Consider the following 54,778-nt stretch of genomic DNA (forward strand, 5'->3'; position numbering starts at 1 on the left):
GGGTCTATAAAAATGATCATATGGTTTTTATCCTTTCTCTTATTGATGTGATGTATCACACTGATTGATTTGCAAATATTAAACTACCTTGGGATTCTGGGGAATAAATCCCACCAATCATGGTGTATGATTTTTAAAAAATGTATTGTTGAATTCCACTTGCTAGTATTTTGTTGAGGATTTTTGAATCTATGTTCATCAGAAATACTGGCCTCTTTTTAGAGGTGTGTGGTGTCTCTATCTGCTTTTGGTAGCCCATATGGAAAACTTATTAAATTACCTATTAGACTTCCCTGTTGCTCCCTGAAAAGCCTCCAGCTGGTTACTAGCTGGTTCCTTTTCCTCCCTTTCTCTCTCCTTTTTACACGTCACAAATTTCTTAATGATCTTGAGCAGCTTAGTTCAGACACCAAACTTATATTCTCTGTTCAGCAGAGTCCCACCTTTAGAAGGCAGTTTAGAAAGTACCCCTTGGGGCATCTGGGTGGCTCAGTCGTTAAGCATCTGCCTTCAGCTCAGCTCATGATCCCAGGGTTGTGGGATCAAGAACCACATTGGGCTCCCTGCTCAGTGGGAAGCCTGCTTCTCCTTCTCCCACTCCCCCTGCTTGTGTTCACTCTCTCTGTGTCTCTCTTTGTCAAATAAATAAATAAACTCTTTAAAAAGAGAGAGAGAGAAAGTACCTCTTGTTGTTGGAGCACCTGAGGGTGTACCTAGGGGTACCATCTCCCTCTACAAACACCTGAGCAACTTATTTAGTATTTCCCCAATGAAAATGGATTTCCGTGGAGGATGTGGAGAGGAGGTTGACTGTATTCTGCACTTAAGAGAAATGAGCTTTTCTCCATTTTATTACAATAATAATAATAAAAAACACCACCCCGAGGGATAGCCTTGTGATCAGGAGGATGTGCTTAGAAGTGAGGCAAACCTGGGTTCAAATCTGTGCTTTGACTTTGGGAAAATGACCTATTAGGCTCGGTTTTCTCCTCTGTAAAATGAGGATTAAAATACCTACTTATATGGGTTGTGGTGAGGATGAATAAGGTCATGTCTGTTAAGAGCATAATAAGTGCTCAGTAAGAGTTATTATCAGCAGAAATCTTCCAGAAGTTCCTATTGGCACTAAAGTCACTAGGTGAGAACTCAAGGAGACACCCAAGGCCATGTGAGGTATGAAAGGCCTCTGTTAATCCTCCTTACCTCTCTGGCTTCCCAGGAACATCTGCAGATTATAACCTCCCCCTCGTGATTCCACTTTAATCTTTCGAGCACTCTGTTGCAACTTTCCTTCTGGGATGTTCTTGCCACTCTGATGTCCTTACTCACTCAGCCCACACTGGCCCATACGAGGCAAGGATACTGTTGGGCATCATGTGGTTCACAGCCATTGATTGTTCAAGGTAGGAGCTGGATAAAATGAAAGCTCCAGATGCTAATCTCCACGGGTGGTGGTCGGTGGGTGGCTCCGAGCTTTTTCTGGGCCAGGGACCCCTTTGAGAATCTGAGGAAAGGTAGAGAAGGTCTCCCTAAATATACATATCTATATGTTCCTGGCAGGCACATACAATCTGCGCACAATACTCAGGGAAGCCCAAGGATCCAGCGCCCCCTAGGGGACTAATTCTCTAGCTCCTTCCTGGGCCCAGTCTCGCAGAGCTGCAGCAGTGGAAAAATGAACAAATCTCAACTCTTTTCTCTTGTCCTGCCTTCTCTTTGTCAGGAGGTGTCAAAACAAGGAACTGAAACTGCTTTAAGAGGGCAGAAGGAAAAATGAAATAAACCAGTGTTTAAAGACAGCCTGTGGGAAATTGAGAGATGGCTAAGCTAATGGAGTATATTTTGTGAGCTCCATGAGGATTCGAGAGATCAATTTAAAAAATATATGGCAATGAAGAACTTGAGTTAGGAGAGGCGCAGGAAGGGTGGGAGTTGGAGGAGAACGGTGTGGAAAACAGTACCACGGTCAAGATGAAGAGTTGTGGAAACTGTGAATTACTTGCCCCTACTGAACTGCACATTTGAAAATGTAAATTTCAGGGGCACCTGGGTGGCTCAGTTGGTGAAGCGCCTGCCTTTGGCTCAGGTCATGGTTCCAGGGTCCTGGGATGGAGCCCCACATCGGGCTCCCTGCTCAGCAGGAAGCCTGCTTCTTCCTCTCCCCTCTCCCTCATAATCTCTCTCACTATCTCTCACTCTGTCAAATAAATAAATAAAATCTTTTCAGGAAAATACAATGTAAATTTTGTTAGGTGTGTTTGACCATGATTTAAAAAAAATTACCGGGGGCACCTGGGTGGCTCAGTGGGTTAAAGCCTCGGCCTTTCAGCTCAGGTCATGATCCCACGGACCTGGGACCTGGGATCGAGCCCCATGTTTGGCTCTCTCGGGCTCTCTGCTCAGCAGGCTCCCTGCTCCCAGGCTCTCTTCTCTCTGCCTGCCTCTCTGCTTACTTGTGATTCTGTCTGTCAAATAAATAGAATCTTTAAAAAAAAATTACTGGCCAGGGTGTACCCCGTGAGAACGTTTAGGGGTCTGGCGCCCTACCAGACCCTAAGCAGTTAACCACCCCTTCCCACCAGGAAGTGCAGAAGCCAGGGACAGATTTTGGGTCCAGGGCCTGCTTTATCAATTGTTAAGTGGGTGTCAGAGGGATGGTTGAGGTGGTGCTGGTGGTAGAATTAGCAGAAAGCTGTGGGGAATTGGTGGGTTTTGACAGGGGAGGACTAGTGTGGAGGAGGGAGGCAGGGGCCGTGGAGGAGAGGGCATAAAGCAGGTGTGCAGGGTGTCCTGCCTTCCCTCTGCTTTTCTAAGAGTCTTACAGGCCCTGTGAGGGAGAAAGGCGTTCCACTCCAAGTGTTTGTCTGCAAGGCTCACACACAGTGCGGCCCTTGCCTGTTTCCTGACTTAGGAAACAGCAGGTGGTGCTGTTGAGTAAACTTGGGAGCCGGAGAAGTGGAAACCTGAACCTTGAACTGGAGAAGTCAGACATCTCTACCCTGGTAAGTCTCTCCTTTCCCAGGGCTGCAGCCGAGGAGGGTGTGGGAGATGGGAATCTTCCTTTTCAAGCTCTTCAGGGCTCCTCAGCTGGCCCCGGAAGGAGGGAGGGCTGGGATCTGTTCTCTAGTGTGGTTCCCACCTGTGCTGGTATCCCAACTGTCTTTGGAATGCGGCTCAGGTGAAATCCTGGGTGGTGGCCACCAGCAGCTTGGGAGGGGTGAAGAAATTCGGAGGCATTCTTCCACACCCCTCCGTCAGCTGGGCTGACTCACCCTGGACCCAGCTTAAGGGTAGCTTCCATGGCTTTGCCCGCTCCTCCGGCTCCTGGGATTCCCCCCTCCCCACTCTTTAGAAAGCTCAGGCTACTCTGAGGAGTCTGGGACTCCACCATAAAACAGACCCTTGGGAAACCTCTCCTTAATTGTAGTTTTAAATGTGGGGCTCGTATCCAGTGAGCTCAGGTTCCAGAAAGCATCCATGGGGTGCTAGTTGGGGAACCGTGTGCTTTGTGCTGGGTTAGGGCACTGGATGAGGTAGGAGGTCTTCTATCTAGTGAATCTGGATTTGATTGTGTCGCTGGGCTTTGTCCCCAACAATGACAGGATTCTGGGGAATGCAAACACAACCCTGGTTTGACAGCTTCAGCAAGTTTTTAAAAAGCCCAACATGCCAAAACCCAGTGTGCCTTTGGAACTCCACGCTTGCCTGTTTCACTCTCCACGCGTTCATGTCCCTGTCCTTGTTTTTCCTCCGTCTCACCTTTCTCAGGGTGTTCTAATTTATGCTGTTTGACCTCACTTACGTGATTTGGTAAACAATCTTAAATCCTTCTGGAGACAGGGCAGGGTACAAATAAACAGAAAGAAAAACCCGACTCGGAAAGGTCAGATGTTTTGATATTGGCTAAACCTTGTGCAAATGTAAGAAAATGACTACACCCCTTAGTGACCATAGCATCCAGAATCTTCCACAACTCACAGTAGAGAAAAGATCAGTCTCCTCATGGAAAGAGGCAACAGGACTGCAGACTTGACCTTAGACTCCTGGCATTCCCCGTGCCTCCCCCTGGGCAGCTTGCTAGGGTTGCTGCTGTTACCCACCAGCTTTAGTGTGGGGTGAGGGCCGGGAATGCTGTGCCCCTTTAACCATTTGTTACTGTGAACTCATGACCTTTCCCTAATTCTCCCTGCAGAGCTCTAAACTCATAGACCCGAACGTTTGAAATGACTTTGAAAAAGACCATTAGATGAGCAAAACATAAGTAGAAAATAACATGAAACTAGGTCATCTAAGCGGTAGCTCCTGATATTTTCTTTTCCATTACATACCACGTGGTGACTTCAACATTCATATGAAAGCTGACCAGGCTGGTGGTCTTATTTATTTATTTGTTTGAGAAATTGAGAGAGAGAGAGAGTGCATGAGCAATGGGGACGGGTAGAGGGAGGGAGAAGCCGACTCCCTGCCCAGCAGGGAACACTATGCAGGGCTCAATCCCAAGACCCTGAGATCATGACCTGAGCAGAAGGCAGACACTTAACAAAAAAGGGCCCTCCCCTTTTAAAAAAAGATTTTATTTATATATTTGTGGGGGGGAGAGCACTGAGGGAGAATGAGAGGGAGAAGTAGGCTCTCTACTGAGCAGGAAGCCCGAAGGGGGGCTTGATCCCAGGACCCTGAGATGATGACCTGAGCCTAAGGCAGATGCTTAATCAACTGAGCCACTCAGGTGCCCCCAGTTGTCATAGTCTTACACTAGGTACAAACCGAAACAGTTGTCAAAGTGCGAGACCTCGTGTTCCCCTTCCTCAACAGGGTGGTTCTTCTAGTACCCCTTCCTAGAGCAACTTCCAAACCACATGATGCTTTATAACTCCAGCACCAACGTTGGCTTTCAGTTTTAAGTCACAAATTCTACCCCCCTCGCCTCCGCCCCCAGCCCTCCTGCAATCTTAGAAGATGAATGTAGCCATATTCAATACTTAGAAGCATTTCCTGCTTTCTCCGAGGTATTTCAATCAAAGGTTTGCAGTCGGAGGCATCGAAGTGTTGAAAAGCCATTTTGTACTATCAAATTGGATTTCAAAGGATCTTGAAGATGTAAGGGACCATAGAGACCATTTATTGCCATTTGCGCACAGTATTCAGGCTGGAAGTGATTAAATTACTTGCTGATGGTCCCAGAGCTGAAGAACGTAAACTGAGATTTATGCCCATTGATACCCAGACCACTCCTTTTCTCACTGCACTACCCAGATTGGCCTCTTGTACATCTGAATAGAAGTATAATTGTGACTGGGACTTTCTTTAACAGAGGTAGATATATATGAATGCAAACACACACACACACACACACACACACACACACACATTCTAGAATATGTGTATATATGTTACTTTAATTCCTAATTCTATTACCTTGAATGTTTACATATATATATTTTTATAAATAAATAAAAAATAAATGTTTATATATATAAACATGCAAGGTAATAGAATTAGGAATTAAAGTAACAAAGGAATGATTATTTGTGCTGTGTGCACAATTTTAGCTGTTGTGATGAGTGTCTTAAGGTATGCACAGATGCAAATCTGGACTCCTAATAAATGGAATGAATGAATGAATGTGAGGGAGAAAAAGTTTTGATTTTATCCATTGAATACAGAACTCGAGGGCAAACGATGAAATTTCGGCAAGGTCCTATCCTCCAGAAGTTCGTGATGAGTAGGCATAGGCTTAAATAATTGTAATATAAAGCATTTATATAATATAAACTAATATAAATATATTATAATATATAGTATGTTATATATAATTCGTAATATAATATAATATAAAATTTGATCATTATTGTCACGATTTCGGAAGTTTAGGATCCCTAAAGAAAAAAATAGTAACACAAACAGGAAAACTTATCAGAAGTATAAGCAAATTACCTATGTACAGGTATGTCACAGGTATATATACACATGGGTACAGATGTATAACAACTGACCACTCATATAATGTGATTTTTCAGTGTACTGTAAGTATCAGTAAGCAAGGATGGTGTCCTTTGAGATGAATTCTTGCACAACTTCTACTCAGCTTTATATGCACAAAGACCCTTCATGGTGTGTTTCTTATCTCTAGGTTTGGTTCTAGGCCCAATGGAGAAAATACACTTATATTTCCAGGCCAGACCTCTCCTCTGAGTTCCAGACTCAAATTTCCAACAGTCTGCCATCCTCTTGGGGTGTCTCAAAAGGACCCAAAGCTATACGTGTCCAAAATAGCCCCAATCCTTCTTCCAGAATTCCCTATCTCAGTCAATGGCATCATTGTCCATGCAGTTATGCAAGCCAGAAACCTGGAGCCAAAACATCATCTCCCTGAGGGCAGCGACCTGGCCTGTCTTGTTTCCTGCTGTGTCTTTGTGACCCAGAACATTGCATGGCCCAGAAAGGGTACTGATTATGTCCTGTGGAATTACTGTCTGCAATCTCTAGATTGTATTCATTTTCCTCCATCTCTACCATTCCCGTTCAGTCCAGGCTGCCATAACCTCTCACTGGCACTACTGCAATAGCCTCCTGACTAGTCTTCATCCATCTCAGCCCTATTTCTATATACCTTTCACTGTAGCCAGTAATCTTTTCAGACCAAATCTGAAGCTAAGAGAAGTGCTCTTGCCGTGGCCTCTGAGGTCATACACGGTCTGTATCCTATCACTCTTGTAGCCTTGTCTCATATTATGATCACCTTGGCTCTTTAGATTCCAGCCAGGTAGGCTTTTTTACAATGCCTATAACCACTTGCTCTGTCTTGCCACAGGGCCTTTGCACACACTTTCTCTGCTTGGACCATTCTTCTCCTCTTTACCCACTTAATTTCTACTCATCTTCCTGATGTTACACTCAGAGCTTGGAGTACTAATTCCTGTAGGTCTTGATGTCAGATGTATTTGACAGAAAAGTCATAGTCAAAATAACTTGAAAAATACTGAAAAGAGATAGCTCTGTAGCACTTGTCATGGTTTAATTTTTGTATTTGTTTGTATAATTGTTTTCTGCATAAAATTTTTCACAACTTGTAAGATGTTTTTGTCTGTCTTCCTTTATGAAGTCAAGGATCTAGTCAAGGACCATTAAAACATAAGTCATCCTTTCTTTTTTCATGTGTTTTTGGAAAGTACCACTGAATATATTTACCTGTATTCTTCTTTTCTTCCTATTAGATATAAATCCTCAGAAGATTACTAATGTTTGATAAAAATATCCCAGGTTGTTATCATTTCAGTGAAGTCCTCCTTAGTTCATGAATGCCTTATGGGATTGTTTAAATGTAGTTTAGCTGGGGACAGGGTATGGACCTTTAGAAGATACTACCTTTCCTTGTTATATCAGAATTCAATAAAATCAAGCAAAGAGGGCTTATCCAGGTTATCTTCTCCAATGTGTGTCTTTTCTTTTCTTGAAAGTTCCTGAAATGGGTAAGCTGATGGGATCTTATATATTAAGATGGTTAGAATCACTCAGGCAGTCTAGGTGTTTCAAACAGACCCTGTAAATACAGGAACTTATTACATGATAAGGAAGGATTATAGATCCAATTACGGAAGGGTCAGTTTATTCAACAAATTATCTTTTAATATGTAATTAATAGTTCATGGGAAAAAGTAAAATTTATCTTTAAGCTACATCATGTACCAATATAAATTCCAGAAGTGTTAACATGCAAAATGGTAAAAACTCAAGTCAAAAAAGGCCATGTGAAAATGTAAGTGAATATTTATCTCATACCCAGAGGGAGGAAGACATTCTCAGCTTAAGGGCAATGGAAAACATTATTCCCACCCCCCAAAAGAAAATGTTTGACCACGTAAAAATGGAAAATTAATGACCAAGTTAAAAGGTAAACAACAAAATGGAGGAAAAATAGATTATCAGAAACTATACAAAGGGTCAATGCCTGTATTACCTTAGGATGTTTATAATTTCGTAAACAAGTGCTAAGACCCCAGTGAAGAAGTTGGACAAAGGATACGAACAGACACTTCATATGTAAACTATAAAGACTGACACATGAAAAAATTCAGTCTTGCTAGATATCAAAGAAATGCAAATTACACATTTTATAATTGCACAAGTGCAAAAATCACTCTTTTAATCTATCAAGTTAACAGAAATAAAAAGTGTATAATACTCAGTATTGGAGAGGGATGGGGAAAATCACTTTTCCAATACATTACTGGGGGAGGGGGAGTGATATTTGTCATTATGAATAATGAATATTAAAAATATACACAGCTTTTGACCTATTTCCCAGAATATATCATCAGCAAATATGTTAAGGAAATAAATCTAAGTATGGGCAGTGTTTTATGCACAAAGACTTTCATGGGAAGTATTACAGCATAATGTTTAATAAAAGGAGATCATTAAAAAACTAGTATACATTCGGGCGCCTGGGTGGCTCAGTGGGTTAAGCCGCTGCCTTTGGCTCAGGTCATGATCTCAGGGTCCTGGGATCAAGTCCCGCATCGGGCTCTCTGCTCAGCAGGGGGCCTGCTTCCCTCTCTCTCTGCCTGCCTCTCTGCCTACTTGTGATCTCTTTCTGTCAAGTAAATAAATAAAAATCTTAAAAAACAAAACAAAACAAAAAACTAGTATATATTCATATCATGAAATTAAATAACAGTTAGAAATTAAGTATATGACATTTTCCAATAAGATGAGAAAATGTGAGAAAAATAGGATACAAAAGTGTGTGTACCGTATAATCTCAAATGCGTGTAAAAACAAGTATGTGTAGAAAAACATTGTTTTTTTGGCGGGGGGGGGGGGGTGCCTGGGTGGCTCAGTCGGTTAGGTGTCTGCCTTAGGCTCAGGGCATGGTCCTGAAGTCCCAGGATTGAGCCCCATATCAGGCTTCTTGCTCAAGGGGGAGCCTGCTTCTCCCTCTCCCCCTTCCCCCTACTCATGCCCTCTCTCTCAAATAAATAAATAAAATCTTAAAAAAAAAAAACACTTAAAAAAAAGAAACTAAAAACTTTTGTAAAAAACGAATAAAGAAATGTGTTTTTCTGTTGCTATTTTTCCAAGACAGAATATAAATGTTTTTTTGGGTTTTATGTTTTTCTACTTGTCTTTGCTTTCCAGATTTCCTAGGAACCATCCTTGCTCCTTTCCCATGTGAGCACAGAGACAATGCCATAAAAACAGATCAAGTACTGACACACGCTCGACTTGGATGAACCTTGAAAACCTGAGGCTAAGTGAAAGAAGCCAGACCCAAAAGGCCACAGACTGGATGATCCCGTTTATAGAAAATGTCCAGAAAGGGCAAGTCCATAGAGACAGAAAGCAGGTTAGTGGTCACCAGGGGCTGGGGAGGAGGAACTGGGACTGAAGGCTCGGAGGCATGGGGTTTCTTTCTCGGGTGATGGAATATTCTGGAACTAAAAGGTGGTGATGGTTGCACAATATAGTGACAATCTTAAAAAACCCTGCACAGCACACTTAAGTGGTGAATTTCATGTTATATGAATAATAATATCTCAAATAAATACATAAATAAATAAAGGAAGGCTTGGTATTTAAAAAAAAACTGAAGCGAATGAAGGTTTTAGGTTAAGAATTTAATATGGTCTGTTTTCAAAGGGTCATTTCTTTGCATTCTGAAGGGAGCCCTCTTTTTCCTAGTTGGCCCCAAGGACCTCACTGGCTGGTGTATATGTCAGAGAAGAGAGGGGAAATGAAGGAGAAGAACTGAACATTGATTTTATTTTTGAGTAATCTTTACATCCAACATGGGGCTTGTCCTTACAACCCTGAGATGAAGAGTTGCACACTCTACCAACTGAGCCAGCCAGGCACCCAGAGAGGTTTTACAAATTATGACTGGTTGTTAAAAATGAAAATGTATGGACATCTAGGTGGCTCAGTCAGTTAAGAGTCTGCCTTTGGCTCAGGTCATTATCCCAGAGCCCTGGGATCGAGTCCCACATCAGGTTTCCTGCTTAGCAGGCAGCCTGCTTCTCCCTCTGCCTGCCACTCTCCCTGCTTGTGCTCACTCTTTCTCTCTGACAAATAAAATCTTTAAAAAAAAAAAAAAGAAAATGTGAAATGATAATGTTTACAATAACACCAAAACATCAAATGCCTAGGAATAAATCTAACAAAAGGTATATAAGACCTACATAGAAAGCTACAAATATTGAGAGAAAGTAAATTTAAAAAGGACCTATCTTACTCATTGTTTGTAAGATTCTATTGTAAAGAAGTGAAATTTCCCCCAAATTGGTCTATAAATTCAATGCAATCTCAATCAAAATTTGAGCACGTTTTTGTTGTTTTGTTTTGTCTTGTTGTATTTTAGAAATGAGCAAATTGAGGGTGCCTGGATGGCCCAGTCAGTTAAGCATCTGCCTTTGGTTCGGGTCATGATCTCAGGGTCCTGGAATCGAGTCCTGCATTAGGCTCCTTGCTCCGTGGGGAGTCTGCTTCTTCCTCTGCCTCCGCCCCTCCCCCTGCATGTGATTTCTCTCTCTCAAATAAGTAAAATATCTTTAAAAAATGAACAAGTTGATTCTAAAATGAATAGGAAAACGCAAAGGGCCAAGAATAGCCAAGAAAAAAAAAAAAAAAGAATAGCCAAGAAATCTGGATGGATGAAGGACAAAGCTAAAGTCTTTACATTAGTAGATATTGAGAAGTATTAGAAAGCTAAAATTATAAGTCAATGCGACATTGGCTCAAGTACAGACCATTAGAGAAATGGACCAGAATAGAGATCAGAAACAAACCCACACATAACCGTGACAGTGAAGAGCTAGTAGAGGGAAGTTATGTTTTTCAATAAATGGTGCTGGGTCTATGGGATATGTTTGTGAAAAACCAAAAGAATCCTGATTCCTATCTGATACTATATGTTGGGAAATTTATGCTTCCACGGAAAACTGCATTTTTGCAGCACAACCTCTGGGTTATCTGATTGTGATTTTATGGCAACTATTTTATAACTCTGTAAATTGTAGATAGCTGATAGCAAAATTCATGAAAATAAATTCTGTCTGGTGGAGGGACACCATCCCCCCACCCTCATGGAAAGACTTATTTTGTCTCAATTTGCATATTCATTTCAATATTCCTGACCTATGAATGTGTCTGTTCTTTGGACTCACTTTTGAACAGGTTGAAACACCTTGCCAGTTTTTCTTCTTAATAAGTTAAATAATTTTTTAACTTGTTCATTTTTATATCTGTGTGAGAGTCATGATTTTATCTTTTCTGCTGCTCTACTTGTGATCTCTCTCTCTGTCAAATAAATAAATAAAATCTTTAAAAAAAATACTCAGTGGGAAGCCTGCTTCTCCTACTCCCACAACTTGTGTTCCCTCTATCAGTGTGTCTCTCTCTGTCAAATAAATAAAATCTTTAAAAATAAAATTTTTAAAGATTTTATTTATTTGACAGGCAGAGATCACAAATAGTCAGAGAGGCAGGCAGAGAGAAAGGGGGAAGCAGCCTCCCTGCTGAGCAGAGAGCCTGATGCGGGGCTCGATCCCAGGACCCCGGGATCATGACCTGAGCCGAAGGCAGAGGCTTTAACCTACTGAGCCACCTAGGCACCCCTATCTTTTAACAATTCATACAAATTAATTCCAAATGGATTGCTAACCTAAATGTGAAAGGTAAAGCAATAAAGCTTCTAGAAGATTATAAAGGAGAGTATATTTGTGACTTTGGGGCAGCAAAGTTTTCTTAAACAGGACACAAAAAGCACTAACCACAAAAGAAAAGATGAATAACTTAAATTTCATTAAACTGAAGTACTTTTCACCCAGGAAAGCCATGGAAAGCGAAAAGGCAAGCCACAGGGTGGGAGAAGGTATTTGCAATGCATTTGTGGACAAAGGTATTTAATATATATATGTTATATATATAATAGAAATATAGAAATTATATATTATATGTAATACAAATATATAAATATTACAAATCAGTAAGAACATAGACAATAGAAAAGAAAAACAGACAAAAGACCTGCATAGCACATCACAAAAGACCAAATATTCCAATGGCCAATAAACAAGTGCCCAGCCTCACTAGTCATCAGGGAAATACAAATTAAAATGCTATGCATCTACCACAAGGGCAAAATACAAGATTGACAATGCTGAGGTTGACAAAAATGTGGAGAAGCTGGATTTCTCAAACATCGCAAGTGGGAGTATAAATTGTTATAAATGCTTTGAAAAATTATTTGGCAATATCTCTTAGCACTAAACATATATCCAACCCGATCCAGTAATTCCATTCTTAGAGGGGTGTGTGTGTTTATGTATGTGTATACGTACAAAAAGACATTCGAAAATGTGCAGCAATTTATTCTTAATACCTCTGTGTTAGATTCCTGTGGCTGCCGTAGCAAACTACCACAAATTCAGTGGTTTAAAAGAGTAATTTATTCTCTCACTGTCAGTTCTGGAGGTCAGAAATCTGAAATCAAGGTGTCAGGGCTAGACTCATTCCAGAGGCTCTAGGGGAAATTCAGTTCCTTGTCTCTTCCAGCTTCTGCTGGCTATGGGCATTTGTTGGGATGTGGATCCATTATTCCAACCTTTGCCTCCTTCTCTTGGTCTTGTCCGCGTCTGTGAAACCTCTCTGACTCACCCCTTTAAGGATGCCTGTCATTGGATCTAGGGCCGCTTGGACAATCCAGAATGAGATCCTCATCTCAACATTCTTAATTATATCTGCAAAAACTCCCCTCCTTCCTTCCTTCCTTCCTTCCTTCCTTCCTTCCTTCCTTTCTCTCTCTCTTTGTCTCTTTCTTTCAAGACGTACTCATTTGAGAGGGAGAGTGAGAGAGACTGGAGGGCAAGGTAGAGGGAAAGAATCTTCAAGCAGGCTCCCCACTGAGCACAGAGCCCAACATGGGGGTCGATCTCATGACCGGTAAGATCATGACCTGAGCCGAAACCAAGAATCGGACCCTTAACTGACTGAGCCACCCAGTGCCCCTGCAAAAACTTGATTTCTAAACAAGTAGCATTCACAGGTTCCCAGGATGAGGACATGCATATATTTGTGGGGGAAGCATTCAGCCCCCTACAAGCCCCAAACTAGAAGCAACCTAAATGTCTATCAGCTGTAGAATGAAAAATAAATTGTGATAGATGACTCTAAAACAATAAAGACGAACGCATTACTGCTACATGGACACCACAGTTGACTCTCATAACACTGAGTGAAAGGAGCCAGACCCCAAATAAATACCTAGTGTACTATTCATTTATATAATGTTCAAAAATAGCAAGATTAACCTAGGGGACAGAAGCTGGGATGGTCGTTGCTACCCTACGGAAAGAAGGGGGGCCTAGTGACCGAGAGGGACGCAAGCATGGTTTCTGCGCATGCCAATACTGCCCTCTTTCCTGATATGGGTGGTGAGGACTCACCACACCGAACATTTCTATGCACTTTTCTACAGACAATGTTTATAGCACATTTTCTTCTTCACCTTCTTCACATTTTCTTTTACTTCCTGTATATATTAGATTTCAATACCTATGTTTCTTGAAAATTGTGAATGATTATTAACACTATTTTCTTTCTCATTATGGGTTCAGGGACTATACCATCTCTCAGGACTGTATATATATGTATACATATATATATATGTATACATATATATATATACACACACACATACACACACACACATACATATTAGTCTAACAGGTTTTGATGAAAACTTGAATGCGGGGGCCCAATGGTGCCAGAAACTGTGCTGTTTCGTAATTCCTTCCCAAACCCCTCTATAAGCCCTTAGTGTCACTGACTTTCCTGGCTGAGGGTGTCCCCCAAACTTGGGAGGGTTGGTGGTTGGGATGGCAATGGGAAATGTTACTCCAGGGTGAATGATTAGGCTTAGGAAAAGGGCTTAGACCTAGGAAAAGCATTATGCATTCTAGGATAGGTAAGGGATAGTGTTTCCTGAAGTCAGGCAGAGATTTGTCAGAGGGAATATAAGGGCAGGTAAGAAGAAGGTACTTAAAGAAACCGGTTGGACCTGGGTTGTCTCTTAGAGGGGACCTCTCCGTAAGGAGTCTGATTCTGGTTGTGCCCACCTAACCCCACCCCAGTCTTAGAATTGGTGAAATGTCAAACACTGGGCTTGCCTTGAGGCTTCCAGGCTTATAATTCCTTAGCGTCAAAAGTCAACATACCCATCAGCCTCATGCTGTGCACTGTGGTGTCAGAAGGGAAGAGAAGAAAGGGGGGTTGGGGCTGCTCACACCACCTCTTGGCCAGCTCTGCCTCTGTGGCTCTGTGTCCAGAGGTCCCTGCATTTGAGAAGGGGAGGCTCGTGGCTTACATGGAAGAGGCCAGAAGGAGAACAAGATTCTGAGGAGTGGTTTCCAATGGGACAATTCAAGGAGGAATAAACGCTCAGAGCTTCTGCTCTCCTCTCATATGTCATGAAACTGGTTCTGGAAAGGTGAAGGACAGCTAGGATCGATGAGGAACACATCTTTCTTTCATAATCAGAAAAAAATAAACCTAAATTTTTGAAAAGTGCTTATATCAGGTGGTGCTAAAAGGCTTCAGAGTTGTCTATGCCTCTCCCACTTAACCTGACCTGCCTTCTGTTTGCAAGGCCCTGGGAGAGCTGGAAATGGTGAGGACCACGTTTCCTGCCCTCGAGATGCTTACAGGGGAGTAAGTGCTGAATCAGAGTCTAAGAAAGAAGCTAGGAAACCAGCCATTCCGAATGGGAGGGGCACAGCGGAAGGCTTAACGGAGAAAGGGGAGGAAAATAAGGGGTCCATATTCTCTCTCTACAGTCTGTAGTTGTAAGTTCCTTCTCTGGAGACTCAGCAAATTGGAAAGATAATATCTTTGTGTTATCTATGACGCAAGTTTTGTTAAACAGAGTAAAAGGGGGAAGGGGGAAATGTTAGCCATTGGCCTCTTGAGACCATCCTCTGTCCAGTGTGGCTATAGCTGTTTTTTGTTTTTTGTGTTTTTAGATTTATTTGAGGGAAAGAGAGAGGAGAATGTGCATGAACATCGGGGGAGAAGCAGGCGGAGAGATCTCCAGCAGCCTTCCTGCTGAGCGTGGAGCCCTACACAGGGCTAGATTCCACAACCCATAAGATCACGACCTGAACAGAAACCAAGAGTTGGACACTTAACTAGCTGAACCCCCAGGCCCCCCAGTGTGGCCATAGTTTTAACTTCCACGTTGCTACATCCACTGGAGCAATGGAAAGAGACCCAGATGTTGGGGACTTATTCCCCTGCCTCACTGACCCCTGAGGTAGGAGCCCCTTGCTCCCAGAGCCGGCACCCGGAAAGTGGTCTCCTTGGTCAGCAGAGTGGGCAAGAGTCTGAGGCAGCTGGACCTGGAGAAGCCAGAAGACTATTTACAAGCACTCCAGCGAATGAGTCATGTGTGTGGACATTTGTCACCACACCCCAGAGTCTGAGGTAAAGGAAAAAGACAAGCAACCATTACCAGCCTCTTTCTGCTCCTCCCTTGGGACAGTACATTAGCCCATTCAGAACACCCAGAGGTGGTTTATTTGTTTGTTTGTTTGTTTTGAGGATGGGGAGGAGCAGGGGAGAGGATACGCAGACTCGAGCTGAGTGCAGAGCCTGATGCAGGGCTTACTGTCATGCCCCTGACATCATGATTCGAGCTGAAACCGAGAGTCAGAAGCTTAACTGACTGAGCCCCCTAGGTACCCCCCTACAGGCGGTTTTTGAGTTAGTTCTCTTGCGGTTGGGGGTGTACTGAGGAGCTGTGGGCAGGAGTGATTGGCAGTGGCAGGGTGGTAAACGTCTCTCCTTCTGCCGGCCCTTCTTCCCACCCCCAGCGTGGCTCTACATGATGTCTTATCCGGGGTGATTGTTCCTGGTTGCTTCCCAAAGCAAATCCCCGCTGGTCTTCTAACCGCACAGCTGGTGTCTGGGAGTCCTGGCACACTGTGCTCTGCTGCTCTGGGAGGAGGACAGGTGGCTAACCTGGCCAGTCCAACCTGCCAGGCACCTTGTCCACGTGCTCAGAGCCAACAGAAACTCTTCCTCTTTCAGTCAGGGCTAGAGGAGGGCTGGTGAGAGGAACCAGAAGTCAACTTGCCGCACCCTGGCTGTGGGAGGTATTTATAAACACTCCCGGAATGCAGTGAACCTGCGAGGGGTCAGCTGCCCCAGGACCACCTGGCCTGTGGGAGAGGGTGGGAGGGATGCCCAGGTGGGTTCTTCTGAGGGCAGGTAGGGAACAGGACCGCATGGAGCGCCAGCCCTCTCGTGCTCCTTGTCTTTGCACCTGCACACCCCCCAGCCTGGATTGTGGGGCTCTAAAATCAGGGGGAAGACAGACTTACTTCCGGGCGGTCAGCAAGTGAGGTTGGAGGGACAATATGCTCTGGCTGGAGGAGGGGAGAAAACAGCCACCAAGGCACTCTAGCACCAGGTACATCTGGGGATCTGCCTCCTGGCTTTGCTCTAGCTCCTGAGGTTAATTTTTAATTCCAGCCTCTAGTGAGCCCCCACACCTCTGAGTTAACCCTTGCCAACGTCCAGTGTCTGGAGAGATCTTGATCTTGCTTTCCTGGTGGTTGGGGGGACAGCCTTACCCTCCCCCAACCCAACACCTCTGCTTTAACCACAAACCCTGTGTGTGTCTGACAGAAACCCAAACACATGAGGTCACAAGGTACTCATAATTTTTCCTTCCCCTCCCCGCCCCCCCACCTTGTCCTCTAATCCTTTCCATGAATGGAAGGATGCTTGGTGTCCTTCTCAGCCTGTGAGTCTGTCCGGCTAGGTTTCATTCCTTGCTATCTTTATTGTGGAGCAGCACTAACCATGTGAGTGTGGGGGCGGATGGGAGAGCAGAGCTGAAAACCTTTACTCCCAGGGTCACGTTGGACTTCAGATCTCTTTGTCCTGCTGGGATGTAATGGAGCAGTGCACAGGTAGGAAAACCAGGAGGGAAGTCAATGCCTTATTGAATACGGTACCAACCTTATGACGTGAAACACAGCCTCCTCACACCACTGCTCAAAACCCTCTGAAGGCTGGCTCACCCCGGTCTAACGCTGTGGTATAACTTCCTTAGTTTGGTGTTCGTGATCTACAGGATCTGGGCCCACCTACCTGGGCTGTCTTTTCTCTACCATCCACCCCCAGTGCCCTCCTAAAAATAGTCCACATTCCAACCCCAAGGGGGTACTCATAACCCCTAAACATGCCATAAACTTACTTTCAGGCCCCCATACTATTGCTTAGGCTGTTCTGTTCTCTCTTCCTGAAATGCTTCCCCCGCCTCCACTTTGTGTCACCCTCTCTGCCTGTCAAATCTGGTATATGCTTCCGAGCCCAGCACAATGTCATTTCCTTCAAAAAAATCCACCTGCTTAGAGAAATAACTCCAACCTCAAAATCCCCAAAGCCCTTTATTAGTATAGAACTTCCCCCTTTTTCTTTTTTTTTTTTGAAGATTTCATTTATTTGTCAGAGACGAAGAGAGAGTGCACAAGTAGGGGGAGCAGCAGGCAGAGGGAGGAAGCAGACTCCCTACTGAGCAGGGAGCCCTATGTGGGGTTTCATCCCAGGACCCCAGGATCATGACCTGAGCCCACAGCAGACACTTAACTGACTGAGAAACCCAGGTGTCCCTGGGACTTCCTTTATAGCATTTGTCATGGTGTGCCTTGGAACTGGATTTTGTTCAGAGGGCTTTGTGCTTTCTGTAGCTCTTAGCATGGGCACCAAGTAAGTTCTCAGTAAATCTTTATGGTAATGAATGGACCCATGACACCAATAGATGGTCAAGTAGCGGAAGTGGCCCCAAAACAACACAGTTCTTTTAGGGCTTGCCATCACTTACCTGTCTGATGCCTCCTTTCCTTCCCCTTTTTATTGCCATTACATATTTACAACGTACTGAGTATCAGGTCTTTCCCACATGGGAGCTATCCTCAGTTGCAAACCTCAGGCATCTTGCCTCTTCTAACTTCCTCCGTGGGAAAAGGATATACTGTGTGCTCATGGTTGGCGGGTCAACCTGCACACTTTTCAATTCCATAGCATTCCCTGGGGACCTACAGTGTACCCAGGTTTCTGCCAGGGGTTACGGAAGGAACAAGTTAAATAAGTCACCACCTGACAGGGACTCCTGGAAGCTTACCCACGGGGTAAATGTGATTAAGTATTAACACTCACCAGGATTTGGGAATGAGAGGAATCTGCCAATCCCATGGACATCTGGAATAAGAAAGTGAACGGCTGGAAGCCCAGAATTAAGGAGCAGCGAGAGACTGAAGAGGATCCAGCTCAGGAGAGCTGAGGAAGTAAATGGAGAGAGGGTGGCACTCGGTTCTCCTGATGTCTGGTTTGGCAATCCTATTTTCAGTTCCTCCTTTATTCCCCTTCTCTAATTTAGCCTCTTAGCTCACCTTATTTGGCGAGGGCAGGGCAAAATAGTAGGACACTCCCACATCACCTCCTGACCGCCCCCCACCCCCTTACGTTCCCCTTTTCAGGCCGTCAAATGATCCTGTTCCCTCCCCACCCACCTGGCGCCGTCCCAGAACGCGCAGACCTCCAGAGTAAACTACCGGCTGGCCAAAATCAAAAGAGCAGTGAATTTGGGATCGCGTTCATTATCGCCCTCACAGCTACTCCTGATTGAGGGCTCACCGGGTGCCGGGCTACGTTATCGTTTTTACAGCAACACTAGGAGGAGATTGTTATCTCATTTTATGGGTGAAGGAACCGAGACCAAAAGATGTTAAGTAATCTGTGCCAGCTCACACACCTGCCAGTTGGCGGTGCCAGACTGGGAGTGAGGTCGGACTCCCCAGGCAGTGCCCCGGTCAGTTCCGGTTGGGCCGTACGACCTTTGGCAGTTGGGGACCCCATCCCTTAACCAACACCCCTCGTACCGGAATTCTCCAAGCCCCGCCCCGCCGCGGCCGCGCCTGCCTCCCGCGCCCCGGTGCTCGCCAGCCTGAGCCGCAGAGGCCCGCGAGGCGCTGGCAGGTGGGGTGGGCGGGGCCGGCGCGGTGGCCGGGGTGGTGAGAGGCGGGCCCTGGAGGGGGCGTGGCCGGAAGCCTTAAAGAGGCTGGGCCAAGGGGCGGGCCGCAGAGGCCGCGGATCGCGGCGGTAGCGTCCTTGTACTGTAGCTGGGCGCGGCGCCGTCACCATGTCCCTGGCGGCCTCGGCGGGCCGGGGTCCGGGGTCCGTGTGGTCCCCAACGCACGTGCAGGTGACGGTGCTGCAGGCGCGGGGCCTGCGGGCCAAGGGCCCCGGGGGCACGAGCGACGCGTACGCGGTGATCCAGGTGGGCAAGGAGAAGTACGCCACCTCGGTGTCGGAGCGCAGCCTGGGCGCGCCAGTGTGGCGGGAGGAGGCCACCTTCGAACTGCCGCCGCTGCTGTCCGCCGGGGCCGCGCCCGCGGCCGCCGCCACCCTGCAGCTCACCGTGTTGCACCGCGCGCTGCTCGGCCTCGACAAGTTCCTGGGCCGGGCCGAGGTGGACCTGCGGGAGCTGCACCGGGACCAGGGACGCAGGAAAACCCAGTGAGTGCGGGCCGGGGGAGAGGACGGGGGGCGGCGGGCCGGGGAGCGGGGCAGTGCGGGGCGGGGAACGTGGGGCTGGGCGCTGAGATTCTTTTAGAGCGAGCGCGGCAGTCACCGCGCCGCCGTGTCCCAAGGGGACGGATGGAGAGAGGCCTTTGGACAAGGATCCCCGTGGACGATAATCACAGTCTCACCTAGGTTCAACTTCTCCGTGGGTTGTCCCGCCTCAGCTCTCCCATCGCGTGGGCTCTTTGAAGCCGGCGCTAGGGGTGGGGGTGGGGGACTACCTGGGGTGTTTTTGAATCTGTAGGGACGTCGCTCAGCGCCCGGAACTTAGTAAGCACTTTATGAATTTTCGATGAATTGGAAATACATGTGGGCTGACGAATTCTTCTTCCTAGTGTGGGTAGTGTGGATGTTTGAAACACTCATTGGCTTATGTGGAAAGCCTCCTGGGATTTCACTGTCTTAGACACTGAGCTGGGAATGGCTGGGTCCGGGAGCAGGGAGGATCACGGTGGAGGGTGAACCCCACTGCACTCTGTGGCCTTGGAGTCTCACCCGGGGACAGAGCTGGGGCATTACAATGCGGGGTGGAGGCCACCTAGAGATGTAGAACCTTCACCCCCACCTCAACTACTGCCTACGTGGTTAGTGAAGAGAATCTGCCTCTCCCTCTTCCCCTTTTTTCCCCTCACCCCCCTGGGTCCCAAAGCCTACTAGAACAGCTTGGTCTTCACTTTCACACTGAAAATTTTTAACACTGTTTCCCCTGAGCCCCAAGTTAGTAAGGATTTCCCAGTGCTGGTCAGAGCCTGTGTCTGCCCTTGGCCCAGCTGCAGTGGGAGGTAGACATTGTTTCTTCTCCGCGTTTGTCGGGTTCTCTCTGGTCCTATTCTGAAAGAATGGCTGCTCACCTGTAGCTTCTCAGTCTAGAGTTGTGTGCTAGGGTATCTCACTCCCACAGAGAAAGCTGGGCACCACCAAGTTCACTTCAAGGTGTCACCCACTTATTTGTTCTCTTTCGCAGGTGTTTGCCATGGAGCATTTGATTATGGAATATTTGATTATGCTCACGTACTGTACCAAAAGCTGGCCTCCTTGGCTTAATTGGTTACTTTGCTGGACCTTAAATATGCAAATCAGTCATATTACCACAACTCCTACAGCTTGTGAAGCACACGAATTCACATTGGGTGTTTTAGATATAAATGGTATTTTAACTTTCCCTGGTGGAGGGGATGGAAAAAGCCAGAGGGTTTGAAGTTACCAGACTCCCTTTTCTGCATCGTGGGGTCCAGTTTCGGCTTGCATGCTTGCAAATGCAATACCTGATTCACTTATCTGGCCCAAGATGAATAGGCATTTCTGAATTCAATTCAGATAAAAATAGAGAGCCTTGAGGTGAGGATGGATAGGGTATCTCTTGGCATCAACTTACAAGCCATAAGGTGAGCAGTGCCTTTGCTGATGAGGCGCTGAAGCAATGCTGATTTTCCATTTGACTGACATTTGGGGCCTTGGGTTGGCTTCCTTTCCAGCTTCAACGGGCGCCATTTGGCCATCCATTGTCTTGTTCTGTCCCAAGATGCGCAGATATTATCATCTGTCTCTGCCGTCTGTTTCTCGGGTGAACATTTTATTCCCTTGAAAGACCGTGTGTCCCCGCCAAAGAGGAGGATTCCAGATTCCTGGGTCTGGTGCCCACTGTGGTCCTGACTCACTGTTAGGCTTTGGGCTGCTCCGTCTCTAAACACCCATTTCCCTATTTACACATGGAGCTTGTTGCCAGGCTTAGTTGATATTTATAAGATGTTTCTGGGCTCCTGGATTACTGGGGCCGGTGTGTGTAGACTCAAAAGGTTTTGTTACTGCTTTGTGAGAAACAAAAATCATCTTAAGTTCCCTATTTTAGGAAGGGTTCAGAGGTCTGCATCTTCATTTCTGTCCTCCTCTCCAATGTAACCCTGAACCTAGATGGTTACTCCCATCTCTGCGGTATGAGCTGATTACCACTTAGTCACAATATCAACCTGTAGGAAAGTGATGCTTAGTTGATGTGTTGGGTTCCCCCCCTCAATAATTGCAAACAAAGTCTTCTTTGCCACCTCAGCAGTAGGTGAAATTGTAAACTTTCCATCTGCTGCTTCCTGGGACTTTCCAAGGGGAACCTAGTTAAACCAAGCCTCTCAGCTCCCCCAGTATGTTCCTTGGGTGCTCGAGATAGTTGAGATTTGGAGAGTGAGATATATAACAAGAAGCGGAAGTTTACCAGAAAGAAACTGGTTAGGTTAGAAAAGTCATTTGAACTAGTTATTAAAGGTTTGACTCCACCTTAGATATAAAAAACCAGCAACAAAACAGAAGCTCAAATTTTGGTCTCTGGGTTTGTGCGTGTGTGTGTGTGCGCGTGCATGTGTGTTAATCTTGAGCAAAGAAGAGTTGCTGCTGTAGAGTATGACTCTTGTCATGGGTCCAGAAACTCAAGACGTCAAGAGCTAACTGTGCTAGAATTTCCCTTGGTTCTCTTGATAGGCCCTCACCTGTCATACATTTGGAGGCAAAAGAATATGCTTTTCGGAGCTCACATTTTGCGGACCTCCAATTTAGTGTGATGACACACTCTTTTAAAATGCCACACAGAGGCTAACCTATGGTATAGGTAGGCATAGGTAGGATATGTTCGATAGGGAGGAGTTTATGGCGCCTGTCTTTCAGAGGCAGTTGAAATGCATTGATTTTGCACTTATCCTTACCTGTTAATGACCAAGGGTCAAAGTTGGGCCTTGGTTAAATGGGAACCAGTTAAGTCTCATGATCGTAACACAGACATGAATCTGGGAGGCAGAAACAGGTAACCAGTATGTGGGTTTCTCTGCTCAGCTCTCTAGTCTCAGGTAGTTTGGGATCCTAGACTGATCTAAGGGGGGAAAAAAAACAACTTTGGGGGCTACTAAGAGCAGCAAGATGTAGGGAAATAATCTGGGGCAGATTAAAAAACATCCATTCAGGCTGGCCACTGTGTAACTAATATCATGAAACTTAATACTGCCCTGGTCTTCCAGCCAGGAAGACGGAGTGAGTGATGGAGAGTCATTTTCTTACACCTCTTGAAGATGCAAGAGGGAATTTGGTTGCATATGAAAGGATTTGGATATTAATAAAGGTTAGAGATTTTGAAGAACTGCAAATATAGTAAGTATAAATGTAGTAAGTTGCCAAAGGAAATCCGGGTTATTAAAAAGAAATAAGGGCTCAATAGTTGTTTTTCTGGATGGGTCAGATGCAGAGAAATGATTTAGATAAGCAGAGAGATAGATAATAAGCAATCAGTGTTTGTGCCTGTACTGTCAAGCCTCCTCAGTGCATTTAGGATTTTTTGGTAACAGGTTGGCAAATTGGAGCACTGTTACTGATTAAGTTTTTCCTTTCTTGGGATTCCCCTTAAAGATAACATTAGGCCCTACTAGAAACCATTCCTCAGCTCAGGGGCCCCAGTCCCCTCCCAGTCCTGTGTAGGAAGCTGAGAGCTCCATGCTGGAGATGTCTGGGGACTAAGACTCTGTGGGCTCTGGGAGAAATAAACCTAACCTTCTTGTAGCCATGAAGTGAAGTGACTAAGAGGAGGGAGGGGACTCGAGAGTCATTGTTCTGGTGATGGGCAAGAAGTTCCCGCATGGTATTATTTGATTATGATTTCATCTCTAAGACATTCATTTAGCTTCAGGAAAGTTTCAACTGCCTTTTTTTTTGTTGTTCTTCAAAATCCATGTTTTTAGTACATTGTTTTAATTGAAGTAGAGTTGCCACACAATATTACATTAATTTCAGGTATACAACATAGTGATTTTATGCGGTGCTCACAAATATAGCTGCCGTCTGTCACATACAATGCTATTACATTACCACCGCCTGTTCCTTGTGCTGTGCCTTTCATCCCCATGACTTGTTTATTCCATAACTGGAAGCCTGTACCTCCCACTGCCTTTTACCCATTGTGCTCATCCCCCTACTTCCTCCTCCCCGGGCAACCACCCACTTTGTTCTCTGTATTGATGAGTCTGTTTCTGCTATTTGTTTTGGTTTTTAGATTCCACATATAGGTGAAATCATACAGTATTTGTCTTTCTCTGTCTTACTACACTTAGCGCTATACCCTCTAAGCCCATCTATGTTGTTGCAAATGGCAAGATCTCATTCTTATGTTTTTGGTAAATATTTTTTAATACCTCTATGTGCCAGGCACTGGGGTGTAAACAGTGACCCAAACAGACATGATCTTTACTTTCAGGAAGCTCAGAGCCCTGTGGGGAAGATAGACATTAAACAAATGAACACATAAATAAATAATAATGTATTATGATAAGCACTATGGAGGAAGAGAACAGGGTGTCATAAGAGAATGGAGGGGGAAAGACATGACTTAAAGAAGGAGATGGCAAATAGCTTCTCTGAGGCTATTTTTAACCTTAAGTACAAAGAGATTTTTCTGGTGAAAAGGAGAGGAAGGGGACCTGAGGGAGAGGGAGATGCCTATGCAAAGGCCCTGAGGCAGGAACTCCTGAGAAGTTGGAGAGCTTGTGTAGATTGAGACTGAAGAGGAGGGTAGTAGAAGAAGAGTAGTGGGAAGTCCCTGAGTATTAAAAGCAGAAGGGTGTTGTGATCCGCATTTTTTAAAAAATCACTGGCCACTGGATCTGAAGCAGTCCTCAGCTGGAATCAGACAGCCAAATCGGAGGCAGTCACACTAATCTAGGCCACCAATGGTGGTGAGTTGCACTAGGGTGATGGCATTGGAAGTAGACAGAGGTGGTAAATTTCAGAAATATTTTGGAGGTTCAGTTGGCCTGATTTGTGATGGGTTGCGTGTGGGTGGGGGTGAGAGAGAGGAAGTGATAAAAATGAACTAATAAAGTAGGGAGAGTTTGCTGTTGAAAATGAACCAGGAAGTGGTGGCGATTTCTTTCCCCAGCAGCCTCCGTGATACTGGAGTGAGGTCACCATTACAAAGACTGCTTTGGGCCGTGACACCTGTGACTCAACAGTCTTCTGTAGGAAGCACCACTGAAACCAGGGTGTGTGTGTGTGTGTGTGTGTGTGTGTGTGTGTGTGTGTGTGTGTGTCTGTCTGTCTGTCTGTCTGTCTGTCTCCAAGTATTTACAGTTTTAATACAGGCCAAGTCTTTGTTTTGTAATAGTGTACATAACTAATGAAATCTTCCTGGTGTGCTTTAACATAGCCGACAAAGTCACTGCTTCACGGAATACAGGACTAAGCAAAGGACAAACTCATATATATAACAGTAGGAAAAACAAACCCATAAGTGAAAAATAAAACTCTGGAGGCAAGTAAGTCACCCATTTACATGTTTTGCACATTAGGGAAAGTAAGTGTACAAAAGAGTCTTGTGCCTTTTTCACTTTGCTTAAACTTCCCTTTGGTTACAAAGACTCTATTTCTGTAACTACCATCAGAGGGAGGTTTTTAGAAATAGTATCTGATACGTCATTTAATTGTAGTGATTAACTTAAAAATGTTCGAATTACTTTAAAAGCAATACATGTGCTTATTAAAATGTTACCTACCCCAACACGGATTTGTGGACCTTACTCTTTTCCCCCTTAACAGTAATCTCAGATATCTATTAAAATACTACAATTTTAGTTGCCATACATCCTAGAGAACTGTGGTCCGTGCTCTATAATCTTGGAGACCCTAGCTCTGGTTTAGCTCCAGAAGGATTAAGAAGCCCTTGCCTACTGGAGAAAGTGATAAGAGGTCATTTCAGGCCTTATCTTCCTCCCTGAGCAGTCCCTTTGGGTGGCCTTTGATTCTGGGTTTTTTGCAGATCTCTAAGCCTCAGGGCCTTTGAATTCCAACAAAATCAACACCCAGACCCTTGTATTGGCCTTTGAAGAAAATCAGTCCCCTGCCAAGATCATATGTTTTGGAAAAGACTTGGCAGCGAGAACTGCTCCCCTGAAGGTTCCTGAGTCGGATCTTGTGGCCCGATCCACAAAAGCAGACAGGCTCAGGAGACCAAGCCTAGCTTTGCCGGCTTTTCCCTTGGCTGGGCAGGGACCACTTTGGTCCTGTGCTCTGCCATGTGACCCAGGGCAGGAGCTCAAAACATTTGTGTGAGTGAGCAGGGTAGTGAGTGATGATTGGTTGAGGTCCCTGTTTGCACAAGGCACAAGGCCGGCGGAGGTTTGCTGGAAAGATGTGGAGAAGGGTTTAATCTTAGGTTCAGCCCCGTGGATTAAAGACCAGGGGCAACCGAGGTATGAAGGCAGAGTTCTGCTTCTTAATGGTTCTTAGTTTTGGCTGTGGCTTGTTTGCCAGTCCTTTTCTTAACACTGAAGAAGCAGGTTACCTTCTGCTAACCATGCCTTTGGCAAAGGAGCTGCTTTTAACTACTAATGAGATGAGAAATTCCTTTCCTGCAGGGAGAAGTCTGTAGATAATCTGTTAGAGAAAAATCAAGGATTTTAGTCTCCAGGGTGTCCCCAAGGGACACATTTAGGAATGTGGCTGTGGAGAGAAAAAAAGGCAGTGGTAATTAAGTGTCCTTTCCTGAAGGCTGGCCTTTGTATGGAGTAGAGGGGAGGCATTTATAAGGAATCCCAGAAACATTTTTCTAGAGGTGTGTCTGCTATGCACTTCACTTTTTAAGTACTCTTTTATGAGAAAGGAGGTGGCTAAGCTAGGTAGAACAATTAAGGCTTCCAGAAGGCCTGGTCTGAAAAGGCCTCTTGTGATCATGAAGAATGGGTGTCCTGTGTGAAGGGCCCCAGCGCGGGCCAGGCCCCTGGATACTTCTTTACGGGTGTTGCCCCCTCTTACGCTGGTCTTGTAGGGTTTTCCTGGTACGTCAATGGCACTTCTCATTTTCACTAAGCCTTGGTTGTTAAAACAGGATTTAAAAATGTGGGGTTTTTTCACCTTTCCTTCTTGGGTCTTAGCTTGATTGCAAGATAAATCATCTGGACTCTGCTTCCTTGCCAGGAACTCTCACTGAAGGAGTGCGAATCTGTCTGTGCTGGGGGAGCAGACTGGTAGGTCCCTTATGCTAGGATGTGTTTGTTTTCTCTTGTCCTGGTCAAGAGATGGGGAACCAGGCCACTTCATTTTTGTCCCATTCTTAAAGTCGCTTTGTGCGGGTGATAAAGGACCCTGTGGTTGCCAGGAGATTGTCTTTGACAGACCCATTGAGCAAGAGGTGAGATATGGGATCTGATGGTAGAATATTAATATTTGTGGCTTTTTGAGATATGATCAAGTAAAAAAACAAATTGACAAGTAAATGATTATAGGAGGGGTACTCGTCCATGTTTAAAAAGATGTTGATTTTTTCTAATTTAAAAATTATTTTTTTAAATCAATTTTTTAAAAGATTTCATTTATTTATTTATTTGTCAGAGAGAGAGAGAGAGTGCGTACAAGTGCACAAGCAGGCAGAGTGGCAGGCAGAGGCGGAGAGAGAAGCAGGCTCCCTGCCGAGAAAGGAGCCGGAAGTGGTACTCAATCCCAGGACCCTGGAATCATGATCTGAGCCGAAGGCAGTGGCTTAACCAACTGAGCCACCCAGGCGTCCCTAAAAATTACTTTATTAATTAAAATTTAAATTATTAAATTTTTTTAGAGATTCTATTTGATTTTTTTCCTTTTCTTTTTAAGAAAAGAGTTGTATCTGAGAGTCGGTAAATCTCTCTGTAAGTTACAGAAAATATATACTGATCACGGTGTTTTTTAAACTCTTACATCTTAATTTTAGAAATGATGTAATACAGACTGATTTTGTAACCAAGTGTTTTCGTCCTCCCTACACATGCATACCGTTGTTGCTCGGATTTGATGGATAAGGTCGGATAACAAGGAGTACAGCCAGTCAGAAATGTTAGTATCTTAAATTTCCTTCTGAGAACTCTCTGAATGGGTAAACCATGGTATACGTGCCCTTCGAAGAAGGTCTTGCAGCCTTTAGAAGTGGCAGGTATGAAGACTGGAGGGCAATAATGTACAACACACTATGAATAAAATTGCACGTCTGCTCTGGTTACAGCTGAGTAAGGGTTATAGCTAACACTTACCGAATGCTTACTAAGTGCAGGGCACTGTTCTCAGCGCTTGACATACATTGGGTGGTTTTATCTTCATAATATCCGGATGAGGTAGGGGCTTTTAGCCCTGCTTCAGAGGAGGTGCCTGAGCCACAGAGAGGTTAAGTAACTTGCCTAAAGTGTCTCAGCTAGTGATTGTTAAAGTGTATAGGAAAAAAGGCTTCAAGATGATACATAAAAAGATTTATAAAGATCAGATTAGCATGAAAGTGAGTTCATTTAAAAAATTAACAAAACTGTTTCTTTTTCTTTTCTTTCTTTTTTTTTTTTTTTGAAGTTGGCTCCCTGCCCAGCATGCCCAACATGGGGCTAGATCTCACAACCCTGAGATCAAAACCTGAGCTGAGATTAAGGGTCAAATGCTTAACCTAGGCGCCCTCACAAAAAATTTTCTGTAACTTGTTGTGCTCACTTTCTAACAGAATTTCTATAGAGCAAATAATATGGAAAGGATCCAAAGCATTTTCAACGCGCTTTTTTCTGCTCTCTGTCCTAGAGCCTGGCACTTACCAGCTTTTAGGATTCAGTTTGGTGGCTACAGATAGCTACAGATGCCCGAATGACTGTTTCAGGGATTGGGGTTAAAAAAATGAGCCATTTGCTTCTCTCATGACTGACCACAAATTCTTCCAAGATGTTGACAATGGGCAGAGAGGGCCACCTGGGGAGGCAAGGTTGGCCCATCGGTCATTAGGTATTCTGAGTTAGGCAATGATGACCAGCTACTGAGGGGCAATCACAAAACTTGTTAAACTACTTAGCCTCTGTAGGGTACACACCACACATGTTTTATAGGTCATAAACGTTTCTGTCCCTGTTTGCTCTGCACGGCGTCTAGGCTTACCAAGCGAAGTTTCCAGACATTTCACCCATCTGGACTCACCCCTTTCCAGAACACCTTTTAGATGTTCTCAGCTGCTAACCCCATGTGATTTTCAGCCTTATTTTGATTCCCTGGCAGAGCCAACTAATGAATTGCTTTGAAAAAATTCTTCACCTGAGAACGGTTGAGAGTGTCCTTTGTGTCAAACACCACAGCAGGTGCTTGTTCTGTTCTTCCTGCTTCTTCCCTCACCCGAGGCCATAATCCCCTGTGTCACAATGCTTGGTTACCACGGAGGTGACTCAAGCTACAAGTCTAGTAGAGATTTTGCAGGGGGAGGGAAATGGGTAGCCCACCTCTGACCCTGGGGTCCCGACTGGACCCACAGACAAGGAGCCCTTGAAATTTACACACATGAAAATGTTGAAGTCACTTGTAGAGCTAGTGGTCTTTCTTCCCCTCCCTTTCCCGGAGCCTCCTGTGTCTAATACAATAATACAGTATTCACTTTACTGGAGCCCCTAAGTAGGTAGTTCACATAGCCCCTTGGGATTTAATTTTTCTGAGGACCCTGCTTGTGTGTGAGTCCTTATTTGGGATGAAATTGTACCCTTTAGCAGGCATATCTTCCCATGTCTAATTATTTTCTCAGGTTTCAAAGTCAGAAAAGGCAACAATGGTTCCAGTGTGACACTTGTGATGTTTGGTGAGCCTGGGCTCTTGCTCCCACTGGAGGGTATGGTATGCTTTTTAGGGCAGAATCTGGCCCTTTTGTATTTCCAGTGCCTGCTATATAAAAATGTTTGAACTGTATCTTCGAGACCATCATTTCCCTGTTCGTGTCTGCCCTCTGGAATGTTCTAAAGGAAAAACATGTTTGCTTCAGCTGCAGAAATATTATTTTTGACACATACCAGCCAGTCCCTTACGAGTATAATCCCGAAAGTCTGCACTGCTGTGAGACTTTCCATTTCCCAAGAGCAAGAACTGTGCTGCCCTCACCCTGCCACATTCCGATGGACGGCCCCCTGTGATCAGCTTTCCTTGCTTTGAGCCGTACAGTGAGAAACGGTGCGCTCTGAAGCAGACTGGCGGAGTCGATTGGCCGTGGTTGGATAATTTTAGCTCTTGTCAAAATGACTGTTTAAAAGCCTAAAAGCCCAGGAGATTGGACAATGCAGATCCAGGCAATAGAAGACATAATTGAATTTTTCTATATTTTGAGCTATTGCCTTGTCTTGTGTTTGACCCCCCCCAAAAAAACTCAAACCCCCAAAAACAAAACCTTAAACTCAAAAAACTCTAAAACAACAGGGCAGCCTATTTGGATAATAGGCATTTTGCCTATATATGCCCAGGACCATCACTTGAGTGAGGGGTGTAGAGAGTAGGAAGATTGAAGTTTTCATTTTGTACCGTTTTGCATGATTTGAATTTTTACCTTATGCCTGTTATTACTTTAAAATATAGTTTATATATGTCTTCTGTCACTTTCCATGTATTCAGAGATCCTTTTGATTTTTGAAGAACTGGATTTTTAATTATAAGTTAAAATAATTATTTGATTATAGAAGGGACCACTAGATTTCCTTGATTGGTTGCAGTACTTTTTCCAGAATATGGGCTTAAAAACAAACTCACTACCTTGGGATGATGGCTTTCTTCCTGTACTCTGCCCTTTGGACTAGGAAAATGAACCCAGCCCTGATTTCTGAGATAATTCCAGCTTTCTGGGCCTCCATGAATGGTAATGCTGGAACACACCCACTCTGCCATCACAGGCTGTGTGGCTATGCTGGGGCTTCATTATTATGAACTACTTCTGTGAGGTGGTAGAATTAAGTGAGCTAAAACAAAACAAACAAAAAAACAAAAAATCAAAAACCAAAAACAACAACAACAACAAACCAAACGGATAGAAACACTTAGAATCAAATTGATGCTTGAATGTCAAAACCCACAAACATGTCTGGTTTGGGATTCCTTAGGGTGAGCCATTCATGAATCATGGCTTTCATTTATTAGTGAATTACGCATGTGCCAAAAGAACCCTTGCTTAAACGGTTTGAATTTTTAATGATGAGCGTAATACTATTAGAAGAAACAATTCCTGTCTTTTCCAGCTTTAATAAATCCGGCACGGATTTTTTAAAAATTCTGAACATTTGCATGGGATGCTTAACTGTGCTTCAGTCTGCTTTTCACATCCTTCGATAGGCCTGTGCCCCTTCTTGGCTACCTGGTATTTGGTTTTAGGTTTGCCTGTAAAAATAAATTTTAGGAACAGTTGACGAAGCATCTGTTCTCACCTCCTAGTGGTTTTAGAGGTTACCCAAACAAATCCCACTTTAGTGCCCAGGACCGAACCTATGCATCAGATATTAATAGGTTCCCCAGGGAGGATTGTAGAATTGGTTGTGGCATCACTCAAAACAAACAGACTGGCGCTGATGCTTTTGGAGAGGCAGGCTGGTCCCAGGAGCTGTCGATAGTCTGCTCTGAAGGTCGTCTCTGCATCCCCTGGGAGGCTAAGGGACTGAGTTGCAGGGAAGAGCTGGGGAGGTGGCATGACCCACTGTTTCCCCAGGGTGAAGAGGTGAAACTGCCTGCGGCTAGTGTGGTCATCTGAGCTCCCCAGTCATCTTTCAGCAACTTCCCCTTTCCAGGTGCCTGCAATGCGAATTTACAAAAGCTAGCCACCCTTCATCACCAGGGCGACCACTGATCCACATGACTGTCCGAAGAGGAGAATACAGATGATTCTCTGGATGTCTACATGACAAACATGAAATCACTTCCAGGCTAAGTCTTAGAAAATAGATTGAAAGACACCAGACTGGCGGGGGTGACGCTGTGTAGAAAGACCTTGCATCTGCCCCCCACCTCCAGCTGTGGCCTGTGGTTTTAAAAACCATAAAAGATTTCCCCCTAAAGGTCCAGAATCATGGCTCACCTCATTTTCTCCGACGTTGGCTGTGTTTTTAAAAAATCCAGTCTAAGTTCTTCTCGATGACTTTGCACACTGGACTGTCTATGTAATCTTATGATTTATGATGGGTGGCCAGCCATGACGGGTTTCCCCCTTTCTTCCGAGAACACGTCTTTTTTTCTTCTGATAGGACTCTTAAATGAGAAGCTTTAAACTTGCCTCAGAAAGAATTTAAGTTTGAACCCTCCTCTTGTATGTTGCACAAGGGAGGTGAGTCAGGAGAAAGTGCAAAGCAGGAATTTTGGTGTAAGCGTAAGGGCTTTGGAGAAAGGCAGAACTGACTCAGAATCCTGCCCATGCCCTTTACCAGCTGCAAGACCTTGGACAAATCACCGCACTTGTGAGCCTCAGTGTCTTGTGAGACTTGGATGAGGACGTCCCTAAGCGTGCACAGTGCTGGGTATGCCATAGACGCTGTTTAAGTGTTAGGTGTCTGCTTCGCTCTGCCTCTTTCCTCTCAGTGTGTAATCAGCTGAGCTAGTGGGGCGGCGATCCGCCCTTCGAGCAGACTGGCTGAGGGTGAAAGAGGAAACTGCTCGTTTGAGGAAATCTATCATTTCCTTAACGTCCCCGGCCCTCAGCTCTTAAGTAGGTCACGACACAAAACATCCAAATGTGGTTTCTCCCTCTGACGGTAACCCTAGGGATGGCTCTCAGTGGGCCATTCTGCTCTGTAGGGGTCGTGCTACTCATCAGCCTCACATTCTTGCAGTTCCTGGGCAAATGCCCAGGGGAGATTTCCTTTTTCTGACATCATCTTTCAGGAGAGTTGGGCTGATAGAATATTGGCCATATCTTCAAGCAGTTTGCAAACGACCAGTTGAAATACTTGATAATGTTTGAAATATTCTTTTTTTGGATTAGTAAGGTAGGAAAGAATGCTTCCTTTCAGTTTCTAATTTTTTTTAGGGTGGTAAAATATACATCACAAAATTTACCATTTTCATCATTTTTTTTAGTGTATAGTTCTATGGTATTAAGTACATTCACATTGTTATGCCACCCCTCACCACCATCCCTGGCCAGAACTTTTTCATCTCCCCAACTGAAAGTATACCCATTAAATACTAAATCTCCATTCACTGCTACCCCCCAGCCCCTGGCAACCACCATTCCCACTCTATGAATCAGACTACTGTAGACACCTCATATAAGTAGGATCATACAATGACATTTGTTTTTAAAGATTTTATTTATTTATTTGTCAGAAAGAGCATGGGCAGGGGAACAGCAGGCAGAGGGAGAAACAGACTCCCCACTGCACAGGGAGTCTGTAGGACTCCATCCTACATGGGATCATGACCTGAGCTGAAGGCAGATGATTAATCGACGGAGCCACCCAGGTGTCCCACAATGTTTGTCATTTTGTGACTGGCATATTTCATTCTTTTTGGAAAAAAAATTTTCTCTGTCTTATATTTTCTATTATTCCCCAGCAGGGACTGTTCTATAAATGCTTGCTTTTTTTTTTCTCTTCTGAGTTGTATGTGTAAATTTGCATTCTGCCTTCTTAACTATTTGTGTATGATCTTTGCATTTTTACCCTGTTGGCGGAAAATACCAGTCACAGGAAATGACTGGATGGAATATTTGTTTGACTTATTTTATTGTTAGAAATAGCTATTAAGGGGCACCTGGGTGGCTCAGTGGGTTAAGCCTCTGCCTTCTGCTCGGGTCATGGTCTCAGGGTCCTGGGATCAAGCCCCACATCGGGCTCTCTGCTCAGCGGGGAGCCTGCTTCCTCCTCTCTCTCTGCCTGCCTCTCTGCTTACTCGTGATCTCTCTCTGTCAAATAAATAAATGAATAAATCTTTAAAAAAAAGAAATAGCTATTAAATCAAGATTTTAAGTGGCTGTACATTAAGTACAGAATCAGATCCTATCTTTGCCTAGTGGGTGTCTTCTCAAAAACGAAACTGCAAGTTCTGCCCCCATTCCCCTACCGCACCCTCTCTATTCCAAAGAAGAGAGCCCAAGAATGTGTTTATGTTAGAGGTTGGTGGTAACAGAGAAGAAAAGCCGGTTAGTGGGGACACTGAACGTTGTTTTAGGCTCTTCGATTCAAAGATAACCTCTCAGTCTTTCTCCTTGTAGGTGGTATACCTTGAAATCCAAACCCGGAAAGAAGGATAAAGAGCGAGGAGCAATTGAGGTTGACATCCAGTTCATGAGAAACAACATGACTGCTAGCATGTTTGACCTCTCCATGAAAGACAAGTCTCGGAATCCATTTGGGAAACTGAAGGACAAGATCAAGGGGAAGCATAAGGATAGCGTGTCAGACACCGCCTCAGCCATCATTCCCAGTGTGACACCCTCCGCTGACAGTGATGATGAGTCTCCTTCCAAAGACAAGAAAAAGAAATCAAAGATCAAGACCCTGTTTTCCAAGTCGAATTTGCAGAAAACACCACTTTCCCAGTCCATGTCCGTCCTGCCTACTTCAAAGTCAGACCGAGTGCTGCTGCGTCCTGGAGACTTTCAGTCCCGGTGGGAGGATGAGGACAATGAGGATGACTCCCCCTCTGCCTCGGATGGTAAGTTTGTTCCTCCTTCTTACTTGGGTTCTCTCTCCCTCAGCCTCTTTGCACTCAGAGAGAAGAAGCAAATCTTAAAGAGCAGGATTTTAATTCAGTTCCTCGGTTGCTGAAGTGATGATGGTAGTCATGATGGTCATGACGGTGGTGATGACAACCATTTTGGTGGTTAGTCTTGGTCAGAAAGACTTCTCTTTTTAAGCCGTCTGGTTCCTAAAAATGTATAAATTCCTTTTCTAAAGTGCCTGGCTCAGGGCGCCTGGGTGGCTCAGTCGGTTAAGCCTCTGCCGTCGGCTCAGGTCATGATGCCAGGGTCCTGGGATCCACCTCGGGCTCCCCGTTCATTGGGGAGCCTGCGTCTCCTTCTCCCTCTGCTGCTCCCCGTGCTTGTGCTCTCCCTCTCTCTCAAATAAATAAGTAAAATTTTTTTAAAAAAGACTAAAAAAAGATTTTTTTTTTGAAGATTTTATTTATTTGACAGACATATCACAGGTAGGCAGAGAGGCAGGCAGAGAGAGAGCGCGGAAGGGGAAGCAGGCTCCCCGCTGAGCAGAGAGCCTGATGCAGGGCTCCACCCCAGGACCCTGAGATCATGACCTGAGCTGAAGGCAGAGGCTTTAACCCACTGAGCCACTCAGGCGCCCCAAAAAGAGAATGTTTTATCTCTGTAACTGATGTAGATTTAAAAAGCTTTTGGAGTTAACAGAATGAATGTATCCAGGCCTTTTCTTTTCTTTCTTTTCTTTTTTTTAATTAAGGGTAAAATCATAGAACCTTAGAGTAATTCTGACATCTTATTAACTCATCAGGTATTTATTGAAATCCTATTCATGTGTTAAACCCTCATGGGAATCATCCTTAGTGAAAGCTGAGGAATCTAGTTCCATTAACTGTGGATTTGAACTTCAGTTTCAATGATCAAACCTTACTGTTGGCCAGATCCTGCCCTTCTCATTGCTTTAATGCAGGGTTTCTCAACCTCTGCTCCGCACTGTTGGTAGCTGGGGCCAGATAATTGCTCATTGTAGGGGCTGCCCGGTGCCTCATAGGATCTCTAGCACTATACCTGACCTCCCCCTGTTAGATGCCAGGAACACACCCCCATGCCAAGAACCAGAAATGCATTCAGACACTAGAGATGGGCACTCCCTTCTGGTTGTGAACCGGTCGTTTAACTTCTTGTTTCCTTTTAATCTTTGTTTTTCTTCCCACAGTCATGTCTCATAAGAGAACAGGGAGTGCAGATGCTAAGCAACTGAACCAGATCAATTTCAGCCTTCCCAAGAAGGAAGGACTCTCCTTTCTTGGCGGCCTTCGGTCTAAGAATGACGTCCTTTCTCGCTCTAATGTCTGTATCAACGGGAACCATGTTTACATGGAGCAGCCGGAAGCCAAGAGCGAGACCAAGGACAGCACCCCCTCCTCCTCCCCGTCCCCCCAGGGCTTCAGGAAGAAGCATTTGTTCTCCTCCACTGAGAACCTGGCTCCTCGGTCTTGGAAGGAGCCTGGGGATGGAGGGGCGGTGTCTTCCGACCCATGGTTCTCTGAGTCTTCCACCAAGGACTCTCCAAAAACCATGTCTCTGCCGTCCTACCGGCCGCAGGGCAGTGGGGATATTCGGGAGAGCGCGGCTCCCGCGAGTTTAGAAGCCACAAAAGAAACCAAAGAGAGCAAGAAGCAGGAGAACAAGAAGTCCTCGTTGCTTTCTCTGGTGACGGGAAAGAAGGACGTGGCTAAGGGCAGTGAGGGCGGAAGTCTGCCTACCGTCCTGGGGAAGGAGAAGGAAGGCATGCCTCCGGAGGTCCGACCAAGGGATGACTGGCCAGGGCCTGACGAAGGCCTACCAAAAATAACTGAGAAGGACATTCTGGCTGTCGGCTCTGGAGGCTCTGGACGGGGTAAATCCCTGAATCCCTTTGAGGAAGTGCAGATCACAGAACCGGAAGCCGACCGAGAGCCCAAGTCGGAAGCTGCACCACCCGTGGGCTCTGCACGAGCTCCGCAGACCAAAGCCGTCAAGCCTCGGTGAGTCTCAGCCCTCCTCGTACGGGGCTGTTTGTGGCGATCAGAGAGGTCTGCTGCTAGAGCAAACCTTGCCTGGGGATCGGGTGGTACCTGTGTATGGCAAGCATTCAGTGGTCTGAGTTATTTCTACCAGCCCGTTGGCTGGCCCGCCCCGCACAGATTGCAGCGATGGACCCCTGTCCCACACCGCTGCCAATAGGTACAGATGATCAGCCCCTGTGGAGCGCCCTGGTTTGTAGCAAATTACAAGTATTCCAAGTGGGGCATACCAGATTCTGGTTGTGGTGTGTGCAGAACATGTGTTTTTTTAGAGTCCTCATCACGGATTGCCCTTCGGGGCAGATGATATCTTTCCTCCTTGCAATTTGGCATTGGTGTGCTAGTGCGGGGGCCCCTTGGTCTGCTCCCAAGCGTGCCCATTCTCTCCGTGTCCATTGTGCATCTCGCTGCGAGAGCCTGAGTGAACGTTGGGGGCTTTCTGCTTTCAGCATGACTCACAGTCACACTAACAATATTTCTGTGGTCTTGGGTGGGAGAGACTTTTTTTGAGATTCTATGTACTCTGATTTCTCACACACACGCACGCACACGTACACGCACGCACACACATGCACACGCAGACTGTTCCTCTTCAGAACTGGTGCCTGTTGCCCCGAGGGGCATCTTTTACTGCTTCGAACTTTGTAGATGCTTTTTGTTTATCACCAAAAGCAGCCGTGGGCTGTTGCTTTACCTGGGACTTTCTGTTTCTGTTGCAATAAGCCCTTTGTGTGGCAGATGTGTGGTGATAAAAGTGTCCTTTCTTACCTTAAGTAATTACTGCCCCCCCCCGCCCCGTATAAAAGTGTTTGCCCCTTTGGAACAACTTTATTTGTGTTTCTTGCCTCTCACGATGCATCTGCAACTGACCTGCAGATTTTATTTTGTCCTTTTTGCAGACTGGACGTGTTCCCAGAGGCTCAACCCACAGCCAGGCTTTCTTCTTCCCCTGACTCTCCTGTCTTCTTTTCTGCTCTTCTTTCCAGTTCTGGCCAGACACCTGTCCCTTCTAAATTGGGGCATGGTGCAGAGACACCATCCTCTGAATCTCCCTCTGTCTTCTCTTTCTCATCTCCCGTAGTGGCTCCCATTTCCACATCCACGCCGGTTGAGAACTGGCCTTCCACAGACAAGGGCCAGGCCAGTACGGAAGAACCATCTTTGCCCCTTAAGGCAGAATTGCCAAGGGAGAGTTTAATACAAGTTCCAAAGACCGTTTCTGGTGTCTCGGGGTCACTTTCCAGAAAGCTACCCATTCCAGTATGTAAAGGGACGGAAGATTCTCCCACGAGGAAGACCAGTGAGATAGGCCCAGAGAGCACTGTTGGTAACGACTCAGAAAAGTCTCTTGTGACGCAGTCTGAAATGGGGAACCAGGAAGAAGTTCTGGGGTTTCCTGCCCCAGAACGAGACTCTGCCCTTTCATCTCAAGAGGCCCAAGAAGTAACATTCGGCCTTTCACACCAAAGTGGCCAGATTGAAAGCCCAGCGGGGAAGCATCCGATGAGGGCAAGCACAGACTCAGAGAGTCCGTTTGTGTCCTTTGGTGAGACCAGCCTTCAGGAAGACAGCATGACTTCTGCGATGACAGAAGCGGTGCCCCCTCTTCAGGTGGGAGAATCGGCTCCCCCTCTTGGCTCCGTGATACGGAGACATGAAGAGAATGTGGGCGAGAGCCGAAAGAAAATCAGGAAGCACGTGTCATTTTCTGAGCAGCTCTTTACACAAGAGGAGCCAGAGCCGGCTGCTGGGTCAGTGGAAGAGGACAGAAGGCATCCCCAGGAGCTGACACGCGAGGGAGCCGCCGCTGGAAATGCGTCAGACGGGGAGTCTGCTGAGGCCGCAGAGAGGGAAGGCGTGTCCCCAGCAGCGAAGTGTGGCATGCCAGCTTCCGTGGTGGGCCCCCTTCCCGGCCCTTCTTGCGAGGAGAAGGGCTCAGAAGCCCCCATGAGTGAAGCAGGCTCAGGGAATGACATTCCGCTCTTGAGGATTGAGTCAGAAGGTAGACTCATGGCCCCAAATCAGAGCAAAGCCAGTGATCACGAAGGTTTATTGTCTGAGCCCCTGAGTGGCCTTCACTCTACCCCAGGGGTTAACTCTCCAGTCGTGGCTGATCTGGGCTTAACCCTTCCTTCCATTCCTGAAGTGGCATCAGATGACGAGAGAGTGGATCAGGTTGAAGACCACAGAGAGACAGCGCAGGTGGCAGCCCTGGAAGGAGGACCTTCCTCCTTGAGCCTGTCCCCTGCCCGTCCCGAGATGGAAAAGGGGCCGAGGGGCGAGGCAGATGGCTGGGCGGCGCCTGCAGAGGGTCCACATGACCCTGGGTCAGAAGCACCCAAAACATCTGTGGCAGCCTCTCCAGAGCCAACGGCAGCTTCAGGAATTCATAAGCCAGATCTTGGCAAGAGCTCATGGTCGGATAAACAGCTGCCAGTTCCTGGCGGCGGCGAGAGGGAAAAGCTGATGGGAAATGGGAGGCCAAGCCAGCCTCCTGATCCAGCCCTGGATTCTCCTGTAGCCAGTCCCTCCTTTTCTGAGAACTTTCCTGTTACACACTCTTTCCCCGGCTACCCACACGCTGACACTCACCACACCAGTACAGCAGAATCTCAAAAAAAGGCCACAGCAGAGGGCCCCGCTGGTAAAGTGGAAAGTTCTGGCAAGAGGAAGCCGCTTCTTCAGGCCTGGGTCTCACCCTCAGAGACACTTCCTATCTCAGCTCAGCCGAGCGTGGGAATGGGGTCAGCCAAGCACAGGTGAGAGTCGGGGAAGGTCGTTTTGTCCACGGGAATGAGGCCCACCCCACAACCCGACCCTTTGCCTTTTGCCTGCTGAGGTGGATGGCTTTCTAAGTGCACGGCTATCCCGATGGCATATGCCACGCAGTTTGCTGGTAGGGCCTGTTTTCAAAGGGTCTCCCCCCACCCCACCCCAACCCCCGGGTGGGAATTCCTCCTCAGGACACTCCTGCGTTTGTAGGGAGAACATTGGGACCGTCTTCACAGATGGTTTAGGAATTGTTCTGCACAGATTTGGGGCTCTGAAACTGCAGCAATGTCCTGTGTCCCAGTATCTTCCCGGCATCAGAAAGCAGCCGAGGCGGAGTGGTAGAACGGAGCAGTGTTGAGAACTTGCTTTGAGGTTAAGCTGGCGTGTTTGTTCCCGGCTCTTTCTTTACTGTTGAGGAACGGGAGGCTCTGCAGGACCCCTCACACGGGTGTGGGTCCTAGGCTGTAGCCACCTCAAGAATAAGAGGCTGGCTTTAGTGTTCTTCTGAGGTTGATAATGAGACCAAGGGTCTGGTGAGAACATCAGGACACCTGGCTTTCTGGTGTGCATGGTGGGCCTGCCCGTGGCTGTCTTGTGCCGACCGCCCTCATTTCCGCAGGGACACCGGCGTCTGCCGGACTGGACGTGCGGACAGAGCGCATCACCACTCTGCCCTCTTGTCTGTCTCACTGGCTGCCATCCGTGAGGTGGACAGTGTCTCCGTTTTGTCATTACCGAAAGTCTAAGGAGCCTTTCCCCTTCTCTTTAGACTTCACCCTGTGAAGCCAATGAACACAACAGCCACCAAGATTGCCAGCTCTAGCTTGGGCACTGCCACCATCATCAGCGAGAACTTGATCAATGAAACCGCGATGAAGGTATGTCTCCTCTAAGAAGTAGGTGTGCTAGTTAGGGGTCTATAAAAAAACCTGTTTCGAGAGTCACCGTTATGTAGACCCTCCTGGGCAGCAGGTAGGGCCAGGAACGACTTGACCGTACATACGTCTGGGTCTTTGTATAATCTTTGGAAGCCCCTACACTTCCCAGGGGACTATTACTGCTCCCCTTAGAGTTAGTCATTGTCGAATTGCTTGGGTCTCCAGCAACAAGACTTGACACCAGGGCCGCTTTTTAGTGAGAAGAAAATGTCACCCCCCGGCTGGTCCATTCCAGTCAGCTGTTTTCATTTCCCCATGTATCCTTTTTTATCTTTTGGCAAAAATTCTTGTGCTTGTCATCATTGCCTAGGTACACTTTTTTGAAACTTTATTCTGCAATCATTGCAAACTTTAAAAAAAAGTTGCGAGTATAGTACAAAGGACTGCTATAAACCTTTCATCCCAATTCGTCCATCGTTGACATTTGACCACATTTGCTTTATTGTTTTCACCCTCTCTCTCCCCGTCCCTGTCTGTTCTTTGTATAGACATACTTTTTTTTTTTTGTCTGAACCATTAGAGGGTAAGTTGCCCACCTCATGCCCCATTTACCACTAAATACTTCAGCATGTAATTCCCAAGAATAAGGACATTTAATCAAGATCAAGAGATTTGAAGTCAGTGTACTCCTCTTTTCTCATCTGTAGCCCACACTTGAGCTTCACCTATTGTCTCGTGAGTATGCTCTTCTGTTTTCCTGTTCCTCTTTCCATTCCGGGATCCAATCCGGAATCTCCCACTTTTTTGTTGTCATGTCTCCCTAAGCTCCTTTATCCTGGAATCATTCCCCAGCCTTCTTGAAGTCTCTCAAGACCTTGACATTCTCAAAGACTTTAGATCAGTTGTTTTGTAGAAATTTTCCTCTGTTTGGATTTGTCTGCTCTCTCCTCCTGGTTTGGTTGAGGTCACGCATTCCTGGCAGGAATTAACCGTGCAAATCACGCGTCCTTCTCGGTGCATAGTAGAAGGAGTCATATTATATCCTCTTGTCATGGTAGTGGGAGCGTTAATTCTGATGACTGACTTCAGGCAGTGTCCACAAGGTTCTGTAGTGTGAAGTTCCTGTTTCCCCCTTTACAATACAATACAATTCGTGGGGAGTTAATGTCAGGCCATGTAAGCATTCTGTTCCTCACTGCCCTTTGGTTCCCAGGCTTTTGTATCCATCAGTGAATATGGCAGTGGCGAAATGGTGGTTTTCCAGCTCCATCACCCTCATTGGAAACACTGTTCCAGTCTGTTTTTCATTTATTAGTAGATCATAAGCATTTTTTGCTTGTTGCTGCATAATTATTCTTTGACATGGTTATACTGATATTTACTTAACCATTTCCTTATTATTGGATATTTGGGTTATTTTCTGTTTTTCAATATGAGTAATGCTACAGTCAACAATTTCTTGCATAGAACTTTTCCCCTTCCTAAGCTAAATTTCCAGGAAGAGTATTTCTTGATTAGAGGATCTCTTCTCTTCAAAAGCTTGGGCTAACTTTAAAAAAAAAACAAACTCCTGCCCACCAGCCAAACCAAACCAGCCCCCCAGATGATCCCTGCTTTGGAGCATCTCCATCCTGCCCTTTCTGGTTCTAAAATCAGGAGAATCTAGAACACTGCCTCCTGGCAAACCTCTGGTCTTTGACTCATTATCACTTGGGCTAGGGGGAATGATTTACAGAGGGACTGGTGGGCAAGGCTGTGTTGAGTTTCAAATATGTGGAGAGGAATTTCCTGACTGACTGACTACTGGGGACCACTGTCAGTAGAAATAAACTTTATTTCTATTTTAGTCCAGGGCATCTAGATGCTTCATTCAATGAGACATTTTACAGTCCAGTGCACCATAGGATACCAAGTAGTCTTTGTGATTTTAGAATAAAAATTTCTTGCTCACTTTTCCTTTACTCCTGTAGGCATTTTAATTTAATTTTATTTTAAATCTTATTTATTTATTTGTGTGTGAGAGAGAGAGAGTGGGAAAGAGAGCATGAGCAAGGAGGAGGGGGAGAAGCAGACTTCCTGCTCAACAGGGAGCCAAGTGAGGGACCGGATCCCAGGATCATGACCCGAGCTCAAGGCAGACGCTTAACCTACTGAGCTACCCAGGCACCTTGCCTGCATTGGTTTTTAAAGTGCTGGTTTGTTTGTTACCACCTGGGCTCCATTGCATCTCTGCCATCAGTAGCTGGGCGAAAGGTTTCCTGAAAGCTGGACCTGAGGTTCAGGGAAAGAGGCTGAGCAGTGGCAACAAATGGTTACTGCGAACAAGCTAGCATCTTCTAGCCGCCTTGCCTTCTCTTCCTTTGTACTGTGTGGTGCTGGGGCCAGTGGTAAGTGAGCATCATTTTCAGATGGGCCTGCTGTGTATTACTTAGCCCTTACCTAAAAATGTCCCATAACTTGCCCATCTCAGCTTGGTGGGCCTCTGAGGGTGTGGGGAAGCAGCAGCACATACCTTCCTGGGGTTTAACGATATTTACCAGGAAACCAGGCAAAAGAACAGCATAAAAGGGACAGTAATGAAAGCTAGGGTCATGAAGCAGCCTCCCATCCCCTCTTCCTTGTACTGTGGAATGCAGCTGGGCTCCAAAGAGAAACAAACAGCCAGCTCTCGGGAAGTGAGCAAGACCCTTGGCTCCCATTTTATTTATTCTTCAAAGCTCATTTAATCAGGGGCTTATCTCCTGGCCCTGACTGAGGTAATAACTTGCCTTAAAACAAAGGCAACTGCTGGTTATTTTGCTCATGATTTGTAAGCCCGGCCACTGCCCCCTCTCTGGCTGCCTGCTACAAAGCGCTTGGCCATGGACCGTACCTAGTAAATATTCTGAGCAAAGAGAGAGAGTTTCAAAAAAAAAAAAAAGAGGGAGAGTTTCTTAGAGACTCTTGTTGGCCCCCCATATAACAGGTGCTTTGTACTAAGCCATAAATAATATTTACAAAAGTAACTACTCTTTGGAATGTGGCAGAGTGGGAGAGAGGTTAGGGAAAGAAACTGCATGGCTGAAGTTATGAAAACCTAGCTGAATCATTACCATAATGGGTTTTTGTTTTTGTTTGGGGGGGGGGTTTTTTGTTTGTTTGTTTTTTGCTTGCTGTTTCAGGGCCTCCATCGCTTTTAGATTATTTGAAACTTAAGGGAGTGTATTATTTACCCAGGTGGCTTTAATACTTCCATTTAAAAATAATATAGCCAACTGGATCCAAAAATCATCTGTCCTGTTAATATGGAAACAGTGAGACACGGATTTGAATATACGTCATTATTATTACAAGTATGGTGGGAACATCCAATATGAAAATCCTGGAAGGAAATATGTGACAATGGGCACTGTTTTTTCTTGAATTAATGGTTATTTTCCTTGTACTTCTTCCTCGCCATGGCTGTTGTTCACTTTCTGTAATGCTGGATTGTTTTATAATTTTTAAATCATCACATATGTAGGATTGCCTAATGATTTCAAAGCCTCATTTTCCTCTTTGGATTATGAAATCCAAATTGAATAGCTGTTTCATAGTTTGCAAGGTCTGAAGTGTACATCCCTTTTCAACCCCACGCATTTATCCTAAGGAACTATTTTAGAGATGTGAGCCAAGATTTTTGCCCATGCATCTTAATAAAAATGTTATATATAATTGTGAAAACTGAAAAAACCTAAATATCTAACAAAGGAGATGGGTAAAATATAATGAAATTTCAAGCATCCATTAAAAATGATTTCTGCTAAAAACAAACAAACAAACAAAAACCAACCAAAGAAAATAGGTGGTGCGTGGGTGGCTCAGCCATTAAGTGTCTGCCTTCAGCTCAGGTCATGATCCCAGGTTCCTGGGATTGAGCCCTGTATCAGACTCCCTGCTCGACAGGAAGCCCGCTTCTCCGTCTCCCACTCTCCCTGTTTGTGTTCCCTCTTTCTGTGAAATAAGTAAATAGTCTTAAAAAAATGATTTTTGCTAAAATTTAGTGATGGGAAAATGCTCAGTAATAATTTTAAAATGCTTGAAAACCATATTCTGCACGATGCTTGAAGTTGTAAAACATACCCTAAAGAAACCAAGGACGAAATAAGAGACCCAGGGCACCCCTGGGTGGCTCAGTGGGTTAAAACCTCTGCCTTCAGCTCAGGTCATGATCCCAGGGTCCTGGGATCGAGTCCCAAATCAGGCTCTCTGCTCAGCGGGAGAATCCTCTCCTCCCCGCCTGCCTCTCTGCCTACTTGTGTTCTCTGTCTGTCAAATAAATAAAATAAAATAAAATAAAAAAGAAAGAAGAGACCCAAATGTTATGTGTTGGAGCTCCAGGTAATAATTTTTTTCCCTCTTCCATATTTGAGATATGAATATGAGGAAATATTCCCCTTATAGTGAAAACAATTCTGTTATTTTGGGGGAAAATTAATTTTTTAAAGGATTTTATTTATTTACTTGAGAGAGAGCGAGAAAGCACAGAGGGAGAAGCAGACTTCCCACTGAGCGGGAGCCCGACATGGGTCTCAGCCCCAGGACCCCAGGATCATTACCTAAGCCAAAGGCAGATGCCTCACCAACTGAGCCACCCAGGCGCCGCGGGGGAAAATTAATTTTAACTCGTCTTCAGAGTCTAGTTGAGGTATCACTGCCCATCTTTGCAGTCTGTCCCAGTCCCCTGTGTAGCAGAGGGCTCCTGGCTGTCCAGCTCTCTGCACTCCCACGCCCCTAAGCCCTTGTGGGTGAGGCTCTGTAAGGACCTGGTCTCCACTCTTGAGGAGCCCCTGCTGCTCCTGCCTCCAGCCGACAGCTTCTTCATCTCTCCATCTCACAAACTGCCTTGCACCGTATCTTATGTGCTCCACAATTTTCAATAAATAAAATCCTTGTATGATAGAGATTCAATCTAAAAACGCTCAAGGACATTATTCTTGGGCTATTGCTCCCAAAGAGTACTTTTTCCTTGATAGGATCCATCAACAGACATGCACCTCCTTTTTAAAAAATTGGGGTCAAATAAACATCACATAAAACGTTTATCATCTGAAGCATTTCAGAATTTAAAAAAATGTTTTTCAGTTCAAGCATAGTCAACATATAGTGTTATATAAGTTTCAGGTGTACAATTTAGTGATTCAACAGTTTTATACAGTACTCTGCTCGTCCTAAGTATGTTCTTTGCCCCTTCACCTATTTCATCCATCCCCCACCCACCTCCCCTGTGGTAACCATCAGTGTGTTTCCTATAGTTAAGAGTGTGTTTCTTGGTTTGTCTCTTTTTTTCTTTGTTTATTTGGTTTGTTTCTTAAATTCCACATATGAGTAAAAGCATTTGGTACTTATCTTTCTCTGACTGACTTATTTGGCTCAGCATCATACTCTGTGGCTCCATCCACATCGTTGCAAACAGCGAGATGTCATTCTTTTTTATGGCTGAGTAATATTCGTGTGTGTGTGTGTCTGTGTGTGTGTGTGTGTGTGTGTGTGTGTGTACACCACTTTATCCATTCATCAGTCAGGGGACACCTGGGCTGCTTCCATAGTTTGGCTTTTGTAAATAATGCTACAACAAACATAGGGGGTGCATGTATCTTTTTGAATTAGTTTCTTTGTATTCTTTGGGTATTTACCCTTTGGTATTTACCCAAAGCAGGATTACTGGATCAATTCTGTTTTTTTAAAGAGCTTTTTATTTTTATTTTTTTATTTGAAAGAGAGAGTGAGAGAGCATGAGCAGGGTGAGGGGCTGAGGGAGAAGCAGACTCCCTGCTGAGCAGAGAGCCCGATGTGGGACTTGATCCCAGAACCCTGTTCATGACCTGAGCTGAAGGCAGACGCTTAACTGACTGAGCCACCCAGGTGCCCTCAATTCTGTTTTTAATTTTTTGAGGAACCTCCATACTGCTTTCCACAGTGGCTGCACCAGCTCACCTTCCCAGCAACAGTGCACGAAGAACCATAAGCATTTTTAAGTGTACAGATCAGTAATGTTAAGTGCATTCACCCTGTACAACCCGTCCCCAGCGTCCTTTTCCAGACGCTCAACTTTCTGTTGAAGATGGTTTTAGAATTACTAATAGGATGATTGAGGTCCAGAGGAATGTGTACCTTCAACAAGTTAAGAAACTAAGACAACAAAAAGATTAAGGGAGAAGTGGTTTCTCGAAAAAGTAATCCAACCTCTCACCTGTTTCTGTGCAGTCCGTGTTAGGTGCACCCCTGCTGTGTACGTGGAGATGTCGGTGTGTGCTTTCCTTCTGAGCCAGGATAAGAGCGATGGGGTTTCTCTCTGATTTCTGGCTAGGGTGTGGGCAGCCGACTTGCCACTATACTGAGCAGGGCCTTCAATCATGTTGTCAAGAGAGTGAGTGATGATTCCGCTCTTGACTTAGCTTCTCCAGCTGGAGACTTGGTACGACATGGTACTTTTCCATTTAATCCTTATCTTGTGTTTCTTCACAGTTTGGGCCTGGTCACTTTGCAGCTGGACTGCAGTCACCCCAGATTATAAATGCTGATGGAGTCATTCCTTAGGGCTCCTTTGACAAGAGCGGGGCTGCTGAGCCCTGGCTGTGGCCACCGAGTGCCCAGAGGGTGCGCCCTGATGTCTGAGTGTGCTGACTGCGCCACGCGCCGTCATGGCCCTTAGGTCTTGAGGATGACGTGACTTCAGGTGGGGTCTCTGAGTGGCCAGTGCCTCAGCGTTCCTGTGGACCCCTTCTGAGTGTCGCTGAGGAAGCAGCAGGTGGTCCGGGATGAGTGGCTGCCTGGGCAGGGGATGGGTGAGCGTCGTCTCCCGCACCTTCTGTCGCTAGGGTTTTTTCATGGGCCAGCTTAGCTTGGGGCTCTCAGCTTGTGTTCATAATTCACCGTGCCCGCTCCTAGTGTTCAGAGACCTTCAGTTGTTACATTTCCTGAAACCTCAAATCCAGAGTCTAACCCAGGGTTTGTAGCCTAGGAGCCAAGTGCGGTTTGTACATTTTTATAAAGTCATAAAACAGAAATAACAAATGAAACAACAGAAGAACAGTCGACACAGGCCCTATGTGGCCGGCAAAGCCTCAAATATTTACTCTCTGGTCCTTTACAGAAAACTTTGTCAATAACCCAGTTTTCCACCTGAACTGAAAACACATTCCCAGGAGACTCCAATCGCTAATAACATGTTCCTCTTTTAGATTTCTTTTCGATATTTGCCATCTTTGCCATTTACCACTTTTTCTCCCCATTCTCTCCCCTTCTGAAGAAATACAACCCCTCGGACCCCGCCTTTGCGTACGCACAGCTGACCCACGATGAGCTGATCCAGTTAGTCCTCAAGCAGAAGGAGACGATAAGCAAGAAGGAGTTTCAGGTCCGAGAGCTGGAAGACTACATTGACAACCTGCTCGTCAGGGTCATGGAGGAAACCCCCAACATCCTCCGCGTCCCCGCTCAGGTTGGCAAAAAGGCAGGAAAGATGTGACTCATCAGCCTAGGATACCCAGACTGTTCTGTGAGTTGGTTTCCACCCGCTCCTGAGGTCAAGGACTCTGTAGGCCTGATAACCAGCACACAGGCTCGAAGTCACCAGCCGCCTCCCTTGCCTGTTATCTGGCAAGAGTTAGTTTCAGCAACTGAAGCCAGGTTAATTATTACAATGAATCTTTTACTGTACATTCCCAGGGTTTTATTTTTAAATGCCACTGTGCCTTTAACTATATTGTAAATATTTTATGCTCTGACCGGAGATGTGGTCATAAGATCTGCTCCTGGCCCAGAGCTTCGAGTGGCACTGGGTTATTCATGTATTTAACACTGGGATTTTCTCTCTTCGATATTGACATTTAAAAATACATACTCCCGCTGCCACCGCGCCCCGTCAGTGAAGTGCGGGGTGCAATGAGAAGGACTGGGCACGTGCTTGCTTGGCTTTTGAGAGTAGCTCAGGGTGGCGTTTGGCTGGAGGTGCTAAGTTTTGGTATCGCGTAAACCTCCCCGGCTTCTTGGACTTGGTCTTATTGATTTGACCGAAGCGGAGGAGGTGAACGAAAGCCTTGTGAATGTGCCTTGCTAGATTTTGGAACAAGTTGCCTTTTCTAAACGCCCCAACTCTTCAGCCTTACGGTGTGCTCCTTATCAGTGCATAGGGCCCACCTGTGGAGACGGGAGAGGCAGAACAGGGAGTTTGTCACTTCGCGCTTGTTTAGCGGGGGTTGGTCGAAGTCTCACGGTAGCGGGGCTCCTGCTGGCTGGAGTGGCCTCATCAGTGCCTTGAGAAGGGATCAGGTGGCCGAAGCATTGACTAACTTGATTCCACCAGGTAGGGAATGATCTCAGTAGGACTCCTGTGGCGTGTTCCCCCAGTGCCTTTGCTCGGCTCCAGATCTCCTCACAACAACTTCCTGGCGATCCCCTACCCCACCCCCAACCCTCGATAGAAAGTTACGAAGAACAAGAAGGAACACTTAGTTTTGGTCGGCTGTATTTTTAAAGCTAGAAGAACACACCTATTTTTTTGAAGCTAGGATGCTTCTGAAATGATACCCCCAGTCGGACTCCTCAGGTCGTTTCATTGTTCAGAAACTAATACTGGAATTAGAATGTTTCTGTGTTGCTCATTTTTTTTTCCTCCTGGTTGTGACAGAATCTTACCTAACCTTGACCTGTCTCTGGGGCGGAAGATCACAGGCCAGTGCAGAGGGCAGGGTTTGAGGCAACAACAGTTATTAGCTCGGGGCTCTCTTCTCTGTCTGTTCTTGTTCTATAGAGGGCAAGAGGCAAGACGGTTGGCAGCAGAGCCCCTCTTCAGGATCTTACGTTAGCAGCAACGTTAGTTACATCAGAGCCCTTCGCTCTGAAGGGTGACACTGTAACTTGATGAATCAGCTTTTGATTGTCTATAGCTGCTTTATTTAATGCTCTTACAGTAGTGGGGAAGCTGTAGACTTCCCAGATGACTTGTATTTTTGTAGTGCTATCAGAGTTATTTACATGCCTGGAAAGAGAACTATATATTTGCCTCCACTCTGAAAACGTACGTGTATATATTCGTTCCACAGTAGGTTGTTATTGTTTTGTTTTGCTTTACTTAAAAATGTATTTTGACTGTGATAACCCAAGGGCACTGGGGGCAGGGGTGCTCCGAAGGATTTCTCCTTAGAGGAGCTGGTGTGGAGATCTGCACTGTTCACGAGAGGAGCTTGATCTGGACATACTATCTGCTGCTAGGACCTCGGGTGTGTAACTCGGTCAGTATTTGAGAGGGACGTCTGGGTAGAAGAGTGAATTCCTGTGCTCTGAAATGCCACCTGGGGACTCTGGAGAATGAAGGATAATTTACTTCAAGGGTGTCTGGCTTCTACCAATGCTGGGGAAAGAGAAATCCAATTTATAGCATTCCTGTACCTCTCAAAGTAGCTCACTTGGAGGGCATGAGGTAATGACTGTCCGTGAGGGCTCGACTCTGGGGGAGGGTTTATGTCTCCCTGACCCATTAACAAGAGTTGGTGAATCGGAGCGTCGGAGGGCGCACACCCACCTACATGAGGAGCATTGGGGCTTGGCTCCAGCTGCTGTAAATGCCAGCCTGATGGAAGCACGCTGGGAGGAGGCTGTGTTCTGGAGAAGTGGGAGCGAGCAGCTCTTTTCCTGGCTGCACCCAGCTGCCTCCAGAAAGAGCGGTCGGTTCTTTGGGGAAGCATCAGGTTAAATACCGAACATCTTGCAGTGAACTTCACTTCAAGAGGTCAGCCTCCTGAAAACATTGTCAATCCTTTGCCTATTTCCTATCATCTCACTCCTTGGACTCTGACAGGTTTCCTGCCCTCGTTTTATTCCTATGTGTTAGCATGTCAGAATGGAGGAACAAGAAAGCCTGCCCTTGACCATGTGGAAGAGCCATTGACCCTGAGTGGGAGGTGTGTGCAAACAAATAGGGTGTGTGTGTGTGTGTGTGTGTCTCTGTGTGTGTCTGTGTGTGTGTGGTTTCCAGCTTTGCTAACAGTGGGAACTCAAAAGGGCAGAGCAGGGTAGGACCCATGACAGCCACACACTGAATTAAAGGCCAGAGACAATTTAATGTTCAATTAGGCAGGATCTTCCCTCCCTGAGTCCCGTTTCCCAATCAATCGTCTTCATTTCCTTTTGAGAACTACGAATTAATGATCCCCCAAGGCTGACAGATTAATTGCCTTCAGTAGGGAACTTAGCCTCCTGGTAGTCATACCAACCTCGACTCTGGTTTCTCAATATCTGTTATACGAGCTACTAACTTGACCTCTTCCACCCTCCGACTGAAAGATCGCCCAGCGTTTTTGGATTATAAAATGATTTCCTGCCTTTTGAGTTTGGGAGTTTTTAATTTCTTTGGTTTTGTTTTTAAGAAGTGACCTAAAATTTCTACAACACTAAATAAAATGGTACTACCTTTCAAAGATGTGTGCCTGTGCCTTCATGGGGATGCAAGGAAAATGTCTTCTGTCTCCTGGAAGTGACCAGTGTTTCTTACCCCGTGAGCATCCCTCAGCTGGATTCCTGTGGCTTCCACCTTACCTGGTCCCCAGAGGTCCCCATGTCCTTTCTCCTGCAGGGGATGGGACATCTCTGATCCCTTCCCTATGACACTCGCCTCATCTTGGCCCGCAGGGACCATGGCATTTACCAGAAGAACATCAGTTGAATTCTCTGTCCCCACTGCGAAGAGCTGCCACCTTTGCTCGGCCCCGGGCACTTTTGGCTGAGCATATGAACAAGGTCCCTTCCTTGATCTCTCCACCCCCCCACCCCCACCCCGATTTCCTAGAGAGTAAAAGTTTCATTGTGGGGACATGATTTAAATTCAGATTGGCTTCAGACTGCCCCAGATCTGGGAGCCAAATCCGTGGTTCAGTCAACTTAGTTTATTCATTTCGGAGCAGAGGGTATTAGAGAAGCACAGAGAATCTTCTCCTGAGCTCAGCTCTCCCGGAACTCTGAGTCTTTCCTGATGAGATGAGAGGTCTGCCTGCCTCCCAGCCATAGTCAATGCTCCAAGGTCCCCAGTGTCTTGAAGGGAGGAGATGCTTTTTCTTGCCCAGTGATTAAAGTCACACTGTAGAGGGACGGGGCAGGCAGTGCTCGTGAAGCCCCCCGGAGGGGATGGGGGAGCTCCAGCGAGGCCTCCGTGGTTACCCCAACTGGTCAAAGGTAGGGCCACCATGTAAAGTTGTGTGAGAGCAGCTTCTCTTAAAACATAGCCCTCCAGATTCAGTTTAAGAAAAAGGAAAAAAAAAGCCCTCTGGAAGGAGTCTTGGGGAAAGAAAGTTTCATTATGCAAATGACCCTGACTTTTCCCTCAGAGATCACCCACCCTTGTCTGGTCCCCACTGGGGCCCCCAGACCCAGCCCTCAGGGGCAGCCCAAGGAGGAACACGACACCTCCTTTCTTTGAAGTCCCCTTTGGCCAGCTGCTAATAACAAAAAGTTAGAAAACAAAACAGGAAAATAAAGAGAATAATTATAGGGTATATGAACAGCATAGAGAGTGCACTTTCCATTGTCTAGGATCCTGAGCTGCAGGAAGTCAAGCCCCCCCACCCCCGACCTTGGGAGCTTGGAGTGTCTGCCAGGCGGATTCGGGTTCTTGGCTTCTCAGTTGGTGTCAAGGGTCACCTCCTGTTCCCCTCCACTCCCTTGTCCACCCACTTGGTCCGTAGATTTTTCAAAGCAATGTCATACATGCTTATTCTCAGAATAAAAAAGAAACCCTAAATTCCCTGCTGCTACGGAGAGGTAACTAAACATTGTCATTTTGATGCTTTGCGAGGCGTTTCCCCCCCTTATGCAAATAGATACTTAATTTTTTAAAAGAAATTTAATTTGGATTTTTGAAAATAGAGGTGTAGTTGACCTATGTTATTATATTGGTCTCAGATGTACAACATAGTGATTTGACATTTACATGCCTTAGCCAAGTGATCACCACGGGTCGGTCTGGCTGCCACCTGTCCCCATATTCACTGTACTCCCTCCCCCTCCCCCGTGCCTTATGTATTTAGATACACTTTCAAATGAAGATGGGAACAGGCGGTACACAGGACAGATTGCTCTGAACATTTCTGCATGCCTTTGGATACTGTTCTGCAACAAGGACAGAGAGTGATTCTGGGGGAGAATGTTCCCCAGGCGGCTACCCCTCCCCTCCAACCCCCACAATCCAGGTTACTTCCGCCACCTCACCGCCCCCCCTCCCCCGACTTCCCAGGGAAAACAACCACTAACGGTGTGGTTAGGACTCTTCAGCTGTGGCCCAAACATCAGCTGTGCAGGCTCCCTTAACCCCAGAGCCTGGTCTGTAAGCAGATGAACCCTGTTCCCTCAGCTTCTCTTCAGGGGTCACGTTGGGGACTCTGCAATCTTGCTCTCCTGGGAAGGCAGGAACTTTCACTCCGCATTTAAAATTGGGTTCCTTGAGCTCTGTGGAGCCAGCAAACTCCAAAGCCCCAGACACTCCTGAGGGAGAGTGTCCTCAGCCTCTCACTGTTTGACTATTTTACACAGAAACCTGTCTCAGCGCCCTGGAAATAGGCCCTGGTGCCACTGATAAGCGCCCCCGCCCCCCAGAGGTGAGAGAAAGCCACTCCTGTCTTTGCACAGCCCTGACTGCAGAAGGAAGTCATTATTACCATTCCTGAGCACTGCCATGTCCTATTTCGAATTCTCGTCAAGGCAGACAGTATCTCCATTATGCAGATGAGGAAACTGAGTCCTAGGCATCAGAATTTTAGCTCCCCTCAGGTCACACAGTGAATACTTCAAAACGGATTTGAACTCATCGGTCTGACCTGGAGTTGGAGAACAGAGGTCAGGAAGTATGGCCTGCCTCCTGGCTTTGTATGGCCCTCGAGGCAAGAATGATTTTTACTTTTTTTTTCTTTTTTAACATCAAATGAATGAGTCTTGGGATCTAATGTATGGAATGATGACCATCTGTCAACACCACCACACTGAATACTGGAAATTTTACATTTTTTTAAAAAAGATTTTATTTATTTTTTTGACAGAGAGACAGCAAGAAAGGGAACACAAGCACGGGGGGAGGGAGAGGCAGAAGCAGGCTTCCCGCTGAGCAGGGAGCCTAGGACCCTGAGATCATGACCTGAGCCAAAGGTAGATGCTTAACAACCGAGCCACCCAGGCACCCCTGGAATTTTTACATTTTTTAAAAAAAAATCAAAATAACATGATACGTGAAAATGACCTGAAATTCCAATGTCAGTGTCCACAAAGATTTACTGAAATACAGCCGTACTCATTCATTTACATCATGGCCTATGGCTGTTCCCACATTATAAAAGCAGACTTAAGTACTTGTAACAGAGACCTTATCATCTGCCAAACCTAAATATTTGCTTTCGGGCCCTTTACAGAAAGAGTTTGCTCACCCCTCGTCCAGGATCACTTTGGGAGTCAAGGAGATAATGTTCTGATTCTCTTGGAATCCTAGAGGTTTGGAGTAGGCAGGTGTGACTCAATTTCCCCTCAAGACAAGGCCAGCTAAGCCACGGCCTCCCTGAGGAGGGAAGTTCCAGGGAAGTAAGCTGACTGGCATTCACACTCTCAGTCTGGGCAGCGAGTGAGGGCCTGTGGCCACTTTCTTAGAGTTTTCAGATGCCTTTGTTCCTAGGAGCTCAAGAAATTGAACACATGAATCCTCAACCTGGGAAAGGCAAAGGGGGTAGTGGGGATGCAATAAACAACGCAAATGGGGGAAGCGGATATGAGCAAGGGAAGTTAGCTGGTGCCAGGACTCAGGTCTCTGTGTCACGGCAGTCTCACCATGAGTGGTGGAGAGGGAGGAGTATGCACTGCAGAGCGTAGGTGATGGGAAGGAGATCCGGTCAGAAGGACTGCACCGCCTGAGCCAGCCCAGCTTAGTGTGACAGAGAGTGTCCTTGCACTCAGAGAGAAACTGGTTTAGAGTGACCATATTTCGGTCAACTGAGCTGGGAGGAGCCCAGGGATGAGGCCAGATTAAAGACCAGAGGTGGCCCAACTCTCTCCAGTTACTTATTTTAAATTAGAATCCTCTTACCTCTGAGAAATTTAGTCTATTTGTTGCTCCTGACGACAGATATCCCCAGGAGTTGACTAGCTCTTTGCTGAGTGCCAGCCCTCCCTGTAGGAGGGGCTTCCTGGATGTGGGGGTCAAGAGAGCCACAGCATTCGCACAAAGACTCACAAGCAAAGGGAGAGCCAGACAGACAAACAACTAGCTAGAATACACACATCTGACTGAGGGAGGACTGCTGAGAGCTTCCTTCCGTCCCACGCTGTCAGTGCCTTCCTTGTCCCTCAGAAAACCTTTCTCTAGAAAGAACTGTGGCCTTAAGGTCAGTATTTCACATCTGGACCATGGCTGGGGCAGCCTTTGCAACAGCCTCCCCTCCCCAGGAGCCTTCTACTCAAATCCCCCACATTCTGGGCACTCAGCATTCCAAAAGCCTGAGTGCCAGACGCCAAGTGGGCACTGAAGATACAGAGACAAGAAACATGACTCCAGTTCCACAAGCTGTGGGGTGTAGCATGGGGGAGAGGGGGTTGAAGAGCATTTAGTAAACAGATCATCACTATCACGAAACAATGGAAACTTTTAGAAGAGTCTGTAGCGGCAGGACGGGCACCAAGGATGTGTCTCTCCTGATTTCCAGAGGAAGGCAAATCCATTTCCTAAATAAATAAATTTCTTCCTAAGAAAGTAGAGAACCCCAGACTCACAAGTCCTTTTTTTAAATTTAAGTACAATCTACACGCCCCCCAACATGGGACCCCAACTCAAAACCCAAGATCAAGAGTCATGTACTCTACGGACTGAGCCAGCCAGGTGACTGAGCCAACCAGTTGCCCCTCAATTTACAAATCTTAATAGAGCGCGCCATCTTCTGGCCGGAGTCCTGCCTACCTCCCAGGTTGTTTGCATCTGACAGCCAGGCTCGCTTAGGATGTCACACACCTGTGCCTGGAAAAGAGAA

General features: G+C 46.0%; 1 protein-coding gene across 2 annotated transcripts; it reads left to right on the top strand.

Moving 5' to 3' along the window:
* Window positions 1–19,127: 19,127 nt before the first annotated feature.
* Window positions 19,128–50,203, top strand: RAB11FIP1 (RAB11 family interacting protein 1). Of its 2 annotated transcripts, XM_045996392.1 has the most exons (6): window positions 19,128–19,581; window positions 33,608–34,050; window positions 35,265–36,075; window positions 37,014–38,873; window positions 39,656–39,764; window positions 47,035–50,203. In XM_045996392.1, exons 1-6 carry the CDS (start codon window positions 19,205–19,207, stop codon window positions 47,251–47,253), a joined length of 3,819 nt encoding a protein of 1,272 aa, XP_045852348.1. In that variant the 5' UTR covers window positions 19,128–19,204; the 3' UTR covers window positions 47,254–50,203. The 2 variants fall into 2 exon arrangements, with proteins under 2 accessions (XP_045852348.1, XP_045852356.1); XM_045996400.1 differs by lacking the exon at window positions 37,014–38,873 and having other exon boundaries at window positions 19,130–19,581.
* Window positions 50,204–54,778: the final 4,575 nt, after the last annotated feature.

The sequence above is a fragment of the Meles meles genome, chromosome 2 (genome assembly GCF_922984935.1).
Source record: "Meles meles chromosome 2, mMelMel3.1 paternal haplotype, whole genome shotgun sequence".
NCBI classification, from domain to species: domain Eukaryota; kingdom Metazoa; phylum Chordata; class Mammalia; order Carnivora; family Mustelidae; genus Meles; species Meles meles.

Bases quoted from the DNA above. Each gene is read 5' to 3' on its own strand.
- RAB11FIP1 (XM_045996392.1), top strand. From the start codon at position 19,205: ATGTCCCTGGCGGCCTCGGCGGGCCGGGGTCCGGGGTCCGTGTGGTCC. The intron at 36,076-37,013 runs GTGAGTCTCAGC...TCCTTTTTGCAG, and splicing joins ACCAAAGCCGTCAAGCCTCG to ACTGGACGTGTTCCCAGAGG. The intron at 39,765-47,034 runs GTATGTCTCCTC...CCCCTTCTGAAG, and splicing joins TCAATGAAACCGCGATGAAG to AAATACAACCCCTCGGACCC.